The sequence below is a fragment of the Saimiri boliviensis genome, chromosome 2 (assembly GCF_048565385.1).
Source record: "Saimiri boliviensis isolate mSaiBol1 chromosome 2, mSaiBol1.pri, whole genome shotgun sequence".
Classification (NCBI taxonomy): Eukaryota; Metazoa; Chordata; class Mammalia; order Primates; family Cebidae; genus Saimiri; species Saimiri boliviensis.
The window spans coordinates 220,871,794-220,925,579 of NC_133450.1; the positions used below are offsets into that span (position 1 = coordinate 220,871,794).

Below are 53,786 nucleotides of genomic sequence, written 5' to 3' on the forward strand. Positions count from 1 at the left end.
TAGTGATCCGCCTGCCTTGGCCTCTCAAAGTGCTGGGATTACAGGCGTGTGCCACCACGCCTGGCCTACCTTTAGTTTTTTTTCTTGGCAATAGTCGGACCCAGTCCACAAACTCAAAGGCTGGCAGTCAGCTCCTCTTCTCCCGTGGTTCTCTGAAATGGCCCTTCTTGGGCAGGAGGCAGGGAAGTGGCGCCTGTAAGTCCCCTGAGCTACATAGGAAGGAGATGAGGCAAGGTAGGAGGAGGCAGGAAGAGGAAAAGACAGGCTGGGCGCGGTGGCTCATGCCTATAATCCGAGCACTTTGGGAGGTGGAGGCGGAAGGATCACTTGAGCTCAGGAGTTGGAGACCAGCCTGGCCAACATGCTGCAATGCAAAACACAAGGCTTAGCTGGGTGTGGTGGTACACACCTGTAATTGCAGTTACTCAGGAGGCTGAGGCACGAGAATTGCTTGAACCTGGGCAGAAGTTGCAGTGAGCCAGGATCACATCCACTGCACTCCAGCCTGGGCAACACAGCAAGACTCAGGCTCAAAAAATAAAGAAGAGAAGGAGACAGTGGGAGAAGGGCAAGACTCCCACCCCCAGCCCCAGCACCTGCCTGGGACACAGCTGAGCCCTGAAGGTCTTCAGCCCTGGCCTGCGGGCTCTCTGCAGCTCCCTACACAGGTGGGGCTGCCCACAACCCAGGCCCCTCCTGAGAGGAGTCCAGATTCCTTTGTGAAGAGGTCTAGAGTGCAGGTGGCCCAGGATAAGAGAAATCTGGGGTGAGGGGAGAAGGGGTCTATGGGGTCAAGGGGAGTATGCTGGCTGGAAGATGCCCCCCGCCAAAAGATATCCATGTAAATGAATAATGTAAATATAACTTTATGTAGAAAGAAAAGAAGTTTCAGAGGCTGGGTCAGGTGGTTCATACCTGAATAATCCCAGCACTTTGGGAGGCTGAGGTCAGTAGATCACTTGACACCAGGAGTTCGAGACCAGCCTGGCCAACATGGTGAAACTGTGTCTCTACTAAAAATACAAAACTTAGCCAAGCATGGTGGCACACACCTGTAGTCCCAGCTACTAGGGAGGCTGAGGTGGGAGAATCCCTTGAACCCAGAAGGTGGAGGTTGCAGTGAGGCGATTGTGCCACCGCAGCCTTGGTGACTGAGGGAGACTCCATCTCAAAAAAAAAAAAAAAAAAAAAAAAGCTGGGCACAGTGGCTGACACCTGTAATCCCAGCACTTTGGGAGGCTGAGACAGGCAGATCATGAGGTCAAGAGATTGAAACCAACCTGGCCGACATGGTGAAACCCCGTCTCTATTTTAAAAATACAAAAATTAAAAAAAATAAAATAAAAAAAAATAAAATAATAAAATAAAATAAAAATACAAAAATTAGCTAGGCATGGTGGGGCATGCCTGTAGTCCCAGCTACTCAAGAGGCTGAGGCAGGAGAATTGCTTGAACCCGGGAGGCAGAGGTTGCAGCGAGCCAAGATTGCACCACTGCACTCCAACCTGGTGCCTGGTGACAGAGTAAGACTCTGTCTCAAAAAAAAAAGTCTTTGCAGATGTGATTAAGGATCTTATTCTTTTACTATTATTATTATTATTATTATCATTTGAGATGGAGTTTTTGCTCTTGTTACCCAGGCTGGAGTGCAATGGCGCGATCTTGGCTCACTGCAACCTCCGCCTCCCGGGTTCAAGCAATTCTCCTGCCTCAGCCTCCTGAGTAGCTGGGATTACAGGCACGCGCCACCATGCCCAGCTAACTTTTTGTATTTCTTTTTTTTTTTTTTTAGTAGAAACGGGGTTTCACCATGTTGACCAGGATGGTCTCGATCTCTCGACCTCGTGATCCACCTGCCTCGGCCTCCCAAAGTGCTGTACTATTATTATTATTATTATTATTATTTTTTTTTTTTTTTTTTGAGACGGAGTTTCGCTCTTGTTACCCAGGCTGGAGTGCAATGGCGCGATCTCGGCTCACCGCAACCTCCGCCTCCTGGGCTCAGGCAATTCTCCTGCCTCAGCCTCCTGAATAGCTGGGATTACAGGCACGCGCCACCATGCCCAGCTAATTTTTTGTATTTTTAGTAGAGACGGGGTTTCACCCTGTTGACCAGGATGGTCTCGATCTCTCGACCTCGTGATCCACCCGCCTCGGCCTCCCAAAGTGCTGGGATTACAGGCTTGAGCCACCGCGCCCGGCCTTATTATTATTATTTTTTTTTTGAGACGGAGTGTCGCTCTTGTTACCCAGGCTGGAGTGCAATGGCACGATCTTGGCTCACCGCAACCTCCGCCTCCTGGGTTCAGGCAATTCTCCTGCCTCAGCCTCCTGAATAGCTGGGATTACAGGCATGCGCCACCATGCCCAGCTAATTTTTTGTATTTTTAGTAGAGACGGGGTTTCACCATGTTGACCAGGATGGTCTCGATCTCTTGACCTCGTGATCCACCCGCCTCGGCCTCCCAAAGTGCTGGGATTACAGGCTTGAGCCACCGCGCCCGGCCTTATTTTTAAGTTTCATGATGGTTAATATCCTAATGCCTGTTCTTCTCTTGATGCACATTTGTTATACTCCCTAATGCCTGATTTTTAAGGTGAATAAATGGGCCGGGCATTGTGGCTCACGCCTGTAATCCAAGCACTTTGGAGGCCATGGTGGGCAGATCACCTGAGGTCGGGAGTTCAAGACCAGCCTGACCAATATGGTGAAACTGCGTCTTATTTAAAAAAAAAAAAAAAGATGAATAAATGAAATATATACATTACTCAAAGACAAATCACACATAATTTTGTTGGTGGTGGTGTGGCCCAGATGTTTTTCCTTTCCTAAAGAGTGACAATATGCTCATTCCTTTTGTTTGTTTGTTTGTTTTAAGACAGGGTCTTGCTCTGTTGCTCAGGCTGGGGTGCAGTGGTGTAATCACAGCTCACTACCAAGTTTGTGGTAATTCACTGTAGTAATTTGATGATTTGGGAAATTCTCAGCTTCTCCAGATTGCAGAAGATGTTTACAATAGGAAATTCACTGTTAAGAAAATGCACTCTTGAGAGAAAGCCAAGGCTGTGGCTGGGCAGGAGGCCTGTGGGTGTGGGAAGAGGTGGCCACACCAGGGGCCCCAGGGGTATGGGAAGGAAGGGGCCTGAATCAAGGGAACCCAGCAGTGTGGGAGGAGGTAGCTAGGGACAGGGGACCGTAGAGTGTCAGGAGGAGGTGACCCAGGACAGGGGGACCTCAGATTGTAGGCAGAACCTGGAGAACCATGAGAAACTTCAGGTGGAGCAGACCCAGGCTGAGCTCCCAGGGAGGGACACTTGGGACTGCCGCGACCTGGGAGAGGCCAGTGCCCACCCAAGGCCTGAGGTGTCCGGGGAGAGGCACTCAGACCTGTGCCCTGCAGCCTTGGGCCTGCCCATCATGCCAGCGCAGAGGGATTCCCCCTCCTGACAGGTGATTCTGAGAGTCACAGAAGACAGAGAACAGGGAGTGATCCTCCCTTCAGCCCAAGGTCTGGGCCCCCAACCCTTGTACCCAGAAATTTACATTTCCCCTCAGAACTCAGAATCAGGCTGCTGAAGGACAGTGGCCAGGTGAAGGCCAAGGTCTCTGGGTGTTCCCGGCGTCTCCTGCTGCTCTGCTGCTGGCACTGCCCTCCCTGCCCCTCACCAGACTCTGCACTGGTCCAGGTCGGCTCCTCCTTTTGAAGGTGGACATGCTCTTCCTTTGGAGCTGGAGCTGGTCCTCGCTGCCTGTCACAGCCTTGTTCATGGCCCCCTCCCGCAGAGGGGGAGGCTCAGCCATGGAACCTACCCACTCAGCCGAAATACATAAAAACCTGCTGCCAAGGAGGAGTGGGAGGCGGGACCGCGATCTCCCTCCACCACTGGGATGGAGCGGAGTGCATGAGAGGCCGAGCCTGCTCCATCCTCAGCCCCGCTGGGGCACCAGAGGGGCCCCAGGCAGGAGCCTGTGTGTTGTGGTTCTTGAGCCAAGGATGTCTTCATGGACATTTGGTCTCATTTGACTCTTCTGGAACCTACTACCCTGCCCCCTGGGCTGGACACGCTCCTGGCCTGTCCTGGGCTCTCGGAAGAACCAGCTTTAAGAAGAGCCAGACTGGTCCTCTCACCCAGTGCCCTCTGATGGTGCCAGCGGAGGCCCTGACAGGGACCTGGAAAGCAGGGAGCACGTGGGGTAGTGTGGGGGTGGCCCCGGTGGAGACGCCCCTTTCCTGGGGTGCTGGAGGCTGAAGTCCAGGCAGGAGGGGTGCAGAGCTGGGAGGAGCATTGGTCTTGAGCAGCACCAGGGCCATGTGGGACAGAGGCCTATGACAGAGGGACTGTGGCCAGCTCCAGGGGAGCCTGGCATCCACCACTGCCTGCCACTGCTTGCTGTCTGCAGACCCTGTTCAGAGCCTTGACGTCCACTCCGCTGCCCCTGCAATCATTGTGGACCCTCTTACCTGCATGGGAGTCCAGGCTGCTGAGTAACAGGCAGAGCACCCATGTAAGGGGCGTGCCTGGGCCAGGCCCCTAGGGACAGAACCAGCAAGGGCCCTGGGCCTGGACCTCAGCATCAAGGCCAGCGTCCCCAGGTCTGGTGGACCCAGGGCTTCACCAGACAGAGGAATCCAGTGGGTGTACTGTTTCTGGAAACAGAAGACTCAGCCCAAGGCCCTGGCAAGGCAAGCTCCTCACTAAATAGCCCCTCCCGTTCCTGGGTATTTGAGGGCTGGGTGCCCAGCCTGGACCTGCCATGACCACAGAGGGCTGATCTGCAGACACCAAGACTTCCTGTGTCTGTGACTGGGCCTCCTGGGGGCATCTCGCCTGTAGACTCCTCCCAGCTGTGGCCCCAGCTATGAGAAGCCTCCCCAGTCACCTCCTGCCAGCCCCAAACACACCAGAGAGTCAACCATTCATGGCCACACTGAACACTGCTCACAAGATCTAGAAACCAAAATGGGGGTCAGACTGGATACCTGAGATGCAAGCCCTGCTGGGAAGCGTCTCCTCTCGTTGCCTTCAGGTGTGGATAAGATCAGTGTGGAGAGGGGCCGGGCCGCTCCATGGGAGGACAGGCTGCTGCAGGGGAGGGCGTCGTGAGCAGCCGGAGTACTTCTGGCCTCTGGTCACAGAAATCCCAGGCAGGGATCTGCCCTTAGGCTCTTGTTGCTAAGCTGACCCGCACAGCAGGACTTGGGAGCCCAGCGCCGCTCCTCTCTGGAGGGGCTTGGCCCCAGAGCTTCTGTGTGGCTCTCTGAGGGCTCACTAAAGGCACCTGCAGCTCGTTGAGAGAAAACAGGACCAGCCCAGGGGCCAAGTGGAAACCTTAAGAGTGGCCAAGGGGGCTGGGCACGGTGGCTCACACCTGTAATCCCAGCACTTTGGGAGGCTGAGGCAGGCAGATCACGAGGTCAGAAGATTGAGACCATCTTGGCTAACACAGTGAAATCCCGTCTCTACTGAAAATACAAAAAATTAGCGGGACACGGTGGCGCGCGCTGTAATCCCAGCTACTCGGAAGCTGAGACAGGAGAATTGCTTGAACCTGGGAGGCGGAGGTTGCAGTGAGCCGAGATCTCGCCACTGCACTCCAGCCTGGATGACAGAGTGAGACTCCATCTCAAAAAAAAAAAAAAAAAAAAGAGGGGTCAAGGGGAGGCGGGTGGATGTGTGGCATGCCTGTGCAGGGTGCCACACGTATCGTGGAGACTGTTCCAAGAGCCCCTGGGCCCACCGACTCTCCCAAGCACTGAGCAGTATGAACCCTGGAGTACCCTCCTTGGCCAGGGGCCCAGCCCAATGAATGGAGCCCAGTGAGATGGGGGTGGGTGAGGAATGGGGCCCCAGTGTCCTGTCAGCCCTGGAGCCCTTGGAGACCGACTGGTCAAGTCTGAATGGGAGGTCTACACCACGGTCCTTACCCAACCTTCCTATTGCTGAGTCCTGAAGCTTATGTGGCGGGTGCGTGTGCAGAGCTGACCTCCTCCCTGAAGCCCTGCTGGACTCTGAAGAGAGCCAAGGCCAGTGGGTAGGAGACAGGACTGGAGCTGGTGCAGAGAGAGGAATGGGCCCCGCAGGGGTTTGATGAGAAACTCAGCCTCGTATAGGGACACCTTGGGCCCGACGCAGCCCGTGCACGACCTCATGGAAGCGCAGAGCAGCTCTCTCTACGGGGGTGGGAGCTGGGCAGAGATCTGTGCACCTGAAGGAGCCAGGCTTCAACCCGGTAAGGGGGACCCCCAAGCATGGCCATCTCCCTTCTGCACCTGGCTCTGGTGTTTTCCTGCTGCAGACCCAGTGCCCTGCTCACCCCCAACGTTCAGACCCTTGAGTTCTGGCTCCCCAGAGATCCATGGCACTGCCCCACCCTCAACTGAACATTCTCTGGGGCTCCACCCACTGGTCTCCCCTACGTGAAGCAGCCATTGCAGACTAGAGGGTACGTTTTAGCATCAAGTCGCTGTGTCGTCCAGGCTGGAGTGCAGTGGCATAATCATAGCTCACTGCAGCCTCGGCTTCCTGGGCCCTAGTGACCCTCCCACCTCAGCCTCCCCGAGGATCTGTGAGTTTGTGTTGTTGTTTGTGGGGTTTGTTTGTTTTACTGAGACAGGGTCTCATTCTGTCACCTAGGCTGGAGTGCAGTGGCACGATCTTGGCTCACTGCAGCCTCCACCTCCTGAGTTCAAGCCATTCACCTGCCTCAGCCCCCAAAGTAGTTGGGATAACAGGCATGCACCACCACACCTGGGTAATTTTTATATTTTCAATACAGATGGGGTTTTACTATCTTAGCCAGGCTGGTCCCTGAGGATACTTTTTTTTTTTTTCTGAGACAAAGACTTTGTCACCCAGACTGGAGTGCAATGGTGCAATCTTGGCTCACTGCAACTCCCACCTCTCAGCTTCAAGCAATTCTCCTGCCTCACTTTCCAAAGTAGCTGAGGTTACAGGTGCTTGCCACCATGCCCGGCTAATTTTTGTATTTTTAGTAGAGACGGGGTTCCATGATGTTAACCAGGCTAGTCTCGAACTCCTGACTTCATGATTCACCGACCTCAGCCTCCCAAAGTGCTGGGATTGCAGATGTGAGCCACCGTGCTCAGGCTGGTGGAGCTTTTTTTTTTTTTTTTGAGATGGAGTTTCACTCTTGTTACCCAGGCTGGAGTGCAATGGCACGATCTCAGCTCACCGCAACCTCTGCCTCCCAGGTTCAGGCAATTCTCCTGCCTCAGCCTCCTGAGTAGCTGGGATTACAGGCACGCGCCACCATGCCCAGCTAATTTTTTGTATTTTTAGTAGAGACGGGGTTTCACCATGTTGACCAGGATGGTCTCGATCTCTTGACCTCGTGATCCACCCGCCTCGGCCTCCCAAAGTGCTGGGATTACAGGCTTGAGCCACTGCACCCGGCCGAGGATACTTTTTAAGGTCAAAGAGAGTAACAGAGGTGGAGTTCCTGGGAACAGGGTCATGAAAGAAGGGGGGAGTTTGGAGGGAGGGAGTGCCACTGGCTGCTCTAGACGGGGAAGGCTTCTGTGCAACGCTGTTCCCCTGCAGTTTTGCTCATCTTTGCTTCCTGCCCTTTCATCACACAGACAGTAGGCAGGACAGGGCCTGAGGGGGCAGGGATCCAATGGGGGCCTCTCTAGACTAACTCCGGCTCAGGACTCCCAGAGCTCCTTCCCAGAGGGCCCCACTGTCCTCAAGCCCAGGTTGGGGATCCCGAGCAGCAAGTAGGCAGAGCCAGTGAGGTCCAACGGGGACCTCCGTCAGGCATCCAGGATGACCTTGGCCCTCCTGGGTAAGCTGAGCCATCTCTGCGGACACTGGCAGGGCCTTTGCTCCATCACTGCCTCCCAAGGATGCCAGCCAGACCCCTGTTAAAAGAACTGCTTCCCTGCTGGACAAGGCTGGGACCAGCCATCCCGGTGACAGTTCTGGAACCCTTGGCCTGGGCTGCTGAGCTCAATGGATAAAGGCTGTGGCCAGAGTCAGGGGCGTGGTCTCAGTGACCTCAAAGATAAGGCCAGATCCTTGCACTCTCAGTGACCCAAAGCAGTGGGTCTGCAGAGCAGCGGTGTGGTGCCTTCACACCCCACCCATTGGCCCGACTCACCCAGGCTGGGACTGTAGCCTCAGCGCTCAATCCATGTGTACTCGCAGGAAGGGCCGGGTCCCTCAGGGGTCCCCTCCTGCAAATAAGGAAAGGAGAGGGACAAGAAGCTGCCTCAAGGCCTCTGGAGCACACCCAGGTCCTGGCATGCGGCTCCCAAGAAGGTCAAGATTCTGGGCTCCATGAGCTCAGAGTAGATGCCTTGTTTTTCCTTGTCCACTGTCAGCCACCCCACCCTTCCCTGGCCCTTAAAGGAACCAGGAAACAGCACATGATCTATTGGAAGGAGGTATTCATTCATTCCTCCCTGTCAGTGAGCACAGGGAGGGGGCCACAGGGCACGTATCCAACCCTGGGATCCAGCTGAACAGGGGGGTCATAGATGACAGCTCTTCCAGCTCATCGGCCACCGGCCCACAAACAGGGCAATCAAAAGACGGGAAGGGCACAAAGAGTGCACAGAGAGAGCCCTTGTCCCTGCCAGAGGTACCGCAGGGGGAATGTCCCCCGTCCCTCTGTCTTGCGAAATCCTGACCTGGGGCAGAAATCTTGCCAAGTGTTTCCGAGGGAGTTGCTGGCAATTGCCTCACCTTCCTGGTCTTGGCAAAGAATGAATCAGCCCACCCTAGAGCCCATAAATAGGGCCGCCCAGAGGAGCCTGTCACTTGCTACCTCCTCCTCCACCCCTGCCAGGCCCAGCAGCCACCACAGCGCCTGCCTCCTTGGCCCCGAAATCATGCCCCTGCATCTCCTGTGGCTGAGCCTCGCTCTGCTGGGGGCTCTGCAAGCTCAGGCCCAGGACTCCCCCTCACCCCTGATCCCAGCCCCACCTCTGAGCAAGGTCCCTCTGCAGCAGAACTTCCAGGACAACCAGGTAAGGAACCAAGAGGGGCACCTGCAGGCAGGGCCCGGGGAAGAGTGGGAACAGAGGGGAGGAGAGGTGAAGAGACTCAGGAGGGGCACTGGGCAGGACTCTGGGAGCCCAGGGTCCAGGCTTCAGCTCACCCCGAGCCTCCAGGGTCCCCTGATGGAAACCATGCACCTTCCTCCATCCCCACCTCATCTCAGCCTGAACAGACTTTCCCAGGTCCACGTCCCCTCTCCCAAAACCTCCACTGTCCAAGGAAGGTGGGAACATCTTTAGTTCCCCTGAACAGAATGGGAAACTGAGGCTCAGGAAGGCTCACCAGCCACTTGCCTCCTCCCTGCCAGCCTCAGAACCACCTCTTCCCCCAGCCTCCCTTCTAGACTTACGGCCTCCTGTTCCTGCCCCTTCACCAGTGCAGGCCCAGCCTGGGCCCTGCTGCCCAGCCAGAGGGGTGCCTGGTTCCAGGCTGGGCTGCCAGGAGGTGCCACAGGGACAGAGCTGGAGGGGTGGCTCCTAGGGCCATTCCTGGGCTGTGCCTATCCTCAGTCCCCTTCAGTTCCAGGGAAAGTGGTATGTGGTAGGCCTGTCAGGGAATGCAATTAGCAGAGAAGACCAAGACTCGGTGAAGATGTATGCCACCATCTATGAGCTGAAAGAGGACAACAGCTACAATGTCACCTCGGTCCTGTTCAGGTGAGGGCTGACACCTCCTGGGGATGTGAGAGGCAGACTGATGTCACAGGCAAGGGGTGACCAAAACTGAGGGAAGCTGTCCTTCACCCCACTGTTCTGCACAGAATTCATCTGTGTTCATCCTTCCTCCGTTCCATAGGGCAATGTTTATAGGGCATTTCCGTGCAGACACACAGACAGCGGTGGGGGTGGACACACACACAGTCATTAGAAAACAAGATGGAGAGAGGAGGGGTGCCCGGGAGCAGGAGGAGGGGACACTGGATCCAGCCTGCAACCCCACCCAGGGCCTTTGAGGAGGGCTTCCAGGGAGGTAGCCTTAAAAGAGCCAACCTGTAATCCCAGCACTTTGGGAAGCCAAGGTGGGCGGATCACGAGGTGGGGAGATCGAGACCGTCCTGGCTAACATGGTGAAACTCTGTCTCTAAAATACAAAAATACAAAAAATACCAAAAAAATTAGCTGGGTGTGGTGGTGCACACCTGTAGTCCCAGCTACTCCAGAGGCTGAGGCAGGAGAATCGCTTGAACCCAGGAGGTGGAGGTTGCAGTGAACTGAGATCGCACCACTGCACTCCAGCCGGGTGACAGAGCAAGTCTCTGTCTCAAAAATTAAAAATAATAATAATAATAAAAAGAGCCAACCTGCTTCAGAAGGTGCTTCAGAAGGAAGTGTCAGGTGTTCACTGACAGGTGTCAGGCAGGGGCTGAGTCAGAGAGAGCCCCCTTCAGGAAGCAGCAAGCAGAGCTGCTGGGTAGCCTGGCGGGGTGGGGGGGCAGGCTAGCATGGTCCTCAGGCACCCGCCCCGGAGGAGCTATTCAGAGTGGGTTAGAGTGGGGCCCCTGGGCTGCAGAGTGGGGAGACATGTTGGGGTGCAGCCTGGGAGGGTGGGAGGCCAGCGAAAGTGACGAGCGGCCGTCACGGGTAGGAGAGAACAGGCGCAGGGTGGAGGGGCAGGGAGCCGGGGACCAGCCACCCCCAGTGGGTTTCTGACTTTGGCAGCTGAGTGGATTGGGATTGGGCCATTTGTGGAGCGAGGATCAGAAGAAAGACAGTTTGGGGAGCTCAGCCCCGGTGTCAGGGGATGGGAAGTGGGAGGACTCAAGGATGAGGTCAGGTTTGACCTGAGAGCTAGGGGAACGGATGGCATGGAACAGCCTGGAGGCAGCAAGGTGGATCCCGGGAGAGAGCAGAGGAAGGGAAGCAGCAAGCCGAGCGCAGGGGAGAAATGTGTGTGTGTGTGGCGGGGGGGTGTCGGGGGAAGCCCACCCAGGGGAGGCAGCCAAAGGAAAGAAGGACATGGGATGCTGGGGGGCCTGAGCAGGGTCCAGGGGCCCCAGGCAGCAGACCAGGAGGGACAGCCTGGGGTCAGCTCAGGGGGAAGGCCAGGCCCATCTCGGCTGGGTGGGTGGGGCAGGGCCCCTTCAGGGTCCCTCCAGGTAGTGGGGGATGAGCTGTCAGAGTTAGGAGTTGGGCTGGACTGAGAGCATCAGGATCCTGCTGCTGCCCTGGCCCCCACCTTGTCCAGCCCAGGGGGCCCAAGCCTGGTCGTCTCGCCTCTCACCCACCCATCTCTCCCTCCCAAGGAACGGGAAGTGTGACTATTGGATCAGAACTTTTGTTCCAAGCTCCAGGCCCGGCGAGTTCAAGCTGGGCAACATTGAGAGTGAGTCCTGAGCAAGGTGGGGCGCTGGGCCGTGGCTCTGGGGGGCTGGGGAGGGGCACTGAGCTTCCTGCTCCTCCACACAGATGCGTTGTATGGGGAGAAGTCCGTGCTGATGGGCTGGGGAGTGGGGAGGGGACAGCTCCCTCCTCCCATCCAGAATAGGGCTGACCCCTCACCGTCCACACCTGCAGGTTACCCTGGATTAACCAGTTACATCGTGCGAGTGGTGAGCACTGATTACAAGCAGCATGCCATGGTCTTCTTCAGGAAGGCTTCGAACAACAGAGAGTACTTCAAGGTCACCCTCTATGGTGGGTCCCCTCCCACCCCCTTGGGGACCAGCTCCTGATCACACTTAGCGGGAGGGGAGGCCGGTCCCCACCTGCAGGAAGAGGTCATTCCACAGATCCTCCATGAGGAAGGGATCTGAGGCCTCATCCACTCATTCAACGATATTTATGGGGTGTCTACTGGCCACTCACTGGCCATCTTGGCCACAGGGAGAACCAAGAAGCTGACTTCGGACCTAAAGGAGAGCTTCACCCGCTTCTCCAAATCTCTGGGCCTCACTGAAAACCACATCGTCTTCCCTGTCCCAATCGGTAATGGCCAGTCTGGATGTGGGGATGGGAACATGGGGACCGTTCAGGCGGGCTGCTTCCCTAACCAGGGAGGGAGGAGAGGAGAGACTCCATCCCCAGCTTCAGTCACTGGAGTGCTGGACAGTCCAGGAGCTCCTTGGAAGCCACTCTGGGCTCAGGAAGACTGTGCTCCCACCCCAGGGTCTATGGGGCTCCCAGGGTCCCACCCAGGCCCCAAGGGCTCCTTCCTGGCAGTTTAGCCAGGGTCTGCCCAGACCAGGATTTCAGGCCCAGGCCCAAGTTTCCATTGCTGTCTCGATGGCCTGACACCTCCCCCAACCCATCCAGGCCTCCTTGCGTGAGCCATCTCCCCCTCTCCTCCCAGGCTTCATCACCCTGGGTCTTGCTGTCCTGCCTGTCCTCCCTCCCCTGGGCACTTGCTCACCACTGACTTGGGAGATGTCCTTGACTCCTGGCAGCCTGGTTGGGCAGGAGGCCCCAGCTAGGCCATTCAGAGAACCACTGGCCTGCCCCAGGCTGAGAGGCTGCCTAGACTGGTAAACAGGCAGGAGACCCCGGTGCCTGCCAGAGCAGCCTGGGAGCCGGGCCTCACTCAAGACAGCCCATCCCCTGGCCTTTCTCCCACATCCCCTGCCCCCCCATCCGCCCCTCTGTTGCCTCATCCCTGAAAGAAACCCCCACACCTTCTGCAGCTGGGCCAGGTGGGGCGCGGGCTGCCCAGGAGCAGTGCAGAGGACCTGGCAGTCAGGGATCACATACACTCACACAAGGGCACACGCGTGCACACACATGCTCACACACCGGCTCACACACGGGCACATACATGCTAACACATGGGCACACACAGCTGCCTGTTCTGATGGACTTTCTCCCCAACAGACCAGTGCATTGACGGCTGAGTGCGCAGTGAGTATGGCTGGGAGGCTGGGAGGGGCTTATGGGAGGCCAGGGTGCAGTGGGCTGGGGTCTTGGGCCTGCCTTTGCTCCTCCCTCTGCTCCCCAGCACTGCTGCCGTCTTTATTCTGCTGTCCCTGTCTCAGGTGCCTCCCATCTCTCCGCCCATCACCCTCATATCCACCTCTGTCCAGGGTGCCACCAGCTGCCCCACCAGCGCGGACACCATCCAGGGAGCTGGGAGACCCTCCCCACAGTACTGCCCACACAGCTGCTCCCCAGGCCACCCCGATGATGAAGCCCCACCTTGTCTGCTAAATAAACATGTGCCCCAGGCCTCTGCGTCTATACTCTGATCCCTGGATCTTCAAGGAAGGGGAGGGGCGGGGAGCTCCCACTGGCATCACTCCCAGGGCCTGCACACCCAGAATGGAGCCCAGCGAACCCAGTCTGGGTGTTAGCGCTGCAGAGTGAAGACACAAGCCCCCTGTCAGCCCTAGCAGCTTTGTGGCTGACAGCCTTGGGTTCTTCCGAGGTGGTGTAACACCACACTCCCTCCCACTGTGACGTGGGCCCAGCCCCAGAGCAGCTGCAGTTCTCACATTCCCCTGCCTAGGAGGGTGCCCCGTCCAACGCAGACACGGTGGGCCACTCCACATGAGAGTGGAGGCCATTCCAGGCAGAGGGTTGGCTCGGCAGGGGTGGTCCCCTGCCCCTCTGCCAGCCCCCTGTGGGCCCCGTGGGTGAGGGACCATGTCCATGCTAACCCCTTTTCAGAGCGCTACCCCTTATCCCACACCTCCCTGCCTGATAACATCCAGGCCACCTTGGGGATACATTCTGAAGCCAGGGGCAGGGCCAGGTGGAAGTGAGGGGGGCGCTGTGTCACCAAGAATCCAGTTTCCCAGGATGCAGAGGGCTCCAGGCCTGCATTCATCACTTGGCTGCCCTGTGTCAGGCCTGACAAGCCCCTGGTCCTCCACGGGCCACAGAGCCAACCGCTCCAGGTCTGCATCACACACAGGCACTCCCTCCCCAGCCCTTTCTCCCTGTGCAAGGCCAGAGGACAGAGTGGGTGGGGTTCTGAGGAAACCCCATTGGACACACACACCACCGTGTTCACCCTCTGTAGGGCTGTAGGGCCCCACAGGGTTGTGGGGTGTCTCTTATGCTGTGCTGAGATGCAGGATCTGAGAAATAAAAAGACGGGACACTGAAGAACCGGTGAAGAGCATCTGGACTTGGGGGGCCACGCAACTTGTGAGCGGAGATCAGTGAGGGCCAATGCCCCAGAGCATGTGTATTTATTAGGTACAAGCAGGGGGCAGGGTCGTGAGTGAGGTCATCATCTATAGGCTTAGTAATAGGGTGTACATAATCACGTGAGTTACAAGCGAGGGGGCCAACCCATTATGTCACTTGGGCAGAGAGGTGGGCCGTTCAAAGTAGGAGATCATGCCATGCACTGTAGTAGAGGGTCGTGTACAGAAAAGGGGTCCACCCCCATTAGGTCACTGAGGCAAGGAGGTGGGCTGTGTGTAGCAAGTGTCATGCGCAACACTTCTTATCTGGGGGCTGGAGACTTCAAAGGATTTCTAATAGAAGGATACTGTAAGCCAATGAGTGGGAGCTGACAGATTTGTGCTCTTCTCTTAAGATATTTATGGGAGGATGATTTGAGCTAGCATAGAAGCGAGAAAAGACTGACAAGGTGTACAGCCTCCGAGACTGGTCACACCAGAGGGGTTCTTCTCCCTCGGTTACTTCCAGGATCTCAGGCCTGAGGCCTACTTTCCACAGGAACTGGACGCAAGGTACTACAACTCCTTTATCAGGAGGAGAGGTACTTGCTCCAAGCCTGCCATACAGCATATGCCCTTTCAGGCAGGGATGCCACCGCCTGGGTCTTTGGTTCTCGTCCTGGTCTGGCTGTTTTCCCATGTACTGCTTCTGTTCTGTGACTGCTTTAGGCATTCCTCCTACTACAAACTACTCTATGGTTATATAGGATTCCATAAATTAGCACTAACGTATCAGTACAGCTCCGACTACAATACCTATATGATTATATAGAAAGATTATATAGAACTAAATGTGCTAGATATATTAAGTATGATTATATAAAATAGATATATGTAAGCAGTAAGTTATACTTCAGGCACTAATTCTATAAACTAATATATGATTATATATAAAGGATTATATAAAGGAAATAGCTAAGTAATAGCACTATAGACTAAGATATTCTTCAGGGACTAATTGTGCCTGGGGTCTGGACAGTTCTCTTTCCTCGGTGCCCATGGCAGGTGTTACCCACAACCCTCAGCTGGGCTGGGGGAAGATGCTGGCACTGAGAGCCAGCTCCAGCCTCAGATCCCAAGGAGCAGGACAGGCCTGAGGCCCAGGCCCACCAAATGCTGCCAAATCCTCGGAAGTCTAGTCCAGACTCCCAGAAGAGACCAGCTTGGTGCAGCCCGGGCTTTGAGAGAGGGGTGGGGCTGTTCCGAAGCCAGGAGAGATTCTGGGCTGAGAAGGGCACCCAGGGACTGCTAGCTGGCCAAGGGGGTGGAAGGTGCACCCAGAACAGCTGACCCTTGGGCTCCAAGTGGGGCAGTAGCTCCAGTTTCCTAACTTGGCTCAAGCAAGGGAGCTTCCTGTCACCCCCTGTGCCTGCCGAGTCTTTCAGGATCAAACCCTTAGGGCCTAGAAGGGCTTTGTGTTTCCTTTCAGGTCACTGGAGGTTTAGTTTCCTATTGCCACTATTGAAAGAGGCAGAAGGCAGAAAAATATCTAGGCAGACAGGGGTAGGTTCCTGGTGAAACGTCACCTCTAAAGCAAAGATAGTTTAAAGCCTGAAAGCCAAGCTACAAGTCAAATCCACAGACCAGATTAAGAAACTGTCATCCCATTTGGCATGCTTTCCCCTGACTGATCCCCACCCTTCACCTATTTTACATATACCTACCATTCCCTAATTGGTTTTTTACACTGTCATGCCCAGCTTTGAGTGGTGCCTTTGTTTTCACCTTTATTGCATACTCACAAGCCAATCAGCATGCACTCCCCATTCTGAGTCCATAAAAGCCCTGGACCCACTGCCCAATTTGGGGTGCAGGACCACTGTCCCGTACCCTCTTTGCTGAGAGCTGTTTCGTCACTCAACAAAATATTCTCTGTCTGCAAGTCATGGAAGCTTGGAAAGAAAAGAAAAAAGAAAAAAATTCTCCTCCTCAACCTTTGATTGTCAGCATATCCTCATTCTTCTTGGACTTGGGACAAGAGCTTGAGACTCACCAAGTGAGGCTATAAAGAAAGCTACAACAGTGGTGGGGCTGAGCCAGCTCCAGAGCTACAGGACAGAGCAGGCAATGGGGCTGACATCTGCCTAGACAGGGATGTCACTGGCTGGGAGTCTGGCTGGCAGAATGACCAAGAAAAATCCTATGTCACTATCACAAATCACCACAAACTGTGGGTTTAGAACAATACTCATATGTTTGCTTACAGTTCTGGAGGTCAGAAGTTTGAAATCAGTTTCAGTGGGTGGAAATGAGTGTTCACAGGGCTGTGCTCCCTCCAGAGGCTCTTGGGGAAGCTGCTCCCCACCTTTCCCAGCTTCTCATGCTGTCTTCCTTGGACCCCTTATCCTGTGGCTTCTTCCTCCTTCAAAGGCAGTAGAGCATCCGCAAATCTTTCTCTGCTGAGGGCTTCACTCTCAGTCAAGGAGGGCAGGCTAGGCTGGGCACCATGGCTCACACCTATAATCTGAGTATCTGGGGAGGTCGAGGTGGGAGGATCACTTGAGTCCAGGAGTTTAAGACCAGCCTGGGCAAGATAGCAAAAACCTGTCTCTACAAAAATGTAGGGTCCAGCCCTACAGGGTTCTGTGAGCTGCTGCCGGCTGGTGCGGAGATGAGAAATCGTAGAAATAAAAGACACAAGACACAGATAGAGAAAAGAGAGTTTGGGCCCAGGGGTCCACTGCTACCCAAATCTCGGAGACCAGCAGTGGCCCCGAATGCCGAGTTGCAAATCTGGGGGCAGGGTAGGTAGGGTGTGGCCTTGGTGGTTGGTGACTGGGGACAGGGTAGAAAGGACATGGCAGTGATAGGGTCAAGTACATCACATATCATTCAGGTAGGGGCTCAGGAATTTCTGGCACCCGAAGTGAGGTAAGGAGCATAATGCATCAGCAACTTTTCTGCACTTATCAAGAAAGAACTAAAACATTAACATTTATATTACTATTACTGATGATCTCTAAGACAAAAGGAACCAGGTGCAGAAATAGAACATTAGAGTAGACATGGAAACATGACCACTGAAGCACAGCATCACATAGAGACAGTTAAGCCCCCGCATGTCTGCGGGCCTACCTGACAGCCATCAGGCCTTGCCACAAGAGCTTGGAGAAGCGGAGTTTTCTCCTAACTTCCCCAGGAAGGAGACGTCTCGGCCATTTTGGACATTTCCTTCCCTAGCCAGCTAAACAGCGGGCGCTTTCACAGCACTGGCGCTGCCACACAGCCAAGGCGCCCTCCAGCAGCCCTTATGTGGGCGTGACAGAGGGCTTAGAGCATCTTGCCATAGTGTCATTCATTTTACAATGTCACCCCAGGTTCACACTTCTGACCTGCTAGGCATTAGTAAAGGAATTAAGATCCACCTATGAATAGCTAAGAGCACATATGAATAACTAATAACTACTATGGTTATATTTCTCATTACTTTCTTTTTTTTTTTTTGAGACGGAGTTTTGCTCTTGTTACCCAGGCTGGAGTGCAATGGCGCGATCTCGGCTCACCGCAACCTCCGCCTCCTGGGTTCAGGCAATTCTCCTGCCTCAGCCTCCTGAGTAGCTGGGATTACAGGCACGCACCACCATGCCCAGCTAATTTTTTGTATTTTTAGTAGAGACGGGGTTTCACCATGTTGACCAGGATGGTCTAGATCTCTCGACCTCGTGATCCGCCCGCCTCGGCCTCCCAAAGTGCTGGTATTACAGGCTTGAGCCACCGCGACCAGCCTATTTCTCATTACTTTCTTCTTCATTATTTATATGGAAAGAGGCTGAGACCTTTTGCTTCTGCCTGGGTGCTTATGGGATCTCCCCCCTACACAAAAATAAAAATATTAGCTGGGTGTGGTGGTGGCGCACCTGTAGTCTCAGCTAATCCAGAGGCTGAGGTGGGAGGATAGCTTGAACCCAGAAGTTTGAGACCAGCCTGGGCAAGATGGTGGAACCCTGTCTCTACAAAAAATAAATACATTAGCTGAGTGTGGTGGTGGCACACCTGTAGTCTCAGCTAATCTGGAGGCTGAGGTGGGAGGATTGCTTGAACCCAGGAGTTTGAGTTTGCAGTAAACTATGATTTCACCACTGAACTACAGCCCGGGCCACACAGCAAGACCCTGTCTCTAAAAAAAATTTTTTTAATATAATTAATTTTTTAGAAGGAGGGCAGCCTGACCTGGATGAAGGGAGGTTCCCCAAAAATTTTTGGGTGCTGATTCAGTGTTCTTGGTCTTGCTCAATTTAGTTCAGGGAGAAGGTAGCACTGACCACGTGCAAGTAGATGGAGACCCTCACGGCAGGCGTCAGACTCCACCATGTTCCTGCCTTCCTCTGGTAGAACAGTTGGGGAGGCTTCTGGGACAAGAGAGGATTCCACCCCATTGTCACTGTCTGGGATACACACTTGGGCCTGACTCCACGTTGAGGATGGCCTGCCCACAGTGACAGCCAGTGTGAGACCAGGACCAGGCTGCTGCAGCCATGAGGCCTCTGTGTACTACAGCTTCTGGAGTTCCAGTAGGTGAGCCCCTCTGATTCCTGGGAATCAGGTCCTTGGAACGTGGACCTGATTCTCAGCTGGACCCCTGGGCAGGATCATAGCTCTGGATTCAACCCAGAGGTGACACTTGCTGGCTGGGTGACTGTGGGTAGCCGCCGTCTCCTAGCTGGGAAGTAGGAAGTGAGATGACAGTAGCTGGGCTGATTATCATGAAGCCTTCCTTGATGAGCAGTCCAAGAAGCATTCTGTCCACAGACCTCCACCCTCCACTGCAGTCCCCACAGGAGGGGGCAGCAAACCTTTCCTTTATTGAGAATGTGACACACAGTCCTGGCTGGGTTTGAGGAGAGCTTGAACTAAGGGCAGCCTCACTCCTGTCCTAGTTGAGGGGGCTCTCCCTAAAATGCACTATTCCTATTTCTCTTTATTTAAAAAAAAAAAATTAAATATGGCTAGGCAGGGTGGTTCATGCCTGTAACCCCAGCACATTTGGAGGCCAAGGTGGGCCGATCACCTGAGGTCAGGAGTTCAAGACCAGCCTGGCCAATATGGGGAAACCTCATCTCTACTAAAAATACAAAAATTAGCAGGGCATAATGGCATGCACCTGCAATCCCAGCTACTGGGGAGGCTGAGTCAGGAGAATCACTTGAACCCAGGAGGCAGAGGTTGCAGTGAGCCGAGATCGTGCTATTGCACTCCACCCAGGCAACAAGTTTGCGAGACTCCATCTCAAAAAAAGAGTAGGTCTGCTCCAGGCCAAACATTTATTTTTTTGTTGTTGTTGTTGTTGTTGTTGTTGTTGTTGTTGTTGTTTTGAGGCGGAGTTTCGCTCTTGTTACCCAGGCTGGAGTGCAATGGCGTGATCTTGGCTCACCGCAACCTCCGCCTCCTGGGTTCAGGCAATTCTCCTGCCTCAGCCTCCTGAGCAGCTGGGATTACAGGCACGTGCCACCATGCCCAGCTAATTTTTTGCACTTTTAGTAGAGACGGGGTTTCACCATGTTGATCAGGATGGTCTCGATCTCTCGACCTCGTGATCCACCCGCCTTGGCCTCCCAAAGTGCTGGGATTACAGGCTTGAGCCACCGCGCCCGGCAATTATTATTTTTAAAGAGAGGGTCTCACTGTATTGCCCAGGCTGGAGTGCAGTGCTGTAGTCATAGCTCACTGCAGCCTTGAACTCTTGTGCCCAAGTGATCCTCCTGCCTTAGCCTCCCAAGCAGCTGCAACTAAGGTGCCTGCCACCAGCTCCAGCTAATTTTTTGTGTACTTTCTGTAGAGATGGGGGCTGAATGGGTGGGAGGTGAGGGTCGGGTGACTCATTATGTTTCCCAGGCTGTTCTCCAACTCCTAGGCTTAAGCAATCCTCCCATCTTGGCCTCCCAAAGTGCTGGGATTACAGGTGGGAGCCACCCTGCCTAGCTAATGTTCCTGTTTCTCTTGTCCAGAGCTGGAGTCCAGCCTGATTCCCACCCACAGGTTGTAACCCATGAGCCCTAAGAGAAGTGCTGAAGACCAGAAAGGCCCAAATCCGGGGGTAGGAGTGTTTGGTCCTCTCCACTGGGGCGCAGGCGGAGAGGCGAGGAGAGAGACTCTTCCTGACTTAGTGGAATTTCCCGAATCCACAGCAGGCTTGGAAACCCCATTTCCAAGGCTGGGCCCGGTAGCTTACACTTGTAATCCCAGCACTTCAGGAGGCCGAGGCGGGTAGATGGCTCGAGCTCAGGAGCTCGAGACCAGCCTGGGCAACATGGCGAAACCCCTGTCTCCAACAAATACAATAGTCTGCGTGGTGCACCCGCCTATAGTCCCAGCTACTCGGAAGGCTGAGGGAGGATCGCTTGAGGCTGGGAGGCAGAGGTTGCAGTGAGCCGAGATCACCCCACCGCATTCCAGCCTGGAAGACAGAGCCAGACCCTATCTCAAAAAATAACAAGGAAAGCTCGCATGCGATTTTGCCCACGCGGAGGGGCTGAAGCAGCAGATGGGCTTGGGGATCTTCCGCTCCTCCTCCAGGACCTCCCCACTCCTGGGCTTTTCGAGGGGCAGCCCCGGGGTGGCCCGGTCAGCGCCCAGGAGAGGGGCGGGGCCGGAGGTGGAGTGGGCGGAGTTCGACTTGAGGCAGGTAGAGGCGGGGCTCCGGCGGTGGGGGTGGAGTCTGGTGGTGGGCGCGGCCACAGCCACGGGACGGGGGCGGAGTTCCGACTGGGGGCGGGGCGGGGCGGGGCGGGGCGGAGCTGCGGGACTCCGGCTTCAGGGCGGGGCTCTGGCCTCTGGGCGGAGATCCGCTGCCGCGTTCCACCCTTCCGGCCCGGTGTTCTACCCACCGCCTCCACCTTCCATCCGGCGCCGGCTTTCGGCACGACGGTCGCCGCGTTCCATCGTCGCGCGGCCCTTCGGGCGCCCGAGCCCGCAATGTCGGGCCCCAACGGGGACCTGGGTATGCCAGTGGAGGCGGGAGCGGAAGGCGAGGATGACGGCTTCGGGGAAGCAGGTGACCCGAGGGGGCTGTTGGAGCAACCTTGCTTTTTCAGGGCTGCCCTCCCGGGATGGGGAACCGGGATGGGGTCTTGGAAGGGACCAAAGAGTCCACCCCATTCCGCCTCGAGTGGGTCCGGAGTTGTAGGTGGTGATTCGGATGCAGGGCGAGCACCCGCGAGCCCCGTGACAGCTGCAGATCACCAGCCCTGTTTTACAGATGGGGAAACTGAGGCAGCTTCGGGGACACTCGCCCTTTTGGGCCTTGCTCCAGCCACTTTCTTCAGTCCCGGGGGAGACCGAGGCACCTGAGGGAAGACGGGGTTGAGCTTGGCCGGCCTGACAGCGAAGGGGCCAGACCAGGCGTGGGGTAGGGTTGCGGGGGCGCCGCTCTGCTGAGTCAGCATCCCCAGCCACTTGGTTTTGCGGGTGTAGCCTCACACCCTTGCCAAATGTGAGGAGCTTACAGAGCGGCCTTTTGCGTGCAGGAGTGGGGTGTGGAGAGAACCATCAGCTCCCTTCTAACCTTCAGCCTCAGTTTCCCCATCTATAAAATAGGAATGATTCGTGTCTCCTGCACTGGGATGTGTCAGAATTAAATGCAAAAAATAAACAGAAAATGCTTAGCAGGTTCTAGCATGCAAGAGTTCAGTAAATGGTTACTGTCATTATTCTCTTTGGTATAGTCAAGACTGGCATATTAACATACCCTGAGGATTTAGTAAATTCGGGGTAAGTATGGCGCATGCTTTGTCTGGGGTAACAGCTTTATTGAACTATACAACTTACCCATTTACATTGTACAGTTCAGTGGGCTTTTGTGTATTTCCAGGGTTGTTAATCCATCACCACTGTAGTTCTAGGTAAGTTTGCATTGGCTAGTGCTGGTGGGAGCATCAGGAAGAGCCTCCCAGGTCGTCACATTGAGTGGATATTGGCAGACAGGAGTTAGAACAGTGGGAAGCAGGGTGTCCCAGGCAGAAGAAAAGGCTTGGAAATGGGAAAGTACCCTTGACACTGATAAAGCCTGGCCTGGAGTGGTGTGGGGGAAACTGCCTCCCTCATCCCTCCTCCAGCCTGTATCCCAGGACACAGAATTCGAAATATTGAGAATAATGACCATCCACTAAGTACTTGCTGCGGCCAGATCTGAACTTTTTGTTTTTCTGAGATAGTCTTTGCTCTGTTGCCCAGGCTGGAGTACAGTGGCATGATCTTAGCTCACTGCAACCTCCGCCTTTTGGGTTCAATCAATTCTCATGCTTTACCCTCCCAAGTAGCTGTGACAACAGGCACCTGCCACTACACCTGGCTAATTTTTATGTTTTTTGTTTTTTGGTGTTTTTTTTTTTGGTAGAGACGGTGTTTTGCCATGTTGGCCAGGCTGGTCTTGAACTCCCGACATCAGGTGATCCGCCTGCTCAGCTTCCCAAAGTGCTGGGATTACAGGCATGAGCCACTGTGCTGGCCACTGTCTGAACCCTTGATATGTTTGAATCCTCACAACCACACCATTATTTTCCCTTTTTTCCAGAAAGGTGCAACAACTTGCTGGGGTAAAGCAGAGCTGGAACTCAAACCCAAGTGCCACTAACCCCCAAGTCCAGTCCTAAGTTGTCTCTGTTACCAACCTGGAGGATCCTGGGCAAGTTCCTTCTTTCTGAGGCCTTGGTTTTTCTAGCTATACCATGAGGGGGTTGGACTTTAAGATGCAGCCAATTTCCCAGGACTCTGTCCTCTGTGAGGGTGGCTGGCTCTAGGCAACGGTGCCCTTCCCCAGAATGCAGGCACATGTGCACCCATAACCCAGATACACCCCTCCAGCCCTGGCCTCTGCCAGCCTCCATCAGCTGCTTCTTCCTTGGTCTCAAGCTGGCAGCCAAGTGTATCTGAGTCACGGGCTGGCTCAGAACTGAGTCCCGCAGTGGGCACAGGCCCAGACCTTGAGTCCTCAGGGACACTGTCTTGCTGAAAGAGGCAGCTCTGGAGTGGCCGTGTAGGGGAGGAAGTGGTGGTTTCTAGTGGAGATCAGGGAAGACTTCTTGGAGGAGGCATTTGGAGCTGGTCCTTGAAGGGCTGTTGTGGTTGAGGCATTCTAGGTTGCAGGGATAGCTGAGCAATGGCAGAGAGGCTGAAAAGTCAGAGGCTCCATTCATTCACTCACTCAATCAACAGATGCTTATTGCAACACTGAGAGCAGTAGGGAGCCAGCAGCGAACACAAGACTGTTCACCTCCCATGGGGAAACAGAACAGCACTCAGATAAGCACAGCGGTCAATCCTGGAGGGAGAGCCGTGGAGGGCTGAGGAGGGCTAGGGGCTCAGCATGGAGGCCTGATCCAGTCTGGAGCATTGGATGGGCTCCCAGTGGTGACATCCATACTGAGACTTGAAGGATGAGTGGGACTCATCCAGGAGGAGAGGAGGGAAGGAAGATGGGAGGACTCAGCACATTCCAGGCAGAGACAGCAGCATGTTCAAAGGGCCTGAAGTAGGTAAAGGCAGGTGTGAGAGAGGAAAGGAAGAGGCAGGGAGGCAGGGCTAACAAGGAGGCAGGGGCTAGGAGACTCCACTGGGTGTTTTATCCTGAGGGAGCCAGAAGGGTTGGAGAACAGGGCCCACCTGGGGACAGAGGCCTTGATTCCCCAACTCAGGAATGTGGGCTCTGGCCACTAAGCAGCTGCTGCAGGAAGTGCAGAGACCTGGCTGGCACCTGGCAGGACTTCCCAGGCAGGACACCGGCTCGCCACCCTGTGACCACCCTAACCCCAGAAAAAAGGATGCAGTACTACAGTGGCATTCATTCAAAGTGATTCCTCTTTTGGTAGCCACCCATTTTCCGGATGGTGACCCCGAGGCTCAGGAAAGCGTAGGGACTCGCACCAAGCCCTCTGGGAAGCAGGCTGGGAAACGGTGGAGGGAGGGTGTGTCCATTAACCCCAAGGAGACACAGGATGTGGGCTCTGTCTTTCGCCTTCCTCCCAGAATACGCCGCCATCAACTCCATGCTGGACCAGATCAACTCCTGTCTGGACCACCTGGAGGAGAAGAACGACCACCTCCACGCCCGCCTCCAGGAGCTGCTGGAGTCCAACCGGCAGACACGCCTGGAGTTCCAGCAGCAACTCGGGGAGGACCCCAGTGATGCCGGCCCCTAGGCTCCAAGAGCCCCCAACCAGGCCGCCACCCTGCCTCCCTGGGCTAGGCTCTGGCCAGGGCACTCAGCCCCTGGTTTAGACACCTTCTCAAGGGCTGGTCAGGGTCCCGGGGTGGGTCTGCCTGCCTGGTCCACCCTTCTGGCCACTCCCCTTGGCCTACCTAGGCCAGCCCCTACTGCCTGGCATTCCCTCCTGGGGCCAAGAGCGGGCCTGCAACCCACCCACTTGCCTGCCCACCCAACTCCTGGGCACTCCCCACTCTGCCCAGGCCTTGAGTGTCCAAATTAAATGGGTCTCCCACACCGCTGTGCCTGTCCTCTGTATCTCAGGACGAGAACCCCAGCAGCTGCTGGAGGTGACCAGGGCAGTCTGGGTGCTCAGGCGTTGATCATGCACTGGCGGCTCAGAGGCCAGGTGCTGGAGGGCCGGGGTTCTTGGCTGCATGTACTTCTGGACACAGAAGGTGCAGGTGAGGACAAGGCTTCTTTCCTACCTGGTACATTCCTGGGCAGCAGCTGCTTCCTAGCCCAGAAGCCGGGTTGAGACTGTTGGACATGCTGTGTGACCTTGTGTGATGGTCTCAGCCTCTCTGGGAACTAGGGCCTTTCACCAAGACGACCAATGCCAAGACATGCTATGCAGCCCCAGCACTGCCCTCTCACTCCTGGGCCTGTCTCCCCAGTAACAGGGTTGGTCTGCTTGTTTATTTCTATGGGTCTTTCTAATGAGGAAATAGCAGCAGTAAAGGGCCAACTCAGCCTGGGCCCCATTCACCCATGATTCATCTTAGGGTCGCCTGACCAGGAGGGTGGGGTGTTTGCTAGTGAACCAAGAAGAAAACCAGAGGGCCTGAGCAGCAAGGACCCCCCTCCTGTACTCCAAAGGGTGCAGCTGGAGCGACAGGCCAGCACAGGGGTTGCAGAGCTCAGGCCCAGGTCAAATCCCAGCCACTTACCAACTGTGGCCTTCAGCAAGTTACTTGACCTTGCTAGGCCTCCAGCCAAAGGAACTTCCCCAGCTTATTAAGGTTATTAAGAGGGAAACTCAGCCAGGCACAGTGGCTCACACTTATAATCCCAGCAGTTTGGAAGGCCAAGGTGGGTGGATTGCTCGAGCCCAAGAATTCAATACCAGCCTGGGCAACATGCCGAAACCCCATCTCTACCAAAAAGAAGAAAAATTAGGCAGGCGTGGTGGCGCATGCCTGTGGTCCCAGCTACTCAGGAAGCTGAGGTGGGAGGATGGCTTATGCCTGGGAGGCAGAGGTTGCAGTGAGCCAAGATTGGTACCACCGGACTGCAGAGTTTGGGTAACAGAGCCAGACACTGCTTCAAAAAATAAAAAATTGGCCAGGTGTGGTGGCTCATGCCTGTAATCCCAGGGCTTTGGGAGGCTAAGGCGGGCAGATCATTTAAGATCAGGAGTTTCAGACCAGCCTGGCCCACACGGCAAAACCCCATCTCTACTAAAAATGCAAAAAATTAGTCAAGTGTGGGGCGTGCATCTGTAATCCCAACTACTTGGGAGGCTGAGGTAGGAGAATCACTTTAACCTGGGAGGTGGAGGTTGCAGTGAGCTCAGATTGTGAAATTACACTCCACCCTGAAAGGCACAGCAAGCCTCAGTCTCAAAAAATTTAAATTTACATTAAAAATTTTTTTTCTTTGTGTTTGAGATAGAGTTGCCCAGGCTGGAGTGCAATGGCACGATCTCAGCTCACTGCAACCTGTCCTGCAGGTTGAAGCAATTCTTCTGCCTCACTGCCTCAGCCTCCCAAGTAGCTGGGATTATAGGTATGTGCCACCACGCCTGGCTAATTTCTGTATTTTTAGTAGAGATAGCCTTTCTCCATGTTGGTCAGGCTAGTCTCAAACTCCTGACCTCAGGTGATCTGCCTGCCTTAGCCTCCCAAAGTGCTGGGATTACAGGCATGAGCTACCGCCCCTGGCCCAAAACTTAAACATTTTAAAAGAGGGAAACTGAAGCTCAGACAGGTGAAGTGCCTTGTGAACCAGAGTCCCTGGTTCCCAGGGAGCCTGTCTGGCCTTCCAGTTCTGCCCCCACCTGGCCCAGAGAGGCTAGGTGCTGGCTGAGACCTGGCTGGGGCGCCCCCCTTCCCCTATCCACCCAGACAGAAGTACTGGTGGGGACTGCACAGCCAAACTACCTTGTTTTATTGGATTTTGAGTAAAAACAACCTTGTCAGAGTTTCCAGGCAGACTCCTAAAAAGCATTAGTAGATCTGGACCCAGGCAGGCCAGGCACAGGGAGGTCCCTCTATCAGGTTTTGAGGCGGGTTGAGCGCCGTGGTAGTGGGGGCTGGGAGGATCGAGCCGTCACCTTGCTGGGTGTTTTGTCGTGGGTGCTGGGCTGGGCGGGTGGGCGGCCGCCGGAGGTGAACAGGGCTGTCAAAGCATTCCGGGCGTTGATTGCGCACCGGCGGCTCACAGGTCGGGTGGTGGGGCTGGGGTTCTTGGCCGCCTTGTATTTCTAGATACAGAAGATGCAGGTAAGGTCAGGGTCTCCTCCCTACATGGTATGCTCCTGACCAGCAGCGACTTCCCCAGCTCTGGCTGAGACAGTATTAGTGTGCTGTGTGACCCTATGTGATGCACTTGGCCTCTCTGGGCCAAGGCTCTGGCGCAAACAGCCTGGCCCTCAGCATTCCCTGGACCAGTAAGAGCCCAACCCCACCCTAGCTCTGATTCTCTCCCTGCTAATGCAGGGATGGTCCCTGGAGGTTGAGGCCCAGCACAAGAGGGAGTGGCAGGGAGGACGGGGCAGGGTGTCCGGCTCACCTGCAGGTTCTCAAAGTGGGCCAAGGACTTGCAGTGGGAGAGCTGAGCCCCTGAGTTGCTGTGATAGAACTTGTGGCAGACACGGCAGACATAGCCCATCACAGGCACCAGGAAGTCCACACCTGTGGGAGAAGGGTCTGCACTTGCATCCCCGTACCAGCGAGGCGTCCCTCCCTCTCTAGGGGCCTGTGTGCTCCCCCACCCTCTAGGTAGGAGCAGAAGAGAAGGCTTCCCAGGCAGAATGCCACAGGTGGCATCTGGGGGGTCACCTGGAGGCCAGGCCCAAGGGCTGAAGCTTCTGCAGGTGGGCTCGGGGCTGGGGCCTTACCATAGGCAGTATTGGGGCTGTAGGTCTCTGAGCCCTTCCACTCCTCTATGGATATATCTCTGGACCTCACCTGAAAACACGCAAACGTGGACCTCGGATCTGGCTTCCCCAACACCTCCCAGACACAGGTGAGGGACCTGGAGCCCACCAATGCCCTTGGACACACAAAATCCCCTTGATTTCCAGGAGGTAGTGGGTGTTCTCTGAGCATTTGCACATGGTAATCCTTCCTCCCAGAGTGCTCTTCCCAATCTATACTTTCTAGCCCCCTCCTCTAGGAAGCCCTCCTGCTCCTACAGGGGCCATAATCCACACCAGGTATGCCCAAGACATGTGCCATCTGACTAAATCTTCATTACAACCCTCCATGGCTACACCCATTTTACTAAGAAGAAACTGAGGCGCAGGGACATGAACTCACTTGTCTAGGGTTGCACAGCTGGTTTGTGGAGGAGCTGGCAGGGAACCCTGTATGTCTAAGCCATAATTCATACTCCTTTTTTTTTTTTTTTTTTTGAGATGGGCTCCGTTGCCCAGGCTGGAGTGCAGTGGCACGATCTCAGTTCACTGCAACCTCTGCCTCCCGGGTTCAAGCAATTCTTCTGCCTCAGCCTCCCGAGTAGCTAGATTACAGGCACATGCCACCATGCCCAGCTAATTTTTGTATTTTCAGTAGAGACGAGGTTTTGCTATATTGGCCAGGCTGGTCTCGAACTCCTGACCTCATGATCCACCCGCCTCAGCCTCTCAAAGTGCGGGGATTACAGGCGTGAGCCACCACGCCCGGCCCATAGTTCACACTCTTAACCATGGGCCCTCTTGTAGCTCTCTGAGGTCCTAACCAATACTGCAGTGATCTTGGTCCTAGGGGCTGGATTTCAGGGGATCAGAGATTCTGCATGTCACCTGCTGGATGTGAGCCCCTTCCAGATGAGGTCATCTGACTCTGGCCACATCTACCCTACCAGGCCTAGCAGTACCCTCCACTACTCACTGGGCAAACAAATGTGCCTTCTAAGGACAACCACCCCGTCTGCTAAGCCCTAGGAGGACCAAGCCTTGTCTTCCCTTATAGTTCAAGTTGGGATTGTTACTTCTGAGCAGAGGCAACTGAGGCTCAGAGAGGCCAAGTGGCTTGCCAGAGATGATGCCACTACTGAGCAACAAAGCGGGGCCTCATACTACCCTGCCTAGGACTGCAGGCCGCCCCCACTGCGATTCCTCCCAGCTCCTCAATGCCCCACTTGGGCTGCCACAGCCTATGGGCAGCCCCTCACCACCCTAGACTGTAACTGGGGCAGCCTCAGTGAGGGCAAGGATCAGACCTTGGCCCTCATGAGTCCCTGTATCCAGCACCAGGGCCCAAACCAAACACATGCTCTGGAAACATTTGTTAAACTGCAAAGAATCTGGCTGGGCAAATCACGCCTGTAATCCCAGCACTTTGGGAGGCCTAGTCGGGTGGATCACCCGAGATCAGGAGTTTGAGACCAGACTGGCCAACATGGTGAAACCCCATCTCTACTAAAAATACAAAAATTAAGCAGGCGTGGTGGCGGGCGCCTGCAACCCCTACTACTTGGGAGGCTGACACAGAACTGCTTCAACCCAGTAGGCAGAGGTTGCAGTGAGCCAAGATCATGCCATTGCACTCCAGCCTCAGGAGTAGAGTAAGACCGGCTGCAGTGGCTCATGCCTGTAATCCCAGCACTTTGGGAGGCCAAGGTGGGTGAATCACCTCAGGTCAGGAGTTCAAGGCCAGCCTGGCCAACATGGTAAAACCCTACCTCTACTAAAAATACAAAAATTAGCCAGGGGTGGTGGTAGGCACCTGTGATCCCAGCCACTCAGGAGGCTGAGGCAGGAGAATCGCATGAACCCGGGAGGCAGAGGTTTCAGTGAGCTGGGCTTGCGCCATTGCACTCCAGCCTGGGCAACAGAGCGAGACTCTGTCTCACTCACAAACAAACAAACAAACAAACAAATCCACAAAGAATCCAAGCTCCTCATTCATGGGAGACAGGGTAGCTGCGGCATTGGAAACATGAAGTCTTACTTCCTGCCATACAATCTGATGAAATTCAGCCAAGATAGTGCTTGGTACACATGCCTGGCACACAGTAAGTACTCAAAAAAGATGTCTGCTGCTGTCACTCTCACTATTACCATCACCATCATCTGCCTTTTCCTTTGGACACCACACAGTTCCCACCTCGGTGCCTTTAGTGATGCTGTTTCCTTTCCCCTCCTCCACGCAGGTCCGAAGTTCAGTCAGGCTCTGCGTATTTTAACTGCCACTCTCTGGTCATCGTCCATAATGACACAGTCATGCAGAAGGCAGTTGATAGTAATAACAGTTGTGGCATGCATTAGCGCCCACAGATGCCAGCACAGTGTCTGGTCTCTAGGGGTGAAGTGAGGTCTATCCTGGGCTGGGAATCTGGCACTGAGCCTGCCTCCCACGTCCTCCCCCCAGCACCTGCTTGCAGAATTCCTCCTCAACCTCGATCTCTTCTTCATCCTCGTCGTCCTCTTCCTCTTCTTCGTCACCCTCAAAGCAACCCACAGCGTCCACTGTAATGAAGTGGTCCTCATCTTGACCAGCAATCTCTTTCTCAAGCGACTTCAGCTGCCCAGGGAGTAGGTAAGGGGCTCAGGTCAGCTCTGGACAGCCAAGGGGCCATGCCCTACCCACCCTACCCCGGAGCGTCCCAGTCCCTCCAGGCCCATTGTGAGGTTGGGCTGGGATAAGCCTCAACTTGCTGCGTGACCCATGTCCTCTAAGGGAGCTCAGGTTACCTCCTTGGCTTTGTCCTTATGCCCCTGGGATTTCACGTGCTCCACAAACTTGCGAGGGGTTTTGAAGTAGCGGTTGCAAATGGTGCAGAAGGGTCGCAGGGATTGTTTGGCGATCTGGAAAAGGGCAGGAAGACCAAGCAGTGTCCCCAGCAAGCCCCTGACTAGCAGCCGGGGAGGGGTGCCCAGCAAGAGCTCCCCTCCCCTGGGCAGGCCCACCACGTCTGTAACAAGACAGGCTGCGCTCCACCCCTGCACTGGAACATGGGCAAATGCATCTTTCTCTTCATGGTGTGGGTGGCTGGGAGATGGGATGGCAGATGGCAACACAGAGACAGGACAGACACGGAGAGAAGACAGGAGAGGGGACAGCTGCTCAAACAACCCCCGTGAGCCCTGTGGCTGAATGGCAGGGTGAGATGCTGCCTGGCCTACACTGGACAGATGGGGAACCTGAAGTCAGAAGAAGAAACAAGACTGACTTGCCCAGAAACCGCACTGTGGGTTATAGGTGTGCAGGGGCAAAAAGGAACGTGTACTTTCTCATCGGGTCTCTATGCTTCCTGGCCTCCGAGTGGAGACAGCAGTGCGGGCGCCCCCGCAGCGTGCAGGCCCTCCTACCTTGTGGTCCTGGGTCCTGCGGTGTTGGATCAGGTCCCCCATGTAGTAGAGCTGGCAGGTGTTGCACCAGCGCCTTGGTGGAGGCTCCCTGAATGACAATAGTCAAAGCAAAAAGAATGTGATGCCAGACAGCAGCTGTCCTAGAATGCTCTGTAAGGGTAAAATGCAATCCCAACAGCAGTTCCCACAGGATCTCTTAGGGAAGCTTTACAAAATGGTTCTGAGGTTCATCTGGATGAGTACTTAAGCAGAAATAACCAAGGAAGCCTCAGGGGGAAGGGGTGTGAAGCACTGGAGATACCAACCTTTAAAATGAAAACAAGCTATAGTAGATAAAACTGCATAGTGTGATGTACATTGATAGCGTAGCAATGGGAAAAAGTTGGAAGTCCTAAACAGGTTCAAATATTGGTAAGAATTCTGCTTTGCCAGCCTGGGCATCATGGCAAAACCCTGTCTCTAGTAAAAATACAAAAAACTGGCTAGGCAAGGTGGCTCATGCCTGTAAGCCCAGCACTTTGAGAGGCCGAGGTGGGTGGATCACGAAGTCAGGAGTTCGAGACCAGCTTGGCCAAGATGGTGAAACTCCATCTCTACTAAAAAAAAAAAAAATTAGCTGGGCGTGGTGGTGCATGCCTGTAATCCCAATACTCGGGAGGCTGAGGCAGGAGAATCGTATGAACCCACCCAGGAGGCAGAGGTTGCAGTGAGCTGAGATCCCACCACTGCACTCCACCCTGAGCAACAAAGTGAGACTTCATCTCAAAAAAAAAAAAAAAAAGGCAGCGTACGGTGGCTCACACCTGTAATCCCAGCACTTTGGGAGGCCAAGACGGGCCGATCACTTGAGGTCAGGAGTTTGAGACCAGCGTGGCCCGCACAACGAAACCCTGTTTCTACTAAAAATACAAAAAAATTAGCCAGGCGTTGAGGCAGGCACCTGTAATCCCAGCTACTCAGGAGGCTTAGGCGGGATTGTCAAGGGAGAATCGCTTGAACCCAGGAGGCAGAGGTGACAGTGAGCCGAGATTGCTCCACTACGCTCCAGCATAGGCGACAGAGCAAAACTCCATCTCAAAAAAAAAAAAAAAGTGTCTGAATCAGTGAAAATTAAGAACTCTCTAAAAAATATGCAAATACACAATTTTTCATAAATATTAGGGGGCACATAACCCCCATGTCCATTGGTGAAACCCTGGTAAGGAGCCCTGCTGGGGAGGCTGCTTAGAGACAGAAAGTGTTCACGGTGTCATGTAGCACAATTCAATTTTTTTTTCTTTTTTGGTGCTGTGACTCAGATTCAAACTCAATTTTTATTTTATTTTATTTTATTTTATTTTATTTATTTTATTTTATTTTATTTTATTTTATTTTTTGAGGCGGAGTTTTGCTCTTGTTACCCAGGCTGGAGTGCAATGGCACGATCTCGGCTCACCGCAACCTCCGCCTCCTGGGTTCAAGCAATTCTCCTGCCTCAGCCTCCTGAGTAGCTGGGATTACAGGCACACACCAACATGCCCAGCTAATTTTTTGTATTTTTAGTAGAGACGGGGTTTCACCATGTTGACCAGGATGGTCTCGATCTCTCGACCTCGTGATCCACCCGCCTTGGCCTCCCAAAGTGCTGGGATTACAGGCTTGAGCCACCGCGCCCGGTTATTTTATTTTATTTTTGAGACAGAGTTCTGCTCTGTCACCCAGGCTGGAGTGCAGTGGCGCGATCTTGGCTCACCACAACCACCACCTCCTGGGTTCAAGCAATTCTCTGCCTCAGCCTCCCGAGTAACTGGGATTACAAGAGCCTGCCACCATGCCTGCCTAATTTTTGTATTTTTAGTAGAGATGGGGTTTCACTATCTTGGCCAGGCTGGTTTTCAACTCCTGACCTTGTGATCCACCCGCCTTGCCTCCCGAAGTGCTAGGAATACAGGTGCGAGCCACCAAGCCCAGCCCCAATTTTTATTTTTAAAGGTTGTATAAATCCAGAAAGGATCACAAGAAGAACTAGGTCAAAACGTAAACAGTGTTTATCTCTGGGTAATGGGATTATGGGTGATTTTTATCTTGTGTGTCTGTGTCCTCGTATATTCAAAATGTTATATAATGAGAGAATTATTTTTATAATCAGAAAAAAAATTTTTTTTAATCAAAAAAGGCACATCAGCCACACAGTGAATGTACCAGGCTTTAGGCTTTAGGGACACTTTCTGTCCTCAGCAAAATCTTCTTAATACTGCTACAAACAACAAAATCAGATCTTAAAGCAGCTTGCTCCAGAGGGCAGCATTGCTGTGGAATTTTCCTTTAAACACAGTTTTGTAAAGTTTGAATTTTTTTTTTTTTTTTTAAGAGATATGATCCTGCTCTGTTGCCCAGGCTGCAGTGCAGTGGCGCAATCATAGCTCACTGCAGCCTTGACCTGGGCTCAAGCGATCTCCTGCCTCAGCCTCTCGAATAGCTAGGACTACAGCTGTGTGCATTAGCACACCTAGCTAATTTTATTTTATTTTTTGTAGAGATGGTGGGGGGGGTCTTGCTCTGTTGCCCAGGCTGGTCTTGAATTCCTGGCTGAGTGATCCTCCTTCCTCAGCCTCCTTAAGTACTGAGATTACAAGTGTGAGCCATGATGCCAGTGCAAGTTTGAATTTATTTTGCTTTTTTTTTTTTTTGAGGCAGGGTCTCATTCTGTCATCCAGGCTGGAGTACAGTGGCATGATCAAGGCTCACTACAGCCTCCATCCACTTCCTGGGCTCAAGCAGTCTTCTCACCTCAGCCTCCTAAGTAGCTGGGACTACAAGCGCACGCCACCAGGCCTGGCTAATTTTTTATCGTTTGTAGAGACAGGTGTCTTATGACATTGGCTGGTTCTGAACTCCTTTTCTTTCTTTCTTTTTTTTAAGTTGGGGTTTCACCATGTTGGTCAGGCTGGTCTTGAACTCCCGACCTCAGGTGATCCGCCCACCTTGGCCTCCAAAGTGCTTGGATTACAGGCATGAGTCACCACACCCAGCCTGGTTCTGAACTCCTAAATTCAAGCAATCCCTCCACCTCAGCCTCCCAAAGTGCTGGGATTACAGGTGTGAGCCACCATGCCAGCCTGGCACTATTTTTTAAGGTGCATTTTGATCTCTGTAAGAGAAAATCACAATAAACAAAGAAGGTGGGGGGAGAGAACATGTCATCAAACAGGCAGACACTTTGTGCCAGTGTCATGTCTGAGGCTGACCAGAAATTGGCAATGTAGGCCGAGCACAGTGGCTGGCACCGGTAATCCCAGCACTTAAGAGGCCAAAGTGGGAGGATCACATGAGGTCAGAAGTTTGAGACCAGTCTGGATAACATGGTGAAACCCTGTCTGTACTAAAAACACAAAAATTAGCTGGACATGGTGGTGCATGCCTGTACCCAGCTACTTGGGAGGCTGAGGCATGAGAATTGCTTGAATCTGGAAGGCAGAGGTGCAGTGAGCCGCGATCGTGCCACTACACTCTAGCCTGGGCGACAGAGTGTGACTCTGTCTCAAGAAAATAAATAAATAAATAAAAAGACCAGGTGTGGTGGCTCATGCCTGTAATCCCAGCACTTTGGGAGGCCAAGGTGGGCAAACCACCCGAGATCAGGAGTTTGAGACCAACCTGACCAACATGGTGACATCTCATCTCTACTAAAAATACAAAAATTAGCTGGATGTGGTGGTGCATGCCTGTAATCCCAGCTACTTGGGAGGCTGAGGCAGGAGAATTGCTTGAACCCAGGAGGTGGAGGTTGCAATGACCTGAGATCTCGCCACTGCATTCCAGTCTGGGCAACAGAGCAAGACTCTGTCTCAAAAAAAAAAGAAAAAATAGAAAAGAAATGGCCAAGGTAGGCAAGGGCGTAGTTCACAGCACCTACCCCCATGGACTTTGAGGAGGGAGGAGAGGGGCATCCCCACCAGCTAGAGTATTGGGATCCACCCTTCAGCCCCATTCCTGGAAACACCCCCTTGCCTTCCATGGGGAAATTCATTTCCATGTGGTTTGAGTAGAGCTGGCCTGCCTAGGCCTGGCCAGTCAGAACACCCCATCCCTGGCCAGGGGATTGCTTCAGAAACGTGCAAGTGACCACAACCAGATCCACCAGCATTTTCCCTAGAAACAGTTCTGCTACTGCAGACACAGGTGACTGCCCTTCCTTGGAGGTCACTGTGCAGGGAGGCTGGGGCTGTGGACACCCGGTGCCCACTGTAGTGAGAGATGAAGCCTCTCTAAGAAATGGTGTCCCCTGGGTCCAGCTGTTATCTCTTGCCTTCCCACTTACCTAAGCCAGAAACATTGCTCCTTTTTGCTCAAGTTAATTTCTGTCTTATAGAAATTAGAATTTTCATCACTTATAACTGCAAAGAACCCCCACTGATGCAGGAGGACAGTATTAATGTCTTTGTGTTGGGAACCAAGGTGAGGTTGTCGTAGGTAGGGGCTGAAGGGTTTTATTCGTTTTTGTTTTTGAGATGGAGTCTCACTCTGTCGCCCAGGTTGGAATGCAGTGGCGTGATCTTCGCCTCACTGCAACCTCTGCCTCCTGGTTCAAGCGATTCTCCTGCCTCAGCCTCCTGAAGAGCTGGGACTACAGGCGCACACCACGAAGCCCAGCTAATTTTTGTATTTTTAGTAGAGAGGGGGTTTCGCCGTGTTGGCCAGGCTGGTCTCAAACTCCTGACCTCAGGTGATCCACCCGCCTCAGCTTCCCAGTGTGCTGGGATTACAGGCAACTAAGCCACTGTGCCTGACCATGATGTTCCTGATGGCCTCGGGGCGGAAGTAGGATTCAAGAGAAGATGTCATGGGGGGACATCATTTGGAGAGGGTTTGCTGCATCCCCGACACTTGAAGCTTGTTAATAGCTTGTGCCACATGTGTCCTTTTAGTTTTCTTCTGTGTCACAAGATCTATTTTTTTTTTTTTTTAAGATGGGGTTTCACCATGATGGCCAGGCTGGTCTTGAACTCCTGACCTCAGGTGATCCACCCACCTCGGCCTCCCAAAGTGCTAGGATTAAGACGTGAGCCACTGCGCCTGGCCACAAGATCTATTTTTATACAGACAAGCTCATTCTGCAGATGCAATTCTGAATCCTGTCTTACTCTGACATTGCATCACCTTTCTACGTTATTACAAATTCCTCAGTTATCCTATTTATTCATCATTCCGTAGCTGGACAAGCTTTAACGGATCTAACCAATCCCCTACTTTTGAGTATTTTAGATCATTTCCAGTTAGATTTTTTTCAGCATGATACTAATTGCAAAGAACATCCTGGTGAGTCATCATTCTTCCATGTTTATGATTATTTCACCCAAGGAGAAAACCACTCAAGGACACTCTTCTCAATGTGAGAAACAGCCAAAACAGAGACACAGCTGCCCTTGCAGAGAGGGAGCTCCCTGTCACACAAGGCAGGCAAGCAGAGGCCAACCAAGGGCCCTTCCTGTCCTCTCGGCCCACCGGGGGAGCTTCAAATTGGGACCTCTGTAAAATCAGGACAGCACCAGTGACCACTGACTCAAGGGACTATCCAGCCTATGAATGTGTTTGATTTGCCCTCTGTAGGGTTTGTTTTATTTTGTTTCAATCCTGAACTCGCTGTTAACATTTTGAAACTGGGAGATTTCACATACAAACCTGGATGTCTGGATTCTTCTTAAAAATGAAGAGATTCGGAGATAAGAAGCAGCTGTCTCATGAGATAGAGTCTGTGTCCCTGCTGTGTCCCTAGCTAACATGGTCCTGCTGCTGTGATGCCATGTCCCAGCCCTTGCACGCCTCTTCAACTGCCCAGAGTCCTGAAAGCACCTCCAGCTGTGGGCCAGGCCTTCTCACGCCACTCTAGTTCCAGACCCCAGGAGGGCTGAAGTTTCTGATTAAACAGGCAACCCCGGCAATGAAAGGGGGAGACACAGGGAAGCCCTGACCTCCCACCAGAAAAGAACCTGATCCTCAGCTTTGTCGCCCCACAGCGGGGTCAGCACACATGCCGCAGGGGACTCTGTGCCACAACCTGTCCTCTCCCACAAGGATAGTCATGCTGTTCCTGCGTAGAGGGAACCTTAAGAGACTCTCATGAATTCCTGCACTATATCCCTCACCAAGCCCTGTTATAGACAGGGAAAACTGAGGTTCAAGGTCACCCAGTTAATAGTGTGAGGAGGCCTGGCTGGGAGGGCAATGCTTAACCCAAAGGCAGACCCTGCAGACGGCAGATGCAGGCCTTGGCCAACGAGACTGCCTACCCCCGCAGTGCAGAGCTTCCACGGTCCCCCACTCACTCATCCTCTGTCTCCAGGACGCCCCGGGGCACAGGCAGCAGGGACAGGAGGCAGGCTTGGCTCATATGCTGAATCTCCCCTAGCCGCTGCTGGTGCTGAGGCTCCGACATGTGGTCCTGGAACTCCTGCAGCAGGAGGGAGTGGGGGGTGGGCCTTGGGCGTGAGCCTGGGACAGTGGGCAAGGGTGGGACCTGGGGAGGCAGACCCCAACCTCATCATGAGCCCATTTCTCTCACCACACACTTCTCTCGTGTGGGCTACAGCAACCATGATAAACTAAGACACGAAGTACATGCCAGCCCGAGCTTCTACCCCTCCTAGAGAATGTGTGAGTGAGGCCAGGCGTGGTGGCTCACGCCTGTAATCCAAGCACTTTGGAGGCCAAGGTGGGCGGATCACCTGAGGTCGGGAGTTCAAGACCAGCCTGGCCAACATGGTGAAACCCCATCTTAAAAAATTTAAAAAATGTTTAAAAGAAAAAGAAAAAGAGAGAATGTGTGAGTGCCTCAAAGACAATGAGCAGCCTGGTTAGCATCCAGGCCTCCAAGGCTCTGCCAGGTGAGGTACAGAGTAACAGAGCTCACAGCACCGGAGTAGTAACAATACAAGCACAATGCAATCACAATTACTGCTATACTCACTTTGGGCCAGGCCTGCACTCACGACTCCAGTGTCAAGTTGTTGAATCCCAGAACCACCCAATAAGGCAGGTTCTAAAACGTTTCTTTTCTTTTCTTTTCTTTTTGAGACACAGTCTTGCTCTGTCGTCCAGGCTGGAGTGCAATGGCACAATCTCGGCTCACCGAAACCTTCGCCTCCCGGGTTCAAGGGATTCTCCTGCCTCAGTCCCGAGTAGCTAGTATTACAGGCATGCGCCACCACACCCAGCTAATTTTGTATTGTCAGTAGAGATGGGGTTTCTTCATGTTGGTCAGACTGGTCTCCAACTCCCGACCTCAGGTGATCTGCCCGCCTCAGCCTCCCAAAGTGCTGGGATTACAGGCATGGGCCATCAGGCCTGGCTCTAAATTTCTTTGTCTGATACAAGAAGAAACAGGGAGGGGGCAGAATTCGCTTTCTAAGGCCCCACAACCGCTCAGAGCTAATATGAACCCGGTCTGCCTGACTCTCAAAACCTGCTTGAGCCCAAGAGGACAATGGGCTGAGATCATGCCACTGCACTTCAACCTGGGAGACAGAGGAAGACTCTGTCTCAAAAAACAAAAACAAAAACAAAAACAAAAAAAAACAGGCCAGGCGCGGTGGCTCATGCCTGTAATCCTAGCACTTTGGGAGGCCGAGGTGGGTGGATCACCTGAGGTCAGGAGTTCAAGACCAGCCTGGCCATGATGGTGAAACCCCATCTTTTTTAATTTTTATTTATTTTTTTTTGAGACAGAGTTTCGCTCTTGAGCCACCGCGCCCGGCCAAAACCCCATCTTTAAAAACAAAAACAAAACCGCCAAAATCTGCCTTCTTGGCTTATGAGGAAATGTTTCCAAGCAAATGCTTGGCTGCTCAGGGCAGGGCCCAGTGCAGCCTGAGGCAGCCTTGGGAGAGCAGGCTGGCAATTCCATGAAGCCCCACCCCTCCCCACCCTTATCTCCTGTATCAGTACCTGCTGGTTGGAGCAGCTGGCCTTGCAGATGTAGCAGAAGAACTGGAGGGTCTGCTTAGACGGCGTGCTGGTAGCCACAGGGGTGGAGAAGGCGGAGTCACTGGGGCGGGGCACGGGTGTCAGGGGTACAGTGCTAAAGGCCCGGCTGTCACTGCTCTGCAGAATGGTGACCTTCAGGGAGCCCCCAGCGCCCCATACCTGCACCAGGAGCAGGAACTGAGCTTCCACCAACTGTGTACTTACAGTGGGCCTGCCCAGCACCCAACATCTACCAACACTGTCTTATCAGATCTTCCTGACAGGGAAACTGAGGCTCTGTGCTGTTAGGTCACAGCTAGAAAACACTGCAGTCAGGATGGGAACCCAGGTCATCCTAACTCTAAAGTACCAGCCATCCCACCTCTGTATGACAGATGGGGAAACTGAGACTCATGGAAGGGGATGGGTTTGCCCCCATTTATGCAGAGCTGGGACTGAAACCCCAGAGAGAGGCTTCCACTCTGTGCTCTTTCCACGAGAGCAACATTACTCATGAGAGGAGACTGGGGCTCTGGCTTGGGGATGGGCAGGCTGGAAGGGATGGATGTGAAGACAGCACAACAGCAAGAGGGTCCCATCCAGACCAAACACTGTCAAGCCCAGCCTGTTCTGCCCCCCGATCCCAGGCCGAGGGCTGTCATCCCATTTCACAGTAGGGGAAACACAAGGAGGCCCTGAGGTTGCCTGGGGCAGAAAGAGACCATGCCACCCCACTGGGCTCTGTGGCCTCACACTGCCACATCAGTGCCTCTACTCACCCCCGGCATCTCTCTCACTCTGTTTTCACATTCTCCCACTTCTAGGCCACTGGCCGGCTCTTTCTGGCTCTCTTCCATGCTGACCTGGGTGCCCACAGGCTCTGGAGAGGTCTTTTCCATGCCTGAAATGACAGATGTGCTCTGTTTCCTAGAGTGCGTCTCCCACCCACCCCCCTCCCCAGGCCCAAGAGCTGCCTTCTCCCTCCACAGCCAGAACCTGGAGGCCCCCAGCATGGATCCCAGGCAGCACCCAGTCAGGGCTGGACAGCATCAGGGGAGGAATGGAGGGTCTGGGCAGAGCTGTCCCATCACCAGACCAGCTGGGGGCCAGTGTTCACTTACCTCCACCAGCTTCTACTGTATCAGGTGGCGTCTCCAGCCCGCAGACATGAACCCCAACTGGTGCTTGCTCTGGAGCCAGCACCGACACCCGTGGCTGGGTCTGAGGCTGCTCATCAGTCTGCTCTGGTGGCTGTACTGGCACCTGCACTGGGGGCTGCTCCTGTGGCTGGACCCTTGGCTGTGCTTGTGTGTGGACCTGTGGATATGTCTGTGTCTGGGCCTGCTTCTGCAGCTGCAGCTGCACCTGCCTTGGGGGCTGTGAATGTGCCTGGGGCTGAAGGTGCTTTTGTGGCTCTGCCTCCTGCTGCAGCTGCACCTCCCTTGGGGCCTGTGAACGTGCCTGTGGCTGTACCTGTGGCTGCACCTGCTTCTGTGGCTCTGCCTCCTGCTGCAGCTGTGGCTGCACCTGCTTCTGTTGTGGGATTAAGTGCTCTGGAGAAGTCTGTGTTTGTGCCTGCTTCTGCAGCTTTGGCTGCACCGGGGTGTCTGTGGGTGGTATCCGTGGCTGAGTCTGTGGCTGCACCTGGGCCTGGACCTGCAGGACCCGTGGCTGGAATCGTGGCAGCACTTGGGTTTCCAGGGGCTCAGGCAGCAGGTCTGGTGTCTGTGTCTGCTTCGGTACTGTCATCCGGGCCTGTGGCTGGACCTTCACCTCTAGCTGCCCCAGAGGTCCCTTCTCTGTGAGCTCTTCTGAGCTAGGAAGGATCAAAAAGAATATCCTAGACATGTCTTCAAAGAGGCCCTAGGGGCTCCCAAGAAAGGCCAAAACTAGGCTGAGCATGGTGGCTCGAATCTGTAATCCCAGCACTTTGGGAGGCTGAGGTGGATGGATCATTTGAGGTCAGGAGTTTGAGACCAGCCTGGTCTCAACATGGTTTTACCCGGGATTATAGGCGTGAGCCCAAGACTCAGTTTCTAATGCTGGCTCTACCACTTACAAGCTGGGGATTTGGGCAAACTCCTTTGGCTGTCTAGGACTCAGTTTCACCTAAATAAACCTGGGAAGGTCATTCTCAACTCCCACAACTTGCTGACATGTATCCAGCTGGCTCTGTAAACAGCCCACCTTTTACAGTCTCAGGAGAACATCTTCACCCCTCCCACCCAGCCACCCAGCTTGGCCTCCAGATGGCTCAGTCCTAAGGAGGACACCAGAGTCTGGCCCAGAGCATCCCCAAGTCTGGTGTGGAAATAAGTACGGCCTTCCTCCAAGTCAGAGGCCAAGGCTCTTTCCTGGCTCCAGCTCTGCTGAAGGGTACACTCCCTCTGCCACTGCCACCCCTGCCTTTGCAGGATTGAGAGGACAGGGCACCCGGGCCCAGGTCAGGTTTTCAGAATCAGTTACCTCCTCAACCTCTTGGCTGGTGGCTCGGACACCTCACAAGGCTCGGGCTCGGGTGTTGGAGCGTGCTTTTCCTTGGCGATGTCCTCTGGGCAGGGCGGTGAATCTTGGTCTGGAATGGAGGCAGGAGCAAGGGAACTCAGACATTGTGGAGAACATTTCTGAGCTCCATGAGATGGGGCCTGGGCTCACCCCTTTCCCACCAAGAACTCTGGTATCCCGCATCTGCCTCTATCACCTGCTGACCCGCCCAGCCCCCACCCTATCCATGTCCCTCTGAAGGGCCAACAGCCTCCCTCCCTCACCTTCTGATGTGTCCATCCGAGGCTCTGCGGCTTCCTCAGACCCCTCTGGGGGGTCTGACTTGTCTTCCACAGGCATTGTCTGAGAAGAAGAATCCTGCTTCCTTTCAGAAACTATTTTTAACATCTGATACCCACCTCTATCAATACCTCCTTGCCTAAGGGTGGCTGCCCCCATCCTCCAGGGGATGATGGGGCCCAGGGGATTTCTGGCGGGCCTGGCCCCAGAACTGCTGAACGATGATCTTAGTAAAAATGCCTTAGTAAAATGATGATCTTAGTAAAAATGATCTTAGTGATATCTAGGAGATTCCATCTAGTTGTCTATTAAATAAACCCAGGTTTGGGGGACATGATCCTTCTTCTGGCCACAATACTACCTCCTGACCTAACCTCCCACTCAGTTTTCCACAAAGTAGCCAGTAGGATCTTTCTTTTTTATTTTTTTTGAGACAGAGTTTCACTCTTGTCACGCAGGCTAGAGTGCAATAGCGCGATCCCGGCTCACTGAATCCACTTGAATCCACCTCCCGGATTCAAGCAATTCTCCTGCCTTAGCCTCCGGAGTTAGCTGGGACTACAGGCGCGTGCCACCATGCCCAGCTAATTTTTGTATTTTTAGTAGAGACGAGGTTTCACCATGTTGGCCAGGCTGGTCTCAAACTCCTGATCTCAGGTGATCCGCCCACCTCAGCCTCCCAAAGTGCTGGGATTACAGGTGTGGGCCACCATGTCTGGCTCAGTGAGCTCCTTCTAAAATGCAAATCTGATCATGTCTCTTCTTTCAGGCTTAAAGCCCTCCTGTGGCTTCCTGCAGCCTGGCACATGCCTCACACCAAGCCTGAAAACACTCTCCCCACACCCACCCCTCCCCTGCACAACCTGGCGTCTGCATACTCCCTGCCCTGGCCCTGCCCCCACCACCAGCCCTCTCTGTTTATCTACCCTGGCCTTCTCTCTGCTCAAATCCCAGGCCTGTACCTGCCCCCAGGCCTTCACTTAGAGCCTCAGCAGCACTCCTTGCAGGAAGCCCTCCTGACTCCAGAATAGGTCCAGACTCCACTTCCTTTTTGTGGCATCCCTGTATTTTTTTTTTTTTTTATTCCACAGAGACAGGGTCTCACTGTGTTTGCCAGGCTGGTCTCAAAATCCTGGGCTCAAGTGATCCTCCTGCCTTGGCCTTCCACAGTGCTGGGATTACAGGCATGAGTCACCTCACCCAGCCTCCATAGTCTAAAATTAATTGGTTGGAGCATTATTTGCATTAATATCTCTCACCACCCTTCATTCCTGTCCAAGACCTCAGGGAGGGCCAGGTCAGATGCATCATCTGCACCACTGAGTCCCCCGCAGGGACTTCCAGATGTCTGCTAAATGAACGCACAGCTCTCTCTGCCAGTTCCAGGGCACCCCAGCAAAGCACCAGAAGCCTGCAGCCTCCCTCCCTCCCTCCCTCCCTCCCGCTAAGCCCAAGGAATGAGCACTGAGCAGGGAATGGCAATCTGGACACATCAGGACTCTGTCCTTCAGAAACTACCCAGCTGTCACCCTGCACAACAAAGGCACCAGCCTGAGAGTTGGGAGGCCTGGGCTCTGGGTACACCTTGACAGCTGTGGGGCTCAGGACCATCCCCACCCCAATCTCTGAGCCTGGATTGTTCCATATGTAATAAAGTGAGGGCAGGGTGGGTTGGACACTAGACTAGATCTGTGATGACTGGCCCATTAGAAGGCTGGAGACGGGGCCCCTCTCTGGAGGAAAAGGCATCAACTCCAGATGTGGGCTGCCCCAGAGCAGCCAGCAAAGGGGGCGGTGCCCCTGCCCGGGAATGTACCCAGGAGCAGGGTGTGAGCCGGAACCTTCAGGGACAGGGACAGGACAATCTAGGGAAAAGGTGAGCCCTTTGCAGATCTCCTGCTTATGGCAGGAGAAGGCCGAACACCTCTCAAACACGCAAGGAGCTGGGGGCTGCAGGCTGGAACCTAAGCCAGCAACAGCATATAGCTTAGAATTTTATAACATTGTTCTACCTCAGTTATATTGCGCGTGCGCGCTCGAGTGCACAAACACACATCATACACACACACATATTTTTTCTGAGACAGAGTCTCACTCTGTCACCCAGGCTGGAGTGCAATGGCATGATCTTGGCTCACTACAGCCTTTGTCTCCGGGTTCAAGCAATTCTCCTACCTCTCAGCCTCCTGAGTAGCTGGGATTACAGGCACCTGCCATTACACTCGGCTAATTTTTATATTTTTAGTAGAGACAGGGTTTCACCATGTTGGCCAGGCTGATCTCAAACTCCTGACCTCAAATGATCCACCTCGCTTCGGCCTCCCAAAGTGTTGGGATTACAGGCGTGAGCCACGGCACCCGGCAATTTCTTATTCTATGAATGGCAATTAAATTGGTTTTTAGAATGCCAGGTTATAATATGATGTTTCCTTTTAAAATAAATGTAATCAAAAGGACGCTCACTCATTTAAAGCCATGTTCTCCCACATAGTCGTACCACAGCCTCAGGAGAGCACTTGAAACTGGCGGGGCTGAATTGAGAGGTCAGTATCAGATACATAGCAGATTGTGAAGATTTCGTATTTTTTAAAAAAGGAATGTAGCCCAGCACAGTGGCTCACGCCTGTAATCCCAGCACTTTGGGAGGCTGAGGTGGGCAGATCACCTGGTCAAGACTTCAAGACCAGCCTGGCCAACATGGTAAAACCCTGCCTCCACTAAAAATAAAAAAATTAGCCAGGTGTGGTGGCAGGAGTCTGCTAATCCCATCTACTTGGGAGGCTGAGGCAGGAGAATCACTTGAACCAGGGAGGCAGAGGTTGCAGTGAGCCGAGATCAGGCCATTGCACTCCAGCCTGGGCAACAAGAGTGAAACTCCGTCTCAAAAAACAAAAAGAAAAGAAAAAAGGAATGCAAAATGCTTCATTCTTTTTTTTATATTGATGACAGGTTGAAATGATAATAGTTTCATATGGGATTGGGTTAAATAAGTTAGTAATATTAATTTAGCCCATTTCTTTTTACTTTATAATGTGGTTATCAAAAAATTTTAAATTACATATATGGCTTTATTTACTTATCTATCTATGTATTTATTTATTTAGAGACAGGGCTTCGCTGTGTGGCCCAGGCTGGTCTTGAACTCCTGAGCCCAGGCAATCCACCCGCCTCCGCCTCCCAAAGTGTTCGGATTACAGGAGTCAGCCACCTTGCCCGGTCAGCTTGCATTTTATTTCCACCAAGCAGTGCTGATTTTTTTTCTTTTTTTTTCGAGACAGGGTCTCACTTTGTCACCAGGCTTGAGTGCAGTAGTGTACTCATAATTCACTGCAGCCTCTAACTCCTGGACTCAAGGAATCCTCCCACCTCAGCCGCCCAAATCCCTGGGATTATAGGCATACACCATCATACCCTGATACTTTTATTATTTACTTATTTATTTATTTATTTGTATTTTTATTTTTGAGGCAGAGTTTCCCTCTTGTTGCCCAGGCTGGAGTACAATGGCACAAGCTCAGCTCACTGTAGCCTCCACCTCCCGGGTTCAAGTGTTTCTCCTGCCTCAGCCTCCCGAGACGCTGGCATTAGAGGCATTCGCCACCACACCTGGCTAATTTTTTGTATTTTTAGTAGAGAAGGTGTTTTACCATGTTGGCCAGGCTGGCTTGAAACCCCTGACCTCAGATAACCCACCCACCACAGCCTCCCAATGTGCTGAGATTACAGGCGTGAGCCATTGTGTCTATCCACCCCAATAATTTTAAAACATTAAGCTGGGAGCAGTGGCTCATGCCTATAATCCCAACAGGTTGGGAGGCCAAGGTGAGCAGAGCACCTGACATCGGGAGTTCAAGACCAGCCTGATCAACATGAAGAAACCACGTTTCTTCCAAAAATACAAAATTAGTCAGGCGTGGTGGCGCATGCTAATCCCAGCTACTCGGGAGGCTGAGGCAGGAGAACTGCTTGAACCTGGGAGGCAGAGGTTTCGGGGAGCTGAGATTGTACCATTGTACTCCAGCCTGGGCAACAAGAGCGAAACTCTGTCTCAAAAAACAAACGAACTGAAAAAGAAACATTGGCTCATGCCTGTAATCTCAGCACTTTGGGAGGCCAAGGCAGGCAGATCACTTGAGGTCAAGAGTTCAAGACCAGCCTGGCCAACATGGTGAAACCCTGTCTTTAAATAAATAAAAAAAATAAAAATAAAAATAAAAAAGAAACATTAAATAAATGATAGTACTGGTGGTGTTTGGGCATGGCAAAAATCCCATCAGAGATACAAGAATATTTGAAGTTTGGGAAATGCTAGACAAGTCCATCCCTGCTCCCCTCATTTTACAGATGAGGAAACGGAGGCATAAAGGGGGTGTGACCTGTCAGAAGGTCCAGGTTGAGCCAGAGCAGGTGGCACTGGGGCTGACACCAGCATCCCCTCCCAACCACTCCTATCCCCACCTGCCCCACCCCAGCCACCACTCACCTTTCTATTGGGGGTAGAGGAGGAGGTCCGGGCTTGTTTCTGGGGGTTTCGTCCTGAAAGGTTGAACTGGGAGGGATTCATGGGGACCCCAACAGGAGGAGGTCCCAGCAAGGACTGGCGAGTGGCCTGGGGAAAGAACTGTTGCAAATTTGGAGTGGCCAGTTGCGGGGGTGTGAGGCTGGGGGCTGTCAGGCTGGGGGCTGGGAGGCCTGGGGTTGCCATGCCGTAGCCTCGGAGGTTACCTGCAGGCAAGGAGAGAAGAAGAGGGGTCACACTGTGGTTGGGTGGCAGAAGGTAGTGTCAGGCATCAGTGCCCCAGAGCATCATGGGAACATCCCAGATAACTGAAAGGGACCTTCCCATCCAAGGGCAGCCGAATGGAAGAGATGAGAGCTGAGGCTCAGCCCCACCTTGGGCACTGGTGGAGAAGGAAGCTTCAGGACTCTTTCCTGCTCCAGCCGGGGGTGGGGGTGCTACCTTTAGCATTCCCCAAATTCCCCAAAGCCCTGCTCGCCCTTAGGCATGCTTCAGAGTCTGCCACAGAGTAGGTGAGAGACCTTGCAGAGTCCATAGGGAGAAGCAGCAGGAGGGCTGGTCCCTGGAATAACAAGATACCCACCCCCGCCCCCACCAGCTACTCTTTATCAGCAGCAACTATGAGCCAGGCACTGTGCTAAGCCCGTTCCTCACTGCCTCAGTCACCCAGCCCAGCAGGTATCAGGATGGGTGTTATCTCTACCAGTGACAAAACCGAGAAACAGTGGAGGTACAGCTTGCCCAGGATCTCTATGAGGGGCACTGCCATCCACCTACCACCCCAGCCAGGATTCTGGGGTCTTCCTCATTCCTCCCACTCTCTACCTCATTCCATGCAAGCCATCCCCACATTCTATCAACTCTCTGTCTCCTATGCCTCTTCCTAACCTGGCTTGCCCTCTCCACTGCCTGCTTCCCACTCCCACTCCCTGCCTCCTCCCAAAACCACTTGATCCTTTGCCTGAATTCCAGCCACAGCTTTTGCACAGGATGGCAGCAGTGATCTTTCTCAAAGAATATTCTAGGGTCATCCCCCACCTCTGCCCAAAGACTTCCCTAGTGCCCTGCTGCTTGGTAGCAAAGCCCATTCCTCACTGCATGGTCTGGCCCTTCCCACCTCTCCAGCCTCCTTTCTTGCCATTCTGCCCCTATGTTCCCACTCTATTCCAGTCATGTGTCCCTCCCTGTGCAGTCCTTCAGACTTCCTGTCTCAGGGCCTCTGCATGTGCTGTCCCCTCTGCCTGGGCTGTTCTGCCCGCTGACTCCCAGTCACCCTTCAGACTTCCCTGTAGGTGTCTCTCCTCCAAGAGGCCTTCATAGACTCTTTCTGTGTCGCCAAAGGCCCTAGCTTCCGGTTCTAGGATGAGCTACATACTTTCCTTGTCTGCTTGCTTTCTTTTCTTTTTTTTTTTTTTTTTTTTTTGAGATGGAGGTAGTGGCACAATCTCAGCTCACCACAACCTCCACGTCCTGGGTTCAAGTGATTCTCCTGCCTCAGACTCCCAAGTAGCTAGGACCACAGGCGCACATCACCACACCCGGCTAATTTTTGTATTTTTATTCTAGACAGCGTTTCACCATGTTGGCCAGCCTGGTCTCGAACTCCTGATCTCAGGGTGATCCACCCACCTCGGCCTCCCAAAGTGCTGGGATCATAGCCGTTGAACCCCTGAACCCGACTCCTTGTCTGCTTTCTGCTTCACATCATCTAACTCAGCTCTGCACCTCAGGGGAGGCCCACAGTTTAGGAAGTATTTGAGGCATGAAAGGCAGTTGGAACTCTTGCCCCACTGCTGGGATGGGATGCCCTGAGGTTAAAGCTTAAAACATGGGTCAGCTGTGCTGTGAGTGCTGGCTTCGAATCCAGACTCGAAAGTACAAGCTCTGTGGCAAACAAATTAGTTCCCCCTACACCTGATTTCCCTGATCTGTAAAATGGGGATAATAATAGCACTTGTCTCACAATGTTTAATGAGGATTCAATGAGATAAACAAATGTGCCTGGTACATAGTAAATGTTCAATTAAAATTAACTTGAAACAAATGCATATACACATATATGCAGAGAGCCAACCAGCTCCTAAAAATTCTCAAAAACAGTAAGACAAAAGATGAAACAACCTAAAAGAAAAATGAACAAAGGACATGGACAAGTCACAAAAATAAATACAAATGTTTAACAGACAAATATAAAATGTTCACCTGCACTAGCACATTTTAATTTAAATGTAAATTAAAACATTAATGACATAGCTTCTTTTTGCCAACCAACTTAAGTAAATCATATGTTTATACACATTGACATATATATATAAAAAGCATATAATACCCAGTGTTGCTGTGGGCATGGTGAGACCGGCACTGTCATACGTGGCTGGTGGCATTGCAAACTGGTCCAGTCCTTTAGGAAAGCAATTTGGCAATACTTATCAAGAGCCATAAAACACCCATCCCCCCTGACTCAGTGAGAAAACAATCTCAAATATATTCATCGTGGGGTTACTCATAACAGCAAAAAAAAAAAAAAAAAGCAAAAGCAAAAGATAAAAAAAAAAAAAAAAAGGAAAGAGCCAAACAGCTAAGAAGGTTTAGATAAGCAAATGCACAGCCCTCTGGTGCTGTATTAAACAGCTATTAAAAATAATCCTGGCCAGGCACTGTGGCTCACACCTGTAATCCTAGCACTTTGGGAGGCCGAGGCGGGTGGATCACGAGGTCGAAAGATCAAGACCATCCTGGTCAACATGGTGAAACCCCGTCTCTACTAAAAATACAAAAAACTAGCTGGGCATGGTGGTGCGTGCCTGTAATCCAAGCTACTCAGGAGGCTGAGGCAGGAGAATTGCCCGAGCCCAGGAGGCGGAGGTTGCGGTGAGCCGAGATTGCGCCATTGCACTCCAGCCTGGCTAACAAGAGCAAAACTCCATCTCAAAAAAAAAAAAAAAAAAAAAAAAAAAAAATCCTGCCAGGCACTGTGGCTCACGCCTGTAATCCTAGCACTTTGGGAGGCCGAGGTGGGTGGATCACCTGAGGTCAGGAGTTCAAGACCAGCCTGGCCATCATGGTGAAACGCCACCTTTATAAAAAATAAATAAATAAATAAATAAATAAATAAATAAATCCTAACAGAGATGATCAAATCCTATGGTAAACAATTATGCCATTCTATTCAGTGAAAAAGTAACAAGTTACAGCCTGGGACTTATATCAATTGCAATCATTAGATACAATCCCCCAAGTTTGTGCCTAGAAAAAAAATGGGATGAAACAAAAATTTTGACTGGTAGTTTTCTTCAGGTGCTGAGTGAGTCAACAGATGACACTGTGGGTTTTCCTATTCCCATTTTTAACCTTTTTTTCCACTTTTTTAATGAGTGTGACTTTTATTCTTTTGTTTGTTTTTTGTTTTTGTTTGTGTTTTTGTTTTCCAAACATTGACAGACTTTATTGTGGGGGGGTTCCCACCTGGGACCCCATGTTTTTGTTTTTTGAGACAAAGTTTCACTCTTGTTGCCCATGCTGGAGTGCAATGGCGCAATCTCGGCTCACTGCAACCTCCGCCTCCTGGGTTCAGGCAATTCTCCTGCCTCAACCTCCTGAGTAGCTGGGATTACAGGCACATGCCACCATGCCCAGCTAATGTTTTGTATTTTTAGTAGAGGCAGGGTTTCACCATGTTGACCAGGATGGTCTTGATCTCTTGACCTCGTGATCCACCCACCTCGGCCTCCCAAAATGCTGGGATTATAGGCTTGAGCCACCGCGCACGGCTTTTGTTTGTTTTTGAGAAAGGGTCTTGCTATGTTGCCCAGGCTGATCTTGAACTCTTGGTCTCAAGCAATCCTCCTGCCTTGGCCTCCCAAAGAGTCGGGATTACTAGCAGGAGCCACCATGCCTGACCAAAAGTGTGATTTTTTTCTTTTTTTGAGATAGGCTCTTGCTCTGTTCCCCAGGCTGGAATGCAGTGATGCAATTTTGGCTCACTGCAACCTCTGCCGCCTGGGTTCAAACGCTTCTCATGCCTCAGCCTCCTGAGTAGCTGGGATCAAGTGCACACCACCATGCCCAACTAATTTTTGTATTTTTAATAGAGACAGAGTTTCACCAAGTTGCCCAAGCTGTTCTCGAACTCCTGGACTCATGTAATCCTCCTGCCTTGGCCTCCAAAAGTGCTGGGATTACAGGCGTGAGCCACAGCCCATGGCCGAAGACTGTAATTTTTAAAATGGGAAAGAAGAGCCAGGCGCGGTGGCTCAAGCCTGTAATCCCAGCACTTTGGGAGGCCGAGGCGGGCAGATCACAAGGTCGAGAGATCAAGACCATCCTGGTCAACATGGTGAAACCCCGACTCTACTAAACATACAAAAAATTAGCTAGGCATGGTGGCGCATGCCTGTAATCCCAGCTACTCGGGAGGCTGAGGCAGGAGAATTGCCCGAACCCGGGGACGGAGGTTGCGGTGAGCCAAGATCGCGCCATTGTACTCCAGCCTGGGTAACAAGAGTGAAACTCCGTCTCTCTCTCACACACACACACACACACACACACACACACACACACACACAATGGGAAAGAAGGAAAATGTATATGTATATGTGGTAGGTCCCTATGTGTGGTTCTCTCTCTCTCCCCACCTGCATATCGTTTTTTGTTTTGTTTTGTTTTTTTTTTTTTGAGACGGAGTTTCGCTCGTTACCCAGGCTGGAGTGCAATGGCGCGATCTCAGCTTACTGCAACCTCTGCCTCCTGGGTTCAGGCAATTCTCCTGCCTCAACCTCCTGAGTAGCTGGGATTACAGGCACGCACCACCACGCCCAGCTAATTTTTTGTATGTTTAGTAGAGACGGGGTTTCACCATGTTGACCAGTATGGTCTCGATCTCTTGACCTTGTGATCCACCGCCTCGGCCTCCCAAAGTGCTGGGATTACAGGCTTGAGTCACCGCACCCGGCCCTGCTTATCATTTTTAAGTCAGCTCCCAGGACCATCCACACCCATGTGGCCCAGACAGGTCCACAGAATGACAACTATCTAATCAATATCTACTTGTTATGTGATCTTGGGCACATGACCCCTCTCTGGGCCTGTTTCTTCATCTGTAAAATGGGATTGTGGGTATACCTCCCGTCAGAGGGTTATCAGTAGAATCAGGAACAGTATCTTGGCTGGGCACAGTGGCTCATGCCTGTAATCCCAGCACTTTGGGAGACCAGGGTGGGTGGATCAGCTGAGGTCAGAAGTTCAAGACCAGCCTGGTCAACATGGGAAAACCCTGTGTCTACTAAAAATACAAAAATTAGCCAAGTGTGGTGGCAGGCACCTGTGTCCCAGCTATTTGGGAGGCCGAGGCAGGAGACTTGATTGGACCCAGGAGGCAGTGGATGCAGTGAGCCAAGATCGGGCCACTGAGCTCCAGCCTGGGCGACAAGAGCAAAACTCTGTCTCAAAAAAAAAAAAAAAAAAAAGTACAGCATCTTGGAAAGAAGAGCCAAGACTGTTTCTTCATACTGGGAAATTGAGACAAGGCCACAGGCTTATGCACCAGCCTACAGACAACCAGTCAGATATCTGGATGGTCAAGAGGCCCAGGCATCAGCCCAACTCAGCCCCTGCTGATACAGGGCAAATGACTTCCCTTCTCAGCTTCCTCGTCTGTCAAATGGCATCTAATCTGAATGTCAGTGAAGTGTGCTGAGTGCTACCCAAAGAGCCAGTAGACAAATGTGCATTCAAATTAGCAACTTAAGGACTTCACCGCCCTGAGCCTTAGTGTCCTCATGGGTGAACTAGGCTGCCGAGAGTAGCTTCCTCTCAGGGTCACTGTGTGGAGTTGAGATTTAGGGCAATAGGCTGCTAGGGAGCTACCCCTAAAAGAGACTGCGAAGGGGCCTGGGGCCATCCATACCTTGTAACTGCTGTAAAAGCAAAGCTCTCTGCAGCATGGAGCCGTTGAGGAGGGAGGCTGAGTTGGTGCCCTGGAGATTCAGAAGTGGCTGCTGTGGCTGCTGCGGGGAGAGCCCCCTGTATGTTGGGAGGGGGTGTCAGAGGGTTATTGGGAAAGTCAGAACTTCCCTCTTCCCCAAGACTTCTCACGTCCATTCGCTGCCCCACTCTATGGGAGACAGAGGACCCCCTGGGGTTGGGATTGGTGATCACCAGGACTCAAAGGGGGATGCCACTAGGGAAGAGGATGAGGATCGGGAGCTTCCAGACATAGGTCTGAGTGGCAGGGCTGAAGCCATCAGCCCCGCGTGGGGAACTCACCGACTGACAGCCACGGGCAAAGGAGCCTGTGGTGGGGACTGCTGGAGCAGCTGCTGGAGCTGCAGTAATTGCTGCTGCTGCAATTGCTGCTGCTGGAGCTGCTGCTGCTGTAACTGCTGGAGCTGCTGCTGCTGCTGCTGGAGCTGCTGCTGCTGCTGCTGGCTGAACATGGTGGCTGGGGGCAGAAAGCAGAGTAAGGCCAGGGGTCCCCACCACAGGTCAGGCCAGCTCCCCTTCCATCCACGGCCACTCCCCCCAGCCACAGCCCGCAAAGGCGGCTGCGGAGCTTCACAGCTGCACCCCAGTCCTTCCAGGGCCCTGCCACACTCGCTCGGCCCATCCTTCCAAGTTATCTCCAATCCTGCCAGGGGCAAGATTCAACCACCCTCTTGCCAATGCCCCCTCAGAGACTGCCAACAGCCCCTCCTTCAAACCCCTCCATCTCTCCATTTCTGAAGGCTCCATCCTCCCACCCTCGGCCTCGGCCTCTCTCCGCGCGCATCACTTCCCCACTCACACCCCCTTTTCAATACCGCAAACCCTCTCCCGGCCCCCCGACGTCAATAACATCTACAACCGTCCAACCCCGTCACCGCGGTCCTGAGTCCCGTAGGACGGCTTCTCCCCACCACCTCCACTTCCCCGCAGCCCACTCCGCCCGCCCTCACCCCACCCGCCCCATCCTCCGCAGACACAGCCACCGTCGCGCGCGGAGCCCCACGACTCCGCCGTCCTCGGCCCCGCACCTCGCCTCCCCGCGCGCCCTCAACGCCCGCGTCACCCCCACGGGTGGGCCGGCCGCGCACACCCCACGCTCCGACCCGCGGGCTCCCGGGCTCTGCGCCGCTTCTCCGGGGCCTGTGGGCTCCTAAGGCCCGAGTGCGGGTGGGGCCAGCCGGGGCAGCGCCCTCTGGAGGACGGGAGGTCCAGGCGCCGCCGGTCGCGCCGCGCGAGCCAGCCCAGTGCACCGGTCACGCGGTGCTCTAAGGCGCAAGCAGGTGCGAGGGGGTGCTGGGTGGCGCAGGACCGCCTCCGTCCCGCGTCCTCCGCATCAGGAAGGGACGGCTCGGAGACCAAGGTCCGTCTGTCTCCCGGAAGGGTCAGCCATCCCGCGGGGACATCGAGGGGGGGTACTTCCAGGAAGACCTGTCCCAACCGACCTCCCTGAGGCCGCCGGGGTCCTGCGATCCTAGGGCCAAGCGCGGAGTTGCGGTGGGAGGGGGCGCGCAGTTGGCGGATGTACATTCATTCGCGGGACCCAGGCCAGGCGAGAGGGCGGCCAAGGTCTTACAACCCGGCAGGAGTTTGCCCACAGAGGGGTGGAGGGGAGTCCACCTCAAAGTCTTTTCCTAGTAGATCTGGCTAAGAAAGGAGTGGGTGAGGAGGGTCGAGTGTAGTTACCAAAAAGTAGCTACAGTGGCCGGGAGCCATGGCTTCTGCCTGTAATCTCAGCACTTTG

The 53,786-nt window shown here is 53.4% G+C and overlaps 3 protein-coding genes across 13 annotated transcripts; 2 read left to right on the top strand and 1 right to left on the bottom strand.

The window, feature by feature from the left end:
• The first annotated feature begins 8,769 nt into the window (after window positions 1-8,769).
• LCN2 (lipocalin 2) lies at window positions 8,770-13,179 on the top strand. Of its 2 annotated transcripts, none has more exons than XM_010351305.3 (7): window positions 8,770-8,993; window positions 9,544-9,680; window positions 11,267-11,346; window positions 11,538-11,657; window positions 11,847-11,948; window positions 12,828-12,854; window positions 12,989-13,179. In XM_010351305.3, exons 1-6 carry the CDS (start codon window positions 8,856-8,858, stop codon window positions 12,845-12,847), a joined length of 597 nt encoding a protein of 198 aa, XP_010349607.1. In that variant the 5' UTR covers window positions 8,770-8,855; the 3' UTR covers window positions 12,848-12,854; window positions 12,989-13,179. The 2 variants fall into 2 exon arrangements, with proteins under 2 accessions (XP_010349607.1, XP_003940631.1); XM_003940582.4 differs by having other exon boundaries at window positions 13,037-13,179.
• A 7,700-nt stretch (window positions 13,180-20,879) lies between these two features.
• Window positions 20,880-24,578, top strand: BBLN (bublin coiled coil protein). Its single transcript, XM_003940583.4, has 2 exons — window positions 20,880-21,134; window positions 24,104-24,578. Exons 1-2 carry the CDS (start codon window positions 21,056-21,058, stop codon window positions 24,274-24,276), a joined length of 252 nt encoding a protein of 83 aa, XP_003940632.1. The 5' UTR covers window positions 20,880-21,055; the 3' UTR covers window positions 24,277-24,578.
• On the bottom strand, window positions 21,128-53,228 carry CIZ1 (CDKN1A interacting zinc finger protein 1). 10 transcript variants are annotated; one of them, XM_074395390.1, is made up of 18 exons: window positions 53,074-53,228; window positions 52,328-52,502; window positions 51,969-52,084; window positions 48,393-48,464; window positions 46,028-46,269; window positions 41,529-41,622; window positions 41,227-41,335; window positions 39,882-40,576; window positions 39,540-39,661; window positions 38,743-38,940; window positions 37,125-37,249; window positions 30,820-30,907; window positions 30,202-30,315; window positions 29,882-30,031; window positions 27,403-27,472; window positions 27,075-27,196; window positions 26,617-26,766; window positions 21,128-23,604 (listed from the first exon to the last, which is right to left on the bottom strand). In XM_074395390.1, exons 2-18 carry the CDS (start codon window positions 52,495-52,497, stop codon window positions 23,596-23,598), a joined length of 2,646 nt encoding a protein of 881 aa, XP_074251491.1. In that variant the 5' UTR covers window positions 52,498-52,502; window positions 53,074-53,228; the 3' UTR covers window positions 21,128-23,595. The 10 variants fall into 10 exon arrangements, with proteins under 10 accessions (XP_074251491.1, XP_039330779.1, XP_039330778.1 ...); XM_039474845.2 differs by lacking the exon at window positions 21,128-23,604 and having other exon boundaries at window positions 26,434-26,766; window positions 39,882-40,077; window positions 40,234-40,576; window positions 41,529-41,607; XM_039474844.2 differs by lacking the exon at window positions 21,128-23,604 and having other exon boundaries at window positions 26,434-26,766; window positions 39,882-40,077; window positions 40,234-40,576.
• Window positions 53,229-53,786: the final 558 nt, after the last annotated feature.

What these genes read in the sequence shown, in the direction of transcription:
- LCN2 (XM_010351305.3), top strand. Translation starts at nt 8,856, where the DNA reads ATGCCCCTGCATCTCCTGTGGCTGAGCCTCGCTCTGCTGGGGGCTCTG. An exon ending in CAAGCTGGGCAACATTGAGA is followed by an intron (nt 11,347 to 11,537) that starts GTGAGTCCTGAG and finishes CCACACCTGCAG; the next exon opens with GTTACCCTGGATTAACCAGT. An exon ending in CGTCTTCCCTGTCCCAATCG is followed by an intron (nt 11,949 to 12,827) that starts GTAATGGCCAGT and finishes TCTCCCCAACAG; the next exon opens with ACCAGTGCATTGACGGCTGA.
- BBLN (XM_003940583.4), top strand. Translation starts at nt 21,056, where the DNA reads ATGTCGGGCCCCAACGGGGACCTGGGTATGCCAGTGGAGGCGGGAGCG. An exon ending in TGACGGCTTCGGGGAAGCAG is followed by an intron (nt 21,135 to 24,103) that starts GTGACCCGAGGG and finishes CCTTCCTCCCAG; the next exon opens with AATACGCCGCCATCAACTCC.
- CIZ1 (XM_039474841.2), bottom strand. Translation starts at nt 52,497, where the DNA reads ATGTTCAGCCAGCAGCAGCAGCAGCAGCTCCAGCAGCAGCAGCAGCAG. An exon ending in CATGCCCACAGCAACACTGG is followed by an intron (nt 46,270 to 48,392) that starts GTATTATATGCT and finishes CCTTGCCTGCAG; the next exon opens with GTAACCTCCGAGGCTACGGC. An exon ending in CCTCTACCCCCAATAGAAAG is followed by an intron (nt 41,623 to 46,027) that starts GTGAGTGGTGGC and finishes GAAAGGAAGCAG; the next exon opens with GATTCTTCTTCTCAGACAAT.